Genomic DNA, 72,089 nt, shown 5'->3' on the forward strand with positions numbered 1-72,089 from the left:
TAGGGGGACTTATGAGGACTCTAATGCACAAACTGAGGAGCTAATGGGTTTAAAAAAGAAATTAACTTTGGCTAATCTTAAATCATTCAGCCCTCAATTATGAGGTGTACAAAATACAGTAAATTCCAAATTACTGCTCATTTGACTAGAAAATTTTACTACGATTTTTACCATACTAAAAATTAATTTGCTCCCCTAAAATTGGGATAAGATTGATATATTCTTTTTAATGGATTTGTATAGCACATCCACATATATGAAGTCCACGGTTTAAATTTTGAAGCCCACGGCTTAAATATGGGTACACTTATATCAGAGACAATAGACAAATACTACGGGCCGTCAACGCGGTTTAATGAATAATTTTGATTTTTTTCAACACTAAAGATATGGTATATTTTACACGCTAAATATTATCCGATGACCACCCAAATTAGTAGGCTTCTTCCCCGCCCTAAACTCTATCTACATGCGAAAATTCGATTGGTCTATAATTGCGACCTGTATAGCTACTGCAAAATCCGACATTTTTTCAGTATTTGGTCCATTTCAACCCCTAAACATTTGGCGATCATCTCCAAAAGCAATAGGGTTCTATTCTGGTTCAAGTCCTACCTACATTCTAAATTTCGTGAAGATCGGACCATAATTGCGACCTATAGAGAGATTACAAATTAACATGGACAGACGGATAGACGGACAGACGGACGGACGGACAAACATAGCTAGATCGACTCAGCTCGGCGAGCTAGGAAGATCCATATATACTTTCCTATGTGGGAAACCAATATTTCGAGGTGTTACATAATTTTTGGCCCAATCAAACTTATAATACCCCCAACACATAGTGTTGTAGGGTATAACAATTGCAGGCGACCTACACAGAAGTGTAGTACCGAATCATGTGGTGGCGAAACTGAATATATGATGTGGAAATAATTTAACGCGGTCACACCATAGTAAAAGGATAATTACTTTTTCAAAATCGCTAAAAAATCAAAAAAAATCTAAAATGCAAAAATTCTAAAACCCGGGAAAAATCGAGAAACATTTTTCAATGGAATCGAATTTCAAAATTAATGTACATTCTATTCACAAACTTCGTAGAGGCCTTTAAACATTTGCTGTAAAAAATCCGCGAACAAGTTGAAGATTTTTTTTCAATGTGTTTATATTTTTTCTTTAAATGAGTGCGCAGTACGATATTAAATAGCGATCTTTCATCTAAAATTGGCATCTACCTATTTTTGGTGTCTTGGCCACTTCTTTAATTTTTTTTTGCCCTTATTTGATATTTTTTTGCTATTGGGTAGAAACCCTCTTCTCATGAAATTTTGGATTTTCATTCTGCCTTCAATTATGAGGTGGACAAAACTAAATACCATGCAGAACGGTATTGCAAATACAAATTCCAAATTGCAACTCATTTAATTGGAGAATTTTGCTAAGCTCTTTACAATACCAAAAATAGATATTATATATCATATAGGTTTTTAACACTCAAATTAAAGTCTATGGCTGAAAAATAATATCAGGCTATTCAAAATACTGAAAACCGAAATGGGTGAATATCTATTTTAATTTGTGCCATGAATATTTATTTATATTTAGAAATTACTATGGAGTCATTTCTTATAAAAAATGTGCCGCTTACATAATTCAATTCTAAATATGCAGCTAGTTGCAAATAACTATGTCTATAAAATTGTAAATAGTTATAGCTTTCAAAAGTTGCAAAATAAGCATGCGATTTTCTTAAAAATTCACGCATCTTAATATTTTCATTATAATAAGATAAGGTATAGAGAACGGATAGAACGTCTAAAACCCTGAATCCAAGTGATACGGGTTAAATTATGAACTTATTATTTTTATACCTTACATCACAAAGTGTTGGGGGTATTATAAATTTGATTGAGCCAAAAATTATATAACACCTAGAAATATTGGTCACAATTATAATAACTATATATGGATTCTCCTATCTCGCCGAGCTGAGCCGATCTAGCTAAGTATGTCCGTCCGACCGTCTGTCCACGTTAATTATTAATCAAGCTACAGATCGCAATTATGTCCCGATCCACACGAAATTGAAAATGTAGGTGGGGTTAGGGTCAGAACCCTATTGTTTTTGGAGATGATTGCAAAATATTTAGGGGTTGAAATGGACCAAAGCAGACAATTTTCCTGATTTTGCCGTTGCCCTATAGGCCACAATTATGAACCAATCGACGCAGAAATTTTTATAGATTTAGATTTTAGGACTGAGTCGGAATGGTCTCTTGCCAGAAAAGAGTAAAATCTAAGAAAATCGCGGAAAAATATATCAACAAGTTAAAAAGCAGTAAGTTCGGCCGGGCCAAATTTTGAATACCCTCCACCATTTGGAACGAATTTGGAAATTAAAAAAAAATAAAATCCTTAAAAAATGCTGTTAAATTTTAAAAATACCGAATATTTCCGTTATCTTAGGGTCTATACGACGTGGACCTACATAGGTATTGTTTGCCATTAGCCATTACCATATTCAAATTCGAAACTTGAAATAAACGGTGAATAATGTAGCTAAAATCATCAAAATATCGTATATAGGGAGGTACCATTAAATCGGAGCTGTGCCAAGACTTGGACCAGCATAGACAATTTTCTGTCACAGGCTATAGCATCCATTACGAACGTCAAATACGATATCTCAAACAATTTCGGTGGGAATTGTACCTAAACTCGTCAAAATACCGAATATAGGGATGTACCGTTATATGGGGGTTATACGAAGACCTGCACCTGCATAGACATTTTTCTGTCATAGGCTGTATCATCCAAATTTGAAACAATTCCGGTGCATAATGTCGCTAATATCAACAAAATACCGAATATAGGGAGGTACCGTTATATGGAGGCTATACGAAGACGTGGACCTGCCCAGATAATTTTCTGTCATAGGCTATATCGGGAGGTACTGTTATATGGGGGCTATATGAAAACGTGGACCTACATGGCCTATTTACGAACTTAACCTGCCTACTGGAAAAATAAACACGTTCGAAAGATAGCGTGTTTACAACAGACAGACAGACGGACAGACAGACAGACAGACCAACGTAGCTAAATCGACCTAGAATTTTACGCTGATCAAGAATACAGGGTTGCCCATATTCGACGCACCTTTGGGCCCATTCTAATCGACGAGGCTTGTCCGCACGCAACATTCTTTGCGTCAATTGAATTTTGTACGGGAACAAATGTAAATCAATGCAAATAATCCGTTGTAAAGTGGACCGAACCATGCCCAACTGCTGAGAACGGCGTTTTTGGGATGTTCTTGGGGACCTTGGGGACCACTAGCTCCTACGCCTTGGTCGACTTTTATATGGCCTCTTCGGATTAGAAAGAGCCTTACCAGTCGACAAAATTTCGTATAAACGCTTAATGGTGTTCTTAGAAGGCGCATTTCTCACATTTTTTAATATTTTAAAAGCACGTTGAGTTTTCATAATTGACTTCTTCTATTGAATGTAAATTTCAACTATTTCAGAGCGCTCGCGTGGCGTGTATTAGTTCATGGTAAAAATCTGCTTGGACTGACGCTTCAAACGCGGTATGTCATTAAGCGATGTGACATCTCTCTCAAAAGTTATGGCGTTGCCAGATGTGTCCGTCGAATATGGAGGAGTTACAAACGGAATGACAAAGCTAATATACCCTCCATAGTATGGTGGAGGGTATAAAAAAGTGAATATATTTTACTCAATTTTGTGATATTTTTATTGCATGCAATTTTTCTATATGACTTACAATTTTGAATTGTAAATTTTCTAAATTGCATGGAATCTAGGAGAAGTCTACCATTTTGGATGACCATTGGATGATATTTAGCTGTAAAATGGATCACCACTTTCGTGTGAAATTGTTTTGAATACCTAACAACGCGATGGAGTGCGTAAATATTGGCCGAATTCGCGGGTTAAAAACTTGAACGTAACATCTGGGCAGTGCTCTTTGACATTATTTCAAAAACAACATCTTGAGTGAGTTAGATTGGTCGTGGATATGCACAAGCGAAGTGTGTCATAATTTTTTTTAATGATTCAGAGATGTGTTGATTTATCTACTCTTTCTCAACTTTCTTTGATCGCTAGTATGCAAGTAAAGCATTTCTGAAGGTTTGGTGCATACCCAATTTATTTTTCTCCATTAAAAAACCAAAAATCATAAAAAGCTTGAAAAATAAAATTAAAAACTATTCCTGTAATACAGACATCAACTCAATAAATTAGAGAGGTAACTCCTTCGCACACACCCTCACAACGCATTGGACATTCAAATTACAACAAAAACATAGTTTACAAAAGTGGCAGAGAGATTTACAATCTCGTTCGAAGTGAATTTGGTTTGTTAGGCTGCATGCAGGCCTTTTTGCCAGATTATTTCTTGAATGAGAAAAGCCGCGAGCTGTGACTGCAACCGCGACAGCTGGAGCTAGAGTCTTGGCGTTGGCTGTAACAGGTGTGAATGATTCCTTAATTTTGCGCCTTCAGTTCTCCCTCACACATTCGAATGATTCGTTTTGAAGGTGAGAACTCAGGTCGGAGTGACGTTGCCATGTCCGTGTAGCCAAATATAGGTATATGTGGTATAAAAAAGTTTTTTTTGTCATAAGAGCTATTTTAAAATAACTTCTGGGGAGAATATCCCAGGCAAAAAACAAGGGAACTGATGAGGTTTGGTGGCTCTTTCCGAAACCTAGGTATTCCCTGCCTTACCCCCTGGTAAACATTACCACCGTTCTCCACTAATAAACAAATGTTGTTTTATAAAAACAACAATAATGGGATTAAGCCTGACGATTTTTGCAACAATAAATAATTATCTAAAAATATTTTTAAACCATTTTTTTCTTTATGAAATTTAGATAATTTTTGTGTATCAAATATTCTGAATTTCTGAAAAGTATTGAAATATTTTTCAAAGTATATATTCATGATCAGTGTAAAATTCTAATCCTATTTAGCCGTTTGTTGTAATCATGGAATTAAGATAGAGTGCTGAAATTTGGTATAATTTTTTTTTTAGGTCTGAACTTAAATCAAATTCGAAGATGGGCTATATCGAACAATTTTTTTGTACAGTGAGTTGCTGCATATTTTTCAACGGAACTGTGTGGAATTTGAAGTTAAAAAGTTGTTACGTGTTTTTAACCCCCTTTTAAAAAGCAGTTAATATAGCTACATATTTCACAACGGAATTGCCGGACATTCCTAGTTAGACTTTAGTGTCGAACTGCTTTACAAAATATTGTTGATTAGGTCCTCACTTTGGCTTTTTATGTATGGTGGATGGGATCAAAAGTTCAGCCCGGCCGAATTTACTACTTTTGTCTGATCGTTTCGTATGTCTGTATTGAGTTTTGCCGAAGGTGCCCAGAAAACCCCGCCAAATAATGTTCATTATTTTACTTGTTTTGAATATTTATATGTTGTTATACTCTGATTGAACAATTTTGTTTCCTATGCCACACTTCCGGCAAAAATGTTGATGCTAATTCCTAATTCCGAATGTCTTGCTTTGATGTATTTGACATATTCATACATACATATGTACTTTTATCTTTCTATGCCATACGCAGTGCATATTGCAAATTTTGCCATTGGCATGACATGCTATCGTTTTCCTGTCAATTGAACATCATTATAATGTGGAAATAAATAAAAAATACAAAAGAGACAAAAGTAATGACTTAATTCAATATTAAAATAGTTTTCTACCAATTTGCGTTCCTTTTCGTTTTATGTAAAAAAAATATACGTAAATTGTTTTCCATGTAGCCACAGACACGAGGCGGTAGACAGTAATTTAATCAAATGGGAAGGCATCATGGTGTTGCGAACTCTTTTTGAATATATGTCTATGTATAAAGCATGGTCGTTTTAAAGAATGAGCACTGTTTTCGTAATACCCAGTAAAGGTACATCAAAAAATGCATGCAATTGGCGTGTCGTGTCAAGAAACAATTTCAACTTGAATGCCATTTTGCTGTAATCACAATCGACATGAAGTAATTCATATCTGGCATTCGAGTAATCATCATTCTGTTGTTGTTTTCAGTTCCAAATGCAAGCGTTCCGTTTTATTTGTAATGGGCTAAGAGAAGCTTATGTCAAGCAGATGAATAGAGAATACAGTGCTGGCAATTGTTGATGATGAATTGAAATTATTTAATTTGCAAAACAATAAAATGCTAAATAACAGAGCAACGGCCATTTGATATCGTTGATTGTTCTGCAATTGCATCTCATTTCACAAATCACATTTACCGTCATTGCTTTTAAATTTAAATTGTTTTTTGCCATAGCCATTTTTATACCCTACACCACATAGTGGTAAGGGTATTATGTCTTTGTGCATTTGTTTGTAACATGGAGAAGGAAACGAGATAGACCCATAGTTACTTTTGAGAACCTTCATAGAATCACTTTCTGAGTCGATTTATGCATGTCAGTCCGTCTGTCCGTCCGTTCGTCCGTCCGTCTGTCCATGTATTCTTGTGAACAAAATGCAGGTAGCATTTATTATCCGATTGAGATGAAATTTTCCAAACAATATTTTTTTGGCCCAAGGACGAACCCTATTGAAATTGGTGAGAATCGGATCAAATTTAGATATAGCTCCCATATATATCTTCATCCGATTTCGGGTTAAATGTGCACCAAATGTCCACTATCCTGAATTTTGGCACACCCAACCGAGTTCGGCCTAGAAGTAGTATATCAAATATGGAGAAAATCGGTTGAGATATAGCTATAGCTCCCATATATATCTTTCATCCGATTTGATCTTTAAGCCCCTCACATTCTTACTATGCACTCCACAACCGTGATATTTGGTACCAGGTATTAGATGGAGCACAGAAATAGCTGTTTTAGATTTTATCGAAATCGGTTCAGATTTGGATATAGCTCCCATATATATCTTTCATCCGATTTGATCTTTAAGTCCCTCACATTCCTACTATGCACTCCACAACCGTGATATTTGGTACCAGGAATTAGATAGAACACAGAAATAGCTGTTTTAAATTTTATCGAAATCGGTTCAGATTTGGATATAGCTCCCATATATATCTTCATCTGATTTCGGGTTAATTGACCACCAAATGGCCAATATCAGCCCAAATGGCCCGAATTTTGGCACATGTGACCGAGATTAGCCTTAAAGAAAATACAACAAATTTTGAGAAAATCGGTTCAGAAACAGCTATAGCTCCCATATATATGTTTTATCCGATTTGGTGTTTAAGCCTCTCACATTCGTAATATGCACTCCACAAGAATGATATTTGGTACCAGATATAAGATACAGCCCAGAAATAGCTGTTTGTAATTTTATCGAAATCGGTTCAGATTTGGATATAGCTCCCATATATATCTTCATCTGATTTCGGGTTAATTGTTCACCAAATGGCCGATATAAGTCCAAATGGACTGAATTTTAGTATATCGGACCAAATTCAGCCTAGAAGCAAGTATATCAAATTTAGTGAAAATCGGTTCAGATATAGATATAGCAACCATATATATGTTTCATCCGATTTAGTGTTTTAGTCCCATACATTCGTGATATTCACTCCACTACCGTGATATTTGGTACCAGGTATTAGATGGAGCACAGGAATAGCTGTTTTAAATTTTATCGAAATCGGTTTAGATTTGGATATAGCTCCCATACATATATTCTTCCGATTTCGGGTTAAATGTGCACTAAATGGTCAATATCAGCCCAAATCACCCGAATTTTCGTACATAAGACCGAATTCAGTCTAGAAGCTAATACGTAAAATTTGGAGAAACCCGGTTCAGAGATAGCTATAGTTCGTAAAATGCACGATAAAATTAGATAGATTTTGATTTTGTACCAAATATCATAGAGCTCTGAAATGCCCCGTATAAACCTTTTTACGAGAGCTCTACTAAATATGCATAGTGGTGTAGGGTATCATATAGTCGGCCCCGCCCGACTTTTGAGCTTTCCTTACTGGTTGTTTTTATAATATTCATGCCACTGAAAACTCTTTCAACTTCTGCGTTACTAAATGGTAAAAATTAAGAACTTCATAGCAAAAGAAAACAATTCCTTGAACGGGTTTTCATTTAAAGCATTTTTAAATTCGTATACACATATCCAAAAATCAATCGTTGAGTTTTTTTTTTGCCCATTCATAAGTATTTAGCTTTTGCCATTACTTTTCTAAAATAGTAGTTTCTTCCATTTGTTGTTCAAAATGTTCATGTAAATGTTCTTTTTTCTACAAAAAGAAAATTGTATTTTTTAAATTTAATTAATAAAAGAAATGTGAAAAGTACATGATGACATCGAAAATTTTGGAAATTTCACTTGATAATTCTTGAAAAACGATAACGCGTAAATTGGCATGTTGAGTATGCAAAATAAAAGACAAAACTAACTAACATGGATAAAAAGACAAAACTAACTTTTCTTTGTCTATATCTTCATTTGTCTATGAAGAATGTCACCCATAGGCGAATCAAGTTCTTGCCGGTTGCTTTGCTATTTGTTATACGTCGTATTCATCCAGATGCATTTCCGCTTTTGACTTTAGTTCAAGTTAATTCGTGGTGATTTTCTCTTTCCATCGTCATGCAAATTCAACAACAAGGTGGAAACAAAGCCCTTTTGGTTGATATAAGACTTCGCTGCCGCACCACTATCGTTGTGTTTGAATTTATTTTTATTATATCATTTGGACTACTTAATTATTTTACCTGTGCAAAATGTTTTATTTTTAACAACAATATTCCAAATAGAGTTGCTAATTGGAGGGAAGAACACTTTTTTTTTGAATGTGATACAGTGCTTTTCGGTCGGCGTATCTTCAGCAGATTCTGACGAGCAAGTGAGAGAAAGATCTCATATCGCCGAAATGAATTATAGAATTTATATTAAACATTTTATTTATTATTATTACTATTTAAAATATGTATATATTATTATTTTATGAAATAAAATTTGTAAATTACCAAATCATTTAAAAATGCATTTTTTTATTCATAGCATTATTTCTAGCGAAAGTATACAAATACATCTAAAAATATATTTACTTGCATATAAACTTGTATCTAAACATATAAAACTTGCAGTTCCCAAACATATGTTATGTTTGGGACTGTTGCAAACATATAAATCTTTGCTGCAAAATATGTTTGGGGAGGCAATTTTCTTCTAGCCCATAGCAGTACCTCCACATGTTTGGTTTCTTTACGTTTATTATAAAGTTTATTATACCCCAGGCATATGGCTACAGAGGGTATACAATTCGATACGGCCAAAACGTGCCTAGTCGAAATAACGGTTTTAGACCCTAGGTCTCTTTGGATTAAATCCGTTTCAGAACAATTGGAGTCTATCTAGAGATATCCGTCCGTCCGTCTGGCTGGCTAGTGTGCACGATAACTCTCGAAGGGTGTACCCGATTTAATCCAAAGTTGGTACATCCTAATATTATTGTCAAACATAGATCAGGTTCGGAGATGGGTAATATCGGTCCACTCCTTCTGGTACTCCCCCCCACACAATGTCGCAATTTTCAAAAAATATATTTTTTGCATAGAAATACAAAGGATAATCCGATTTTGCTCCAACTTTGCAAATCCTAATGTTTGCGTCAGTGCTAGGTCAGGTGTGAAAATGGACAATATCGGTCCACTCCATCAAGTACCTCCCCCATAAATGGTCAAAATTTTGAATAATTGCAACTCTCATAAAATGTGATGTAAGAGTCCGATTGTCTTCAAACTTCACACATCCCAATATTTACATTAACCCAAGGTCTGGTGTTATCGGGCAAAATCGGTCCACTCCTTCTGCTACCTCCCCAAAAATGGTCGAAAGTTGCAAAAAAAAAAATATTTTCTGCACAGAAAGGGAAGCAATAATCTAATTTTGCTCTAATTTGGCAAATCCTAATATTTGCGTCAGTTCTAGGTGTAGTGATGAAAAAGATCTGCCAATAGAACTTGAGTCGAACCTGGAGAGTTTCTAGTGTATAATTCGCATATGCTAATTTGCAATAAGTTCAAAATATATGCTACTTTCCAGAGAACGGCCCTTGTAAGCCATCATCCACACCAAATATGCCTGATGAGCCGCTTAACCAACGGCGAAACGCGTCGCATAGTGGTGAGTGTGTGATAGTGTCCATCTGGCTTTCCTTTTCACTGCAAATTTCAGATCATTAAGCTCGTCTCGAAAGAGAAATCAAACACATAAATCATAAAACATATGATCTTCGCCTTAATAAGGCAAAACTCATAATAATATTTATTTAGGTCCAATACGAAATGGACAATATTGACCCATTCTTTCCAAACCCACTCCATAGAGGGTCAAGAGTTTGAAAAATCATAAAAGAAGTTAAAATATTTTAAAATAATCGAACATTGGCTGAGGGTATACATCTGTCGGCAATCGACCGATACTTTCTTACTTGTTTTTTTTTTTTTAATAACTGAATGAGATTAGGTATAGGAATTTAATAATTTGTAATCTAAACTGATCAGAGACTATTTTGCAAAATTGGAGCATAACTAAGGCCACAGATTCGGTGTAATTTTACGTGTTTATGCACAAAAATGTACACTGTTATACATTAAGCTCTTTATTTTCAAAACTAGAATATCTAAAGGGATCAGTAACCTTTAATATTCTAGTTTTGAAATATTACTAGAATTTTATATCTTCGTCCGATTTACCTTTTATTGTGCACCAAACGTACAATATCAGTCCGAATAGTGTGGAATTTTGCACGTATGATCAGATTGGACCTGAAAATAAGTACGCCAAATTTGATCGAAATCGGTTCATATATAGCTATAGCTCCCATATACATTGTCCATCCGATTTGTTATTTTTGTCCGCAGCCATAATATTCACTCTGTAACAACAATATTTAGGGAAATATATCAAATATAGCTCAGAAATACATTTGCTAAATTTTATCGAGATCGGTTCAGATTTGGATATAGCTCCCATATATGACTTTGTTCAATTTAACTTTGATTGTGCACCAAACGTCTAATATTTGCCCAAGTGGCACTTACGACCGAATTGAGTCTAGAAGCTAGTATGTCAAATTTGGTGAAGATCGGTTCAGATATAGTTATAGCTCGGCCCCGCCCGACTTTAAGACTTTCTTTACTGGTTTTAAATGATCTCTTACATAGCCATTTGGGTTTATGGTATAGATTTAAAAGTAAATTTCATTATTTCAGATATTGGTGCCGTATCGATGACATTTCGAATCGATACATTAATTTGTTTTAATGTACGGTTCACACTGACAAGCATTTGACTGTCTCTTAGAGCCAGACTTTCAACTCTATTTTAAGTACCTTATATTTTCAAAGTTCAACCTTATTTTGCACCAATGAATTAATAATAATCCACATGCGCATTTTCGAGATTATAGTTTTAGTAGTTTCGTACGGAAACTAGGCAAAACGGAATAGAAAGAAAAAGTACGGCGATGCTGCAACTTAACCTCAACAGTTGTGATTTATGTCAATTCTAAACGTGTAATGAACAAATAAAAAATATGTGAAGTTCGGCCAGCCGAACTTTTAATCCCTGCCCCTTTCTCACGGTAAATAAATATAATAAAAACAAGAAAAAAGCTATAAGTTCGGCCGGGCCGAACTTTTAATACCCTCCACCATTTGGTACAAATTTGGCAATTTCCAAAAAAAAAAAAAAAAATAAATAAATAAATAAATAAAATCCTTTTAAAATTCGTCAAAATATTTAAAATACCGAATGCCTATACGACGATGTAGACCTACATAGGCAACGTTTGTCAAAGTTATTACAATATTTAAATGCGAAACTTGAAGAAAAATCTGATTATAATGTAGCTAAAATCATCAAAATACCGCAGATAGGGGGTACCGTTATATGGGGGCTATACGAAGACGTGAACCTGCATAGACAATTTTCTGGCATGGACTGAAGTATCTATTACGAACTTCACATGCGAAATTTGAAACAATCCCGGTAAATAATGTCGCTAAAATCACCAAAATACCGAATGTTGGGGGATACGGAATATGGGGGCTATACGAAGACGTGGACCTACATGGCTTATTTTTTGACTTAGGATGTAGTATTCATTATGAAATTCAAATACCAAATTTGAAACAATCCCGGTAAATAATGTCGTTAAAATCATCAAAATACCGAATATCGGGAGGTACCGTTGTATGGGGGCTATACGAAGACGTGAACCTGTACAGATAATTTTCTATCTTAGGCTTCAGTATTCTGTCTTAGGCTTTAGTATCGGGAGGTATCGTTATATGGGGGCTATATGATAACTTGGACCTACATGGCCCATTTACGAACTTAACCTGTCTACAAATATACAAAATAACATGTGTGCAAAATTTTGGCCTTCTATCTGAATTTATTCGAAAGATAGCGTGATTACAACAGACAGACAGACAGACAGACACACAGACAGACACACAGACAGACACACAGACAGACACAGACAGACACACAGACAGACAGACGGACATGGCTAAATCGTCTTAGAATTTTACGCTGATCAAGAATATATATACTTTGTTGGGTCTGACATGAGTATTTCGAGGAGTTACAAACGGAATGACAAAGTTAAACGGAATGACAAAGTTATTTTAAAAGATGAACTGAAATTCCCAAAATGAAAAATTATATCCCTAAATTAAGTGATTTATCTAATATCAAGAAGCACTATGTGGGTAGGTATCTTCTGAGAAAACAAACACTAAATTCCTAATTATTGGAAGATTAAACTTTCGCCACCCAATCTGGCTTGCAACCTTCGAAATGAAGTCATGAAATGATGACACTAATTAGGCAGTGCCCCAAAGTGGGGTCCATTATAAAACATAAATATATAAGGGTGAAATAAAAAAAAAACTTAAAGTCAAACGCAATAATTTTTACATTTTTATACCCTCCACCATACTATGGAGGGTATATTAACTTTTTCATTCCGTTTGTAACTCCTCGAAGTACTCATGTCAGAACCATCAAAGTATATATATTTTTGATCAGCGTAAAATTCTAAATCGATTTTGCCATGTCTATGACAGAAAATTATCTGTGCAGGTCCATGTCTTCGTATAGCCCCCATATAACGGTACCTCCCGATTCAAATTTTGTATTTGAGATTCGTAATGGATACAACAGCCTACGACAAAAAAATGTCTGTGCAGGTCCACGTCTTCGATAGCCCCCATATAACGGTACCTCCCAATATTCGGTATTTTGACGATTTTAGGTACAATTGTTTGAGATGTCGTATTTGAAGTTCGTAATGGATGCTACAACCTGTGACGGAAATTGTCTATGCAGGTGCAGGTCTTCTCACAGCCTCCTCCCTATATGCGATATTTTGATGATTTTAGCTACATTGTTCACCGTTTATTTCAAGTTTCGAATTTGAATATGGTAATGACTTATGGAAAACAAGGCCTATGTAGGTCCATGTCATATAGACCCCAATATAACAGCTATATTCGGTATTTTTAAAATTTTAACAGAATTTAAGGACTTTATTTTTTGAAAATTTCCAAATTCGTTCCAAATTATGGAGGGTATTCAAAGTTCGGCCTGGCCGAACTTACTGCTTTTTAACTTGTTTTAATTGTATTGAATCATAGCAAATATGTCGAAAATAGCATAAAATTGTATAATAGGTTTAGATTTCTTCAAATTGGTCACTTTTGGCACGAATTGGCCTCCAAACGGCCAATGAAACCGTTACACGCTGCCCAAATGTTGCTCTGCGGTATTATGGCCCATACCCGGCGAAGCACTTGCTTGAGGTGATCAACACTTTGGTATTTTTTAGTGCTAACCTTGCTTTCCAAAATACTCCGGACACAATAGTCCAAAGGATTGGTAACCGGAGATTTTGGTGGCCATTGTGCGCTGGAAATGAAGCGAAGAACCTCATTTTGTAACCATTCTTGGGTGGCGCGTGCTGAGTGCGATGGTGATGCCTCCAGTTGGAATGTCCTAGATCTGCGGCCAAAATTTTTGCGTGCCCAAGGCTTTAATACACCCTCCAGAATATTTTTGCGATAATATTCGGCATTTATTCTGATCTAACCATCGGCTATATGGCGGGCCACACCATCACAATGGCCGACGCTTGAGTTCTGGTGGCCAACCGAAGGTGCACATTTTCAGCTGACCCCTTTGGCAAGTAAACACGATCATTTTGTTTGTTTACAAACTACTGGACAACGAGTGTTTTCTCATCGGAGAAAACCAAATTCAATACTTCACCACTCGTTCACTCGGCCAAGCGAAGCAACTCGTTAGCTCTTTTGAGTCAATTTTTTTTTTCTGTTCCAGTGTAAGTTCTTGCACGAAAAACTTTTTTCCTGGAAAATTCTCACCAAAATGTTTTTGTACGCTTGTAAACAATAAAATGAGCTGTCACTGGAATAATTTCAACAACTGTCGGACGAGATGTTTAGAAACGATAGTGATAAGGATTTTGAAAATATTGACATTTTTGCAGTGTTTGTTTATTTCTATGTAGACACAAATGCCAATTCTGTGGACGAAAAAGATAGAACGATAAAATTTGTCATGAGGTATGCGATAGGTAGGCGGAATACGGTGGGGCTATCGCTACATCGCGCATTAGTAATACAAAGTAATAACATTTTGATCGATAAGAACTTGAGTGAATTCGGGAATCCATATTTATAAAATTTGCCATGAAGGTTTTTCTTTTGTATGTAAAGTATCTCCGTCTCTCTGTCCGTCTGTCTGTCTGTTGAAATCACGATACAGCCCACATTATTTGATATAAAACCTAAACATTCGGCAGAACAATTTGTATTGTGTCTATGAGGGTTGGTATTGAAAATTGTACCTACCGATATTCGGTATTTTTAAGATTTGTGCCTCCACCATCTGGTACAAAATTGGCAATTTTCAAAATATTAAAATCCGTATAAAATTCTGTTAAAATCTTAAAAATTCCGAATGTTGCCGTATATTAGGGTCTATACGACGACGTGGAACTGCATAAGCAACTTTTGTCATAAGCCTGCACAGTGTAATGTCCAATCTCGACTCTCATTGATACTTTGTAAGGATATTCAATCCTTGGCTTGAGTCTTATCAAATGAACAGAAAGGATATTTAGTAGTAAGGTATTGATAACTAGTTCGAAAACAATCAGACTGGGAGCCTTTAATTCGCTAGCTAACAGTCGTGTATGGGGGGGGGGGGGGGGGGTTCGTGTCTGTTATTGATCTCAAACAATATCCTTCGGACATAAACAAAAAAATATTTTATTGTAGACTCCCGAGATATAACAAAAAAAATTTAAATTTGGATGCACTGGTTTTCTGGCCAACTATTGTACCCCGGTTGGTCCAGATCATAAAGGAAAGCGGTCGGAAAATCAATCTAGATACTTGTATAAAGAAACTCCTGATGTTTCTTGGAGTTTGTGCCTCTTAACCCTTCCATGGTCTCAATGGCATAATGTTTTGTTGGGACCCCTAATGCGATTTCCTCCCTTCAAACTACCTCACCACAGTAAGAAAACTGATTATGGTTTAGAGATTCATCTTGTTATTACAAGGTGTATTTAGATATAAGCCATTAAAGGATTCTAGAAAATTAAATAATTCAAGAAAATATAATATATATATAACAGAAGTGGTTATACATTTTGAAATTCATTTGCTTTAAATGTAATGATTTAAAACTAATTTCTTTAAAGCTATTTTTGTATTATGATTTATAAATATGTACTAGATTAAAGACAACTTGTCTTTAAACGAATCAGATGGATGAAAAATGTATATCTAGGATATTTCATAAATCATAAATATATTCTATAATTTTTTTGTAATAGATATATAAATGTTAAGGAAATGTATTCAGCTATTAAATTCGTTAATTTAATATGCATAAAAAAACTAAAACTGGATAAGAAAAAAATGTTTCCTAACGTTAACTAATTTTGTGGATGTATTCGAGAGAGATACATATATTGTGATACCAAAATTACAAAAAAAAAACGAAATTTTAAGGTCCTTTTGGGACAAAAAAAAATGGTCTAAAGGACAATATAGAAATTTTAAGTTTTCGGAAATATTTGATCCTTTCAAATACATCATTCAAATATTTCAAATATTGATTATAATTTACTTACTTACATCGAATTTCTTATTTTTTTGAGTTTTTCTCTTGTTTTTGTGTTTTCTTAAAGATCTGGACAGCTACATACATTACATTGGTGTGATCGACGAGGCCTCGTAGAACATCTTTGTATGTGTTGTTGTGTGAAGGAAGGATAATGCTTATTTTCTCTGTAGGATTAGAAGTAGTAATAGTTAATCATTTGAAATGTATTGCATATGTTCAGGAGAAATTCATAGAAATTATGATATAATAATTTAAAAGAACTTATCTGACTTGATTTCACAAATTTTATAAATACAAATTGTAATACTGCCGGAGGTGGGATTCGAACCCACGTTACTGGTTTCTAGACGGCGAACAAAGCCAGCTTCCTACGCCCTGGGCTACCGCCGGTGTTTGGACACGGTGTTTTATAAATAGGTTTTGTGTATTTACAGCCACGACCTTGGTTCAATCATCGGAACACTCCGTCACTCGGTTGAGAAGTTATTTTAAGAAATCGGATTTGTCTATGTGAGGTCGTAAAGCTTGGCTGAAGGCATGTAGCCTTACACAATGGCCGGTTTTACACAATTTCCAACTGTTGATAGATTTCCAAGGAAAAAACGGTTTTGCCGTCGGTAGTAATTAAGATAGTAGAAAAAATTGTCCAAAGCAAAAAAGGTGAAAATGATGTTCCAACTGGCGGTAAATCTTGTTAACTGGATAAGGACAATTGTGGAAAATCTATAAAAATAAAATAACTGGTCTAACACCAAACTTGCATAGCATTTGTACGCCACTGCTTACCTTGTTTTTAATTTATTACTCTTTTGGTTTAGTGAAGTCGATGGACTTCGAAAAAAAAATCAGAGGTCTTTTTTTTTTGGAGAAACCTTTTAAATAACTTTTTGTTAGTTTTTTCAATCCTGCTTATTTGTAGCGCTTAAAAAATACCTTGAAATACAGTTTAGTTGTGTTTTCCAAGCAAATTGTGGAACCAATTTTACATAAAGTTTCCGGATTTCTTTGATATTTACGGATTTATATGCACTTTTTGTTAAGTTTAAAACAAGCAAAAATGAGTTGGTTTTTTTTTTCTCTTCGCTTAATTGTTGTTCACACTATCAGAACGAGGAAGCAAAAGAATGATTGTCGATTTGTTACAACTGAGGAGAGTGCCAAATTCGTGGTATTTGATTTTCACCACCAACATGCAATATTACGGCGAATTTAATTGACAATACACACGTAATTTATACTTTAGACGGACCGTTAGTTACTACTACATAGCTCGGAATTAATAGCTCCGCCTCTTATCCAAAACCGTAATATCGTAAAAAAAAAAATATTTAGTTTTACAAAATAAAAATAGTTTGTTCTAACCGGGAATTGATCACAGGTCCTTACGCCCCGGAGTCCAGCACGCTTCCTCTGCGCTAACACTGCATGTGTGGCCGGATTGACACAATACTGGGATTAGCAGATTGGTTACATTTCCTGTTACATTTTCCATTAAGAGATAACAAAATAGTGATGCAAAATATAACGCAAAAAAATGTAGGGCAAATGAGCAGTAGTATCCCAGCACACAATTTTAATACCATTGGCTAGGTGAGTTATTGTCGGAGCGTAGTTTCTCACAAAACCGAGTAATATCGATCTTTGAATTACGATATTAATCGGAATCAGAATAATTATGACCTTATGTCTTTGGCGTGGTAAGTCCCGATAAGATTACCATTTAAGTCCTCCAATTCGTAATAAACGTTTCCAATTTTTTTTCCGGACTTTGGCTGGTAGAAAAATGGGAGCAAGTTTAGCGTTAAATTTCTTTTCCGCATTGCTTTGTGCAAAATTGCGTCTGAAAACAGTTTGGCCAACAGTATAACTTATGGATCTAGTGCGTAAATTGTAATGGTCTTTATTATTTTCATGTGCGGCCGAAATACTACTTCGAAGGTCCTTCCGAAGAAGTTGAAGCTGATCTTCTTTAGAAAGATTTAGCTGGGGTTCATCAAGTAATTGCAGGTTTTTCAAGAGAGCGTAGGTATCTCCATGGGTGACCATGTTAAATCCAAATGTGGCAAAATATGGGGAACATTTAAGGGTTTGGTGGAGAGAATTCCTTAAGGAACAACTAATATACGACAAGTATTCATCCCATAGACGTTGATCTTTCTTCAGATATGCCCGAATACTTGCAATAATGGACCGGTTGACGCGTTCAGATGCGTTAGCCTGCGGCGAATAAAGAGCTGTGTAAATGTGTTGCACTCCGAACTTTGTTAAAAAGGAATTGAATTCGTAAGATTTAAATTGGGTACCATTATCACTGACAATTTGTTCCGGTACAGCAAATGCATGGAAAATATTTTTCAGTAAGAATTCTTGAATAGGAATTGAAGTTAATTTCTTAAGAGGACATAACCAGTGGTATTTTGTCAACTGATCAAGGACAATAAATAGGCCTATGTGTCCATTTTTTGAGCGCGGATAAGGTCCTAAGATATCTACATATAACCTTTGAAAAGGTCTAGTTGTTTGGACCAGCTTCCCCATTTCGGGTTTCAAAATGTAATTAGGGTGTTTGGAAATTTTACACGTTTCTCAAGTTCGGATGTATTCACGGACATCGGTCACCATGCCAGGCCAGAAAAAGTGACGTCGAATAAGGTCCAGGGTTTTTGCCATACCACCGCTACAGGACTGTTATGGAACCTTTCTATCAAGGAGTGTCTCATTTTTTCAGGAATCCACAATTTCCAAGCATTATTTGTTTGGGCTGGATCACCAGTATAGTGATCTGTTCTGATATATACAAATTTGTCTATTAATTTAATATCGGGATATTTTGAGGAGTTATTCGTAATTTTATTTCTCAATATTTGATAGTCGTTGTCATTGAAGAATGGGGAATCTAATTCTATTTCGGGTTCTATTTCGTCTATGGCTGAAATCTCATCAACAGGTATCCTAGACAGGACATCGGGCACTACATGATCCCGTCCCTTTCTGTGGCTAATTGTGAATTTATAAGGCTGCAATTTGAAAACCCATCTGGCTAATCTACCTGTTAAGTCAGGTTGTTTCATCAGCCATAAAAGTGATGAGTGATCAGTCACGACCTCAAATTCTTGTAATTCAAGGTAGCACCTGAATTTTTTAATGGCCTCAATTGCCGCTAGACACTCCCTCTCTGTCACACTATAATTTCTTTGAGCGGTGTTTAGTTTTTTAGACATGAACGCAATTGGACGTTCGCTGCCATCATCGTCAATCTGTACCAGTACTGCCCCAATGCCATAGTCTGAAGCGTCACAATGCAAGTAGAATTTTCGCGTGAAGTCAGGGTTTGACAAAACAGGTGCAGTGGTTAATAGGTTTTTGATGGTCTGAAAGGAATTCTGAGCTTCAGGAGTCCAATGGAATTTCTTTTTTGATGACAAAGTTTCAGTGATGGGAAATGTGATAGAGGAAAAGTTCTCAATAAACCTCCTATACCAGCTGGCTAGGCCTAAAAATCCTCTGACCTGCTTTACATTTTTGGGTACAGGCCAGTTGGCAATCGAATCTACCTTTTCAGGGTCCGTTTGAATACCCCCATCCCCTATAACATAACCCAAATATTTTGTTCTGGTTACACAAAATTGTGACTTTTCAATATTTAGGGTTAGATTGGCTTTTCGAAATTCTTGGGACAGACGAACTAATATGGCTAAATGACTGTTAAAGTCTTCAGAAACAATAACGATGTCATCTAGATATCCGAATACACAAAATCTAAGGTCTGGCGGAATAATCATGTCTACAAGCCGGCACATTGTCTGAGGGGCTGTGCAGAGCCCGAAAGGCATCACTACAAACTGATACAGTGGCCTTCCGGGCACTGTGAAAGCTGTAAGTGCCTTGGACTCCTCTGACAGGCCAATCTGCCAGTAGGCATCTTTTAAGTCCAGTTTGGTTATAATATTTGCCTTAGGCAACCTCGCAAATATACCCTCAATACTGGGAAGCGGATACGCATCCTTCCTGGTGACTTGATTCAATTTTCTCGCATCTAAACATAAGCGAATTTTATTGGGCTTTACGACTAGTCGCATAGGTGACGACCATGCAGATTTAGAAGGCTCTATGATTCCAAGCGACAATATACGGTCGATCTCCTGATACATTAAATGCTCTACAGCCGGAGAAACCGGATAAAATCGCTGTTTAACGGGCTTGGCGTCACCTATGTCGATATTATGTTGCAAATAAGAGGTTCTACCTAGACCTTGCTGGGTAAAACTTGGAAAAAGTTCTATGATTGTTTTCAATTGCACCTGTTGATTGGAGTTTAAAGGATATTTAACATCGGAATTTGGAATTAATTCAGATTTGGAGTAAGAGGACTCTAGAGTATTATCGAACAAGACGCCCGTAGATTCTACAGATAAGACATCAGGCAGTTGGCAAGGCCTATCCGACGGATTGCTAGTAATAGAATTATCAAATACGTCAGGGGCCAATGCGAAGGATTTCCAAAAATCTAGACCAAGTATCAGGCGTTGTGTTATGGAGGGCACTATTAATAATTTCAATTTGTGAAATTCTCCACGAAAATGCATATCAACACTCAAATATCCTAGTGTTTTTTGAATGGATCCATCTGCAGTCCTGACCGCTGTTTTTCCTGGGATATATTGGGGATAACTTGAAAAGTCCTGTGAGGCTAAATCAGATCCTATGCAGGAGATATTAGCACCCGTATCTAATAGACCATATTCAGTAAAATTAAGGAATTTCACTTTGGCATACAACCTTTTATCGGACGGAGAATTGACTATAGTAGAAATGACGTATTTTAAGGATTGTTTTCTTCGTCGAAAATAAAGTCGAAGCCGACAAGTGGACCTTTTTGGACGCTTAGATTTTGTGGTTAAAGGTTTTGATACAGAAAAAATTTGGTTGCGTTTCTCAAGATAGGTTTGATATCTTTCATGATATGGACGAATTGGGTAGAGATATTTATGAACAGTTTTTTCTTGATTTATATCTGGTTTAAGTATAGTGATATTAGCTATGGGGTATTTACTTGGAGAGGGTTCAGGTGCGACTTGAACTTTTATGGAATATTGCTGTTCTGGTTTAGTCGTAAGGAGTTTTTTGACTGCATAGAGACTTTTCTCTTAGCACATTTCACACATTGTGGTTTGTATATATTTTTAGAACCACATCCATAGCAAAATACTTTTCGATCCTTGAGACAATCGTCCCAACAATGACCGATTTCATCGCAGTTCCAACATTTCAAAACATATGGCTCTTTATTGAGGGCATCTATACAAACATCCTTATTTGGTTCGTCAGAAACTATTCCGTCCGATTGTAGTTCGGCAATATTTCTTTGAGCTTTTGAGGTTGTATTAGAAAATTGATATTTCTGGCTTGAATTTTTTCTATAGTAATCCTCATTCATTAAGTTTTCTCTCATTTGTACCAGTTTCCTGAGATGAGGAATTGTTAAAATTGGGACATACAGAAGTTCGTGACGAATATCTGGCCTCAGATTTCGTACAAGAATTTCTACTAATTCCTCTTCGGGAATTGGCTGTCGAAGTTTGTCAGCTATTAAACATATAGCATCATAAAATGAATCAAAAGATTCGCCTGGTCGCATCTTTCTTCCTCGAATAGCTTCCATAAGATCAAAATTGGATCTAAGATCTTTAAACTGACAGCGTAAAGCGCCACAGAATTCATTCCATTGAATGGAATCCACATTTTTGTGGTACCTCCAGTACCATTCTTTAGCTTTGCCTGTTAAAATTATGGGTAAATTCTTACAAATATAAGTAAAGTTGTCATTCAAATGTTCTTTAGTTAGAGTCTTGATCCGATAAAGAAATTCATCAACAGATAGCCCACTGCTGGAACCATCAAATTGTAAATTCCAGTTCTGGATAATGAAAGTTACCCTATCTGGCCGTAAAATCTGTGAATTTGGTTCAGAACTAGAAGGTTTAGAAATATTGAGGGGATTCTCATTATCAAAGTTCGGTTGCTGGTTTAAATTCACACGAGAATTGTCATTCCTTGAATTAAGGTTTCTTGGAACAGAGGAAGTATTGGTTTGAAACTGAGTTCCAATGTTAAAATTTTGAAGAATTTTAATTATATTTTTTTCAATAATTTGATTGAGTTGAGAATAATCAATTTCATTGGATTTATTTGTGTTGGGATCTCGAATGTGAGCATTTTGTATTGGTTGGTTTTGCTCCGCATTTGAGAAATTCATAATATTATTGTTGTTGTCATTGGAAAATATCTGAGAAGTAGAATCTTCTATTAGTTCGTTCATATTATCCAAGTTATTGCTAGCATTGAGGTTTTCTGAGAGTAATGTCCGACTCAAATTTCTCGTCATTGGGGATTAGTCGCCGTACCACGACCTTTCCCACGATAAGCTGGGCGAGATTTTTTTATGGTTCCTGTCTGGGTTGACATCTCATTGGATTCAACACAATTAATAGGATACTTTCTCAGATTTGATAGTTCAAATGTCTCCTTACACAAAGGACACTGTGAAGAATTAGCTAAAGCTAGTTCTATGCAAGAACGATGGAAAATATGTTGACAAATGTCAATAATACAACACTCTTGAATTTGCGAATTTATCGCGCCTTGGCAATAATGACAGTTCAAATTCTCATCAACTGAGGTTCCACACTCCAAATTAGGATTCGGCATAGGACTTCTGAGTATCGACATTTTAAAGTTTAAAAATAATAAAAAAACAGAAATGAAAATATATTTTCTTTACGAAAATAGATTAAAAATTCAAAACAAAAATAATATATAACCACACGTTTCTTACTTTTGTGGTGAGGCAATAGTGAGGAAAATACTGCTGGGTATCTAAGAATTGATTAAGAAATAATATCAAACTGGGCTATGGAGTAATTATAGGATTATAGACTGCTAACTATAAGACAAACCATCATTCTACAGATCCTCGAACTGATATTTTCGGACTTGGATTCGCCCCAGCAAAACCAAAGTGTATCCAGAATAAAATCAGGATGATGATAACTAAGTCTTGTAGAAAGGAAAATCTATAAGCCGGTAATTTACTTGAAGTACTTTTAACAAAACTACTTTGACCTCATTTATACAGGTACAGAAAAGATTGAAAAAGGGACATCCCGGTCAGAAATTTCCGAAACCATCAGAAAACTGATAATCCTGAGAGCCTTTAACAATTATTCCGTACTCTGGCCATGACGGAAAAGAAATTTTAATAAAAATATTTGTTAAGGAAAGTTAGGACGGAGGATGTATGGGACAATTCGCTCTTTAAGGATAATGCAAACACATTTTTATATGAACTTGAATTCTTATTAAAGAATGCTATTTCGCTATAACAAAGGATAATAAATTCCTTAAAGGATTCGATTTTTTTCGCCCCACGTTGGGCGCCATTCTATTTATGCAATGTCCAATCTCGACTCTCATTGATACTTTGTAAGGATATTCAATCCTTGGCTTGAGTCTTATCAAATGAACAGAAAGGATATTTAGTAGTAAGGTATTGATAACTAGTTCGAAAACAATCAGACTGGGAGCCTTTAATTCGCTAGCTAACAGTCGTGTATGGGGGGGTTCGTGTCTGTTATTGATCTCAAACAATATCCTTCGGACATAAACAAAAAAATATTTTATTGTAAACTCCCGAGATATAACAAAAAAAAAAAAAAAAAAAATTAAATTTGGATGCACTGGTTTTCTGGCCAACTATTGTACCCCGGTTGGTCCAGATCATAAAGGAAAGCGGTCGGAAAATCAATCTAGATACTTGTATAAAGAAACTCCTGATGTTTCTTGGAGTTTGTGCCTCTTAACCCTTCCATGGTCTCAATGGCATAATGTTTTGTTGGGACCCCTAATGCAATTTCCTCCCTTCAAACTACCTCACCACAGTAAGAAAACTGATTATGGTTTAGAGATTCATCTTGTTATTACAAGGAGTATTTAGATATAAGCCATTAAAGGGATTCTAGAAAATTAAATAATTCAAGAAAATATAAATATATATAACAGAAGTGATTATACCTTTTGAAATTCATTTGCTTTAAATGTAATGATTTAAAACTAATTTCTTTAAAGCTATTTTTGTATTATGATTTATAAATATGTACTAGATTAAAGACAACTTGTCTTTAAACGAATCAGATGGATGAAAATGTATATCTAGGATATTTCATAAATCATAAATATATTCCATAATTTTTTTTTTTGTAATAGATATATAAATGTTAAGGAAATGTATTCAGCTATTAAATTCGTTAATTTAATATGCATAAAAAAACTAAAACTGGATAAGAAAAAAAATGTTTCCTAACCTTAACTAATTTTGTGGATGTATTCGAGAGAGATACATATATTGTGATACCAAAATTACAAAAAAAAAAAACAAAATTTTAAGGTCCTTTTGGGACAAAAAAAATGGTCTAAAGGACAATATAGAAATTATAAGTTTTGGGAAATATTTGATCCTTCGAATACATCCTTTTTTAAGGACCCATATGCAAATATTTCAAATATTGATTATAATTTACTTACTTACATCGAATTTCTTATTTTTTGAGTTTTTCTCTTGTTTTTGTGTTTTCTTAAAGATCTGGACAGCTACATACATTACATTGGTGTGATCGACGAGGCCTCGTAGAACTTATGCTTATTTTCTCTGTAGGATTAGAAGTAGTAATAGTTAATCATTTGAAATGTATTGCATATGTTCAGGAGAACATGATCCCGTCCCTTTCTGTGGCTAATTGTGAATTTATAAGGCTGCAATTTGAAAACCCATCTGGCTAATCTACCTGTTAAGTCAGGTTGTTTCATCAGCCATAAAAGTGATGAGTGATCAGTCACGACCTCAAATTCTTGTAATTCAAGGTAGCACCTGAATTTTTTAATGGCCTCAATTGCCGCTAGACACTCCTTCTCTGTCACACTATAATTTCTTTGAGCGGTGTTTAGTTTTTTAGACATGAACGCAATTGGACGTTCGTTGCCATCATCGTCAATCTGTACCAGTACTGCCCCAATGCCATAGTCTGAAGTGTCACAATGCAAGTAGAATTTTCGCGTGAAGTCAGGGTTTGACAAAACAGGTGCAGTGGTTAATAGGTTTTTGATGGTCTGAAAGGAATTGTGAGCTTCAGGAGTCCAATGGAATTTCTTTTTTGATGACAAAGTTTCAGTGATGGGAAATGTGATAGAGGAAAAGTTCTCAATAAACCTCCTATACCAGCTGGCTAGGCCTAAAAATCCTCTGATCTGCTTTACATTTTTGGGTACAGGCCAGTTGGCAATCGAATCTACCTTTTCAGGGTCCGTTTGAATACCCCCATCCCCTATAACATAACCCAAATATTTTGTTCTGGTTACACAAAATTGTGACTTTTCAATATTTAGGGTTAGATTGGCTTTTCGAAATTCTTGGGACAGACGAACTAATATGGCTAAATGACTGTTAAAGTCTTCAGAAACAATAACGATGTCATCTACATATCCGAATACACAAAATCTAAGGTCTGGCGGAATAATCATGTCTACAAGCCGGCACATTGTCTGAGGGGCTGTGCAGAGCCCGAAAGGCATCACTACAAACTGATACAGTGGCCTTCCGGGCACTGTGAAAGCTGTAAGTGCCTTGGACTCCTCTGACAGGCCAATCTGCCAGTAGGCATCTTTTAAGTCCAGTTTGGTTATAATATTTGCCTTAGGCAACCTCGCAAATATACCCTCAATACTGGGAAGCGGATACGCATCCTTCCTGGTGACTTGATTCAATTTTCTCGCATCTAAACATAAGCGAATTTTATTGGGCTTTACGACTAGTCGCATAGGTGACGACCATGCAGATTTAGAAGGCTCTATGACTCCAAGCGACAATATACGGTCGATCTCCTGATACATTAAATGCTCTACAGCCGGAGAAACCGGATAAAATCGCTGTTTAACGGGCTTGGCGTCACCTATGTCGATATTATGTTGCAAATAAGAGGTTCTACCTAGACCTTGCTGGGTAAAACTTGGAAAAAGTTCTATGATTGTTTTCAATTGCACCTGTTGATTGGAGTTTAAAGGATATTTAACATCGGAATTTGGAATTAATTCAGATTTGGAGTAAGAGGACTCTAGAGTATTATCGAACAAGACGCCCGTAGATTCTACAGATAAGACATCAGGCAGTTGGCAAGGCCTATCCGACGGATTGCTAGTAATAGAATTATCAAATACGTCAGGGGCCAATGCGAAGGATTTCCAAAAATCTAGACCAAGTATCAGGCGTTGTGTTATGGAGGGCACTATTAATAATTTCAATTTGTGAAATTCTCCACGAAAATGCATATCAACACTCAAATATCCTAGTGTTTTTTGAATGGATCCATCTGCAGTCCTGACCGCTGTTTTTCCTGGGATATATTGGGGATAACTTGAAAAGTCCTGTGAGGCTAAATCAGATCCTATGCAGGAGATATTAGCACCCGTATCTAATAGACCATATTCAGTAAAATTAAGGAATTTCACTTTGGCATACAACCTTTTATCGGACGGAGAATTGACTATAGTAGAAATGACGTATTTTAAGGATTGTTTTCTTCGTCGAAAATAAAGTCGAAGCCGACAAGTGGACCTTTTTGGACGCTTAGATTTTGTGGTTAAAGGTTTTGATACAGAAAAAATTTGGTTGCGTTTCTCAAGATAGGTTTGATATCTTTCATGATATGGACGAATTGGGTAGAGATATTTATGAACAGTTTTTTCTTGATTTATATCTGGTTTAAGTATAGTGATATTAGCTATGGGGTATTTACTTGGAGAGGGTTCAGGTGCGACTTGAACTTTTAAGGAATATTGCTGTTCTGGTTTAGTCGTAAGGAGTTTTTTGACTGCATAGAGACTTTTCTCTTAGCACATTTCACACATTGTGGTTTGTATATATTTTTAGAACCACATCCATAGCAAAATACTTTTCGATCCTTGAGACAATCGTCCCAACAATGACCGATTTCATCGCAGTTCCAACATTTCAAAACATATGGCTCTTTATTGAGGGCATCTATACAAACATCCTTATTTGGTTCGTCAGAAACTATTCCGTCCGATTGTAGTTCGGCAATATTTCTTTGAGCTTTTGAGGTTGTATTAGAAAATTGATATTTGTGGCTTGAATTTTTTCTATAGTAATCCTCATTCATTAAGTTTTCTCTCATTTGTACCAGTTTCCTGAGATGAGGAATTGTTAAAATTGGGACATCAGTCTTGCTCGAACGTTTGATCGGTTGCATATTTGAAAACGTTAAGCTAATTAAGGTGATTCTGTTTAAATCATTAAATACCCTTAAAGTTAATAAAAGTAGACGATCGAAAACAATAATAATATAAGTTTTTTAATAGTTCTGAAGTATTTCCAAGAAAAAATCTATAATAATTTCTGTTAAATAAACAAAAAAAAAACTTATTTCTACGATATAACTGTAACACAGAAAAAATGTTTTGTGAAGCAAATGGAGACGAGTCTCCAATATCATTTAGTAAGGAGAGAGAACTTAAAAACAAAACCCCAGGTTCAAAGTTTCTTGTCATGAAGAGAAAATTTGGTGGAGACTTACAGAAAGTCTCTCCATTTCTACTAAAAAAGGTGATTGATTCAACGTGCGGCGGAGAAGTGGAATTATGTAAGAAAACTAGGAGTGGATTTGTATTAATTAAAACCAAAAATGTTGATCAAGCCAAAAAATTGGTCCAATTAACCAAAATTTCACAAACGATTGTCGTAGATGTTACCGAACATAACTTCCTAAATAACTCCAAAGGAGTTATTTTCACAAAAGAAATAATTGGAGTACCAGAAGAAGAAATATTAAATGAATTAAAAATCTTTAACGTCATTGAAGTTAGAAAAATTCAAAGAAGGGCGAACGAAGAAATGATTGGTCATCCCACTAAATTCTGCCGAGACACCAAAAAATGCGTAAACTGTGGTTATACACACCACATTGACATCGAAAAAAACGAAAAATGTACTCTAACAACAATTTGCACAAACTGTAAAATTTACAAATTGGATGACACCCTTCATAACTCACTCGATAAGAAGTGCCCTATTTACATAAGAGAAAAAGAGATACAAGCTATAAAAACCATTCAAAAAGTAGATTTAAAAACAGCCCGTCAAATACTTAATCAAAGAACATGCCATTCCTCAAAATTACCTTCACAAAGTACAACAACAAATTACAACTCGTTCAACACTTTTGCTCAAATTATTCAACAAAAAGAAGATGTAAACAATAACACTTCCCTCCACGATTCCCCTCCCCTTACTCAAATTCCAATCATAGAAAGAGAAATAGCTGATAACTGTAACTCAAATTCCTCACCAGACACGTCACAACAAATGTCTCCACAAAACACCAGTTTGGATCAAGCATACGAAAACCATTATACTTTACAATCAGCGGATGAGAATAATTCTCTTATGCACTCATCCTCCCTCAACAACCAACAAGAGAAAGATGTATGCTCAGATTACTCTTTAATGGATGATGGTAATATTCCGTGCAAGAAAACAAGTTCTCTTAATTTAAAATCTAATAAAAATGTTAAAATTTTACCTAGAAAAATTTCTAATCGTTTAAAACGTCAATTAAAAAGTAAAAAGAAGAATATTGATATAACAAATAATAATGATGTAAATATTGTAGATGATGATTTTTAAATATTTGTATATAATTTTCTTTCAGAGCAATCTTAATATTTAGTTCTCTTTACCCTTTTATAATATTTCTCTTTCTTTTATAATTATGTCTTTAAAAATAATCCAATGGAACATTAAGGGATACATAAATAATTACAATGAATTGCTCTTATTAATCAAAGATCATACTCCGCATATAATAGCATTGCAAGAGACCCATTTATGTTCGATTCAACATATTCCAATTCCTATTAATTACAACATCTACAATGTGAATAACACTGAAAACTCATACGGTGGTTCAGCCCTGTTAATTCATAAAACAATTCAACATAGTGTAAACATGAATGGGAACGAATTTGATATTATTTCGGCAAACATTTCATCAAAAATTAATTTTACAATTGTATCAACCTATATATCCCCAAGTGTAAAATTCAGTTTAGATCAGTTAGTAAAAACCGTTGAAAACATTACCACTCCAATGTTATTTTTGTAGGCGACTTTAATAGTTGGCATAAGCAGTGGGGTTCAATATACAGCAATGGTAGAGGTAAAACGCTTGCAAAATTTTTTAATCAATCTAATTTAATTCTTCTAAATGACGGCTCCCCCACTCATTTTTCAACACATAATTCTTTCTCACACATTGATTTATCATTTGCATCTCCTGAACTAGCCATTGGCTCTCATTGGAAGGTATTTGAAGACCTCCATGGTAGTGACCATTTCCCTGTATATATAACTTTATTTCCTAAAAACTCATTTGGTAGCGTTAAATTACCCCCAAAATTTGACATTAAAAAAGCAGATTGGACCAAATTCAGAGATCGCCTCATACATTACAGCAGTACTCGACCTATCAGTAAAGATGTCAATAAAGAATCAGCAAATTTGAGAAAAATCGTACATCAAGCTGCGAATGAATCTATTCCCTTGATAACAAACCGAAAACAAAAGACTGTTCCCTGGTGGAATAGAAAATTAGAGACTCTGAAAAAGGAACGAAATAAAAAATGGAACAGTTTCAATCGTAACATGACAACAGAAAATTTAATTGAGTTTAAGAGATCAAATGCAATATTTAAAAGAGAGATAAAACTATCAAAACAGTCTAGCATAAATAAATTCACAGCTGAAATAAATCCCTTAACTCCAGTTTCAAAAATATGGAGCAATATAAGACGATTTAATGGATTAAATAATAATCACGATGTACACTGTATAAGAAAATGTGACACTGATTTTAGAATAGTGCAAAAGGATGACATTGCAAATGCTTTCGCCGAATATTGGTCTAAAGATTCTAAAGATGATAATTTTTCTACAGAATTCAGACAAAGTAAAGCTAGAACTAATCCTACTTCCAACTATATTCCTTCTAATTCGGCTATAAGTATAGAGGAACCCATTTCATTGTTTGAACTTAATTCTGTCTTAAATTCGCTTAAGGGTAAAACACCTGGAGAAGATCGCATTAACTACGAAATGATTTCAAAGATGCCAAACGAAATTAAGAATCGACTCTTAATCCTATTCAATAATATTTTTAGAAATAATATTCCGCAGTCCTATAAAATAAGTGTTGTTGTACCTATCCCAAAACCTCAAACCGATAAAACATTATTGAAATCTTACCGACCAATTTCTCTCAACTGCTGTTTCTCTAAGATCTTAGATAAAATCATTGCGAATAGACTCAGGTGGTTTACAGAGACAAATAAAATTCTTTGTAGTCAACAAATTGGATTTATGCCGGGAAGATCTGTTATAGATAATCTTCTTTATGTAGATAACCTAATAACAGATTCCATATCAAAGAGGAATCATATATCACTAATTTCACTGGACTTTTCTAAAGCTTATGACAAAATAGGCGTACATGCCATTATTGATCAATTAAAATCATGGAAACTAGGTCCCTCTATAATTTCATATGTTTTTAATTTTATGAAAAATAGACAAATAAAGGTTATAGTTAATAACAATGTTTCAAAATTATTTCCTCTTTATAATGGAATCCCACAAGGATCACCATTTTCAGTTTTATTATTCCTTATTTCATACAACAAACTATGTAATGTTCTATATAATTTCAAAGACATAAAGTTTTGTGCATATGCAGATGATTTCATTATTCTAAAACAGTTTCCTCGGAATGCTCACGAATGGGATTTAAGCCCAATTATCCGCAATATAAATCAATGGTCTCACTATTCAGGTGCATCGTTATCGGTAACTAAGTGCAAACATCTGCACATTAGTCGAAAAAAGGATTGTAAAATGTCAATTAATATAGGTGAATGTGCAATACCAACAGCAGAATCGATGAAAATTCTTGGAGTTTATTTCAACTCAAGATATACGTGGACTTCCCATATTGAATACCTCTTGACATCATTACCCAAACGACTTGATATTATAAAATGTTTAAGCTGTAATAAATTTAAATCCAATATTTGTACCATACTCTCAGTAATTAGATCCTTAATAATCGGTAAAATTGAATACGGAATATACATATACGGGTTTTCTTCAAAACAAAACTTAAATAAAATTAAAACTTTGTATAATAGCGCAATCAGAATCGCATTAAAAGCTTTTCGTACAACTCCCATTAATAATATGCTTTTCGAAACAAAATCTCCCACTTTAGAAGATATCCGAGACAATGCTATTAAACGTCTCTACAAAAATATAATATTCAGCGGGGAAACCCCTAACTCTAACTCCATCAAAAAGTGCCTTAAAAGAAAAAGAGAAAATAGAATAATATCTACAAACAAAAGAATAATTGATTTTAGCAGAAAAAACGACTTACCTTTAAAGTTTATAAAATTACCAAGCTCCAACAATTATTTAAAATACTTAAATGAATCCATAATAGATGAACTTAGCCTGTGTAACAAAATATCAACCCCTAAAGAAATGTTCATTCAAGCTTTTCGAGAAATTAAAAACAGATTTAAAAACTTTAAATTCATCTATACTGATGGATCGAAAAAGGACGATATTACTGCTTTTGCTATAACTACAGATAATACTGTTTTATACAATGCTTTTTTGCCACATCATTTCTCGTCAGTTTTTTCTGCCGAAATAATTGCAATTTATTATGCTATTGATTATGTCAAAAAGAAAAAAGAAGAATATATCATTTGTACAGACTCGTTAGCTTCATTGAAAGCCATAAAGAATAAAAACAATAATGACTATTACCCTAAACACATCAGAAGTAGTCTTATAAATTATGCCCCTTTAATAAAGATTATGTGGATACCTAGTCATTGCGGTATCAACGGTAATGAATTTGCTGACCAAACGGCAAAAAATGCTCTAAATTCACCTTTAACAACTGTTGACAATTTTAATTTTAGAGATGTTAAAAAACTCTTAAAAATAGATATGAATACAACTTTATTACAAGGATTTACAAAAACATCTGAATATTATAAAAGGTAAATGAGGGAAAAAATACAATATTTGACTACCTAAAATATAATAATTTTCAAAACTTAGATAAAGTCGATATTACCAAACTGATTCGGCTCAGATTAGGTCATACAAGAATTACTCACGGACATTATATGGACAAGACAATTCCACCAACGTGTTCATTTTGCAATATCGAATATGTTTCGATCGAACATTTATTGGATAATTGCTCATTTTTTGAGACTGTTCGAAGGACTATTTTTAAAAATATTGCACCAACATCTACTTTGAGTTTCCTTCAGGATAAACATGTTTCGGATTTGATAAACTTCCTTAAAACAACAAATCTGATTAAGATGTTTTAACAATGTAATTAACTTTATACCCATTAATGTTCCATTTGACTTAAGACCTTAGATGTCAGGCCATATCCTTTTCTGTATATTTAGCTTGTAATTTTTTTAGTTATAAGTTAAATTTGTAATAAATAAATAAATAAATAAATAAATAAATAAAATTGGGACATACAGAAGTTCGTGACGAATATCTGGCCTCAGATTTCGTACAAGAATTTCTACTAATTCCTCTTCGGGAATTGGCTGTCGAAGTTTGTCAGCTATTAAACATATAGCATCATAAAATGAATCAAAAGATTCGCCTGGTCGCATCTTTCTTCCTCGAATAGCTTCCATAAGATCAAAATTGGATCTAAGATCTTTAAACTGACAGCGTAAAGCGCCACAGAATTCATTCCATTGAATGGAATCCACATTTTTGTGGTACCTCCAGTACCATTCTTTAGCTTTGCCTGTTAAAATTATGGGTAAATTCTTACAAATATAAGTAAAGTTGTCATTCAAATGTTCTTTAGTTAGAGTCTTGATCCGATAAAGAAATTCATCAACAGATAGCCCACTGCTGGAACCATCAAATTGTAAATTCCAGTTCTGGATAATGAAAGTTACCCTATCTGGCCGTAAAATCTGTGAATTTGGTTCAGAACTAGAAGGTTTAGAAATATTGAGGGGATTCTCATTATCAAAGTTCGGTTGCTGGTTTAAATTCACACGAGAATTGTCATTCCTTGAATTAAGGTTTCTTGGAACAGAGGAAGTATTGGTTTGAAACTGAGTTCCAATGTTAAAATTTTGAAGAATTTTAATTATATTTTTTCAATAATTTGATTGAGTTGAGAATAATCAATTTCATTGGATTTATTTGTGTTGGGATCTCGAATGTGAGCATTTTGTATTGGTTGGTTTTGCTCCGCATTTGAGAAATTCATAATATTATTGTTGTTGTCATTGGAAAATATCTGAGAAGTAGAATCTTCTATTAGTTCGTTCATATTATCCAAGTTATTGCTAGCATTGAGGTTTTCTGAGAGTAATGTCCGACTCAAATTTCTCGTCATTGGGCGATTAGTCGCCGTACCACGACCTTTCCCACGATAAGCTGGGCGAGATTTTTTTATGATTCCTGTCTGGGTTGACATCTCATTGGATTCAACACAATTAATAGGATACTTTCTCAGATTTGATAGTTCAAATGTCTCCTTACACAAAGGACACTGTGAAGAATTAGCTAAAGCTAGTTCTATGCAAGAACGATGGAAAATATGTTGACAAATGTCAATAATACAACACTCTTGAATTTGCGAATTTATCGCGCCTTGGCAATAATGACAGTTCAAATTCTCATCAACGGAGGTTCCACACTCCAAATTAGGATTCGGCATAGGACTTCTGAGTATCGACATTTTAAAGTTTAAAAATAATAAAAAAACAGAAATGAAAATATATTTTCTTTACGAAAATAGATTAAAAATTCAAAACAAAAATAATATATAACCACACGTTTCTTACTTTTGTGGTGAGGCAATAGTGAGGAAAATACTGCTGGGTATCTAAGAATTGATTAAGAAATAATATCAAACTGGGCTATGGAGTAATTATAGGATTATAGACTGCTAACTATAAGACAAACCATCATTCTACAGATCCTCGAACTGATATTTTCGGACTTGGATTCGCCCCAGCAAAACCAAAGTGTATCCAGAATAAAATCAGGATGATGATAACTAAGTCTTGTAGAAAGGAAAATCTATAAGCCGGTAATTTACTTGAAGTACTTTTAACAAAACTACTTTGACCTCATTTATACAGGTACAGAAAAGATTGAAAAAGGGACATCCCGGTCAGAAATTTCCGAAACCATCAGAAAACTGATAATCCTGAGAGCCTTTAACAATTATTCCGTACTCTGGCCATGACGGAAAAGAAATTTTAATAAAAATATTTGTTAAGGAAAGTTAGGACGGAGGATGTATGGGACAATTCGCTCTTTAAGGATAATGCAAACACATTTTTATATGAACTTGAATTCTTATTAAAGAATGCTATTTCGCTATAACAAAGGATAATAAATTCCTTAAAGGATTCGATTTTTTTCGCCCCACGTTGGGCGCCATTCTATTTATGCAATGTCCAATCTCGACTCTCATTGATACTTTGTAAGGATATTCAATCCTTGGCTTGAGTCTTATCAAATGAACAGAAAGGATATTTAGTAGTAAGGTATTGATAACTAGTTCGAAAACAATCAGACTGGGAGCCTTTAATTCGCTAGCTAACAGTCGTGTATGGGGGGGTTCGTGTCTGTTATTGATCTCAAACAATATCCTTCGGACATAAACAAAAAAATATTTTATTGTAAACTCCCGAGATATAACAAAAAAAAAAAAAAAAAAAAATTAAATTTGGATGCACTGGTTTTCTGGCCAACTATTGTACCCCGGTTGGTCCAGATCATAAAGGAAAGCGGTCGGAAAATCAATCTAGATACTTGTATAAAGAAACTCCTGATGTTTCTTGGAGTTTGTGCCTCTTAACCCTTCCATGGTCTCAATGGCATAATGTTTTGTTGGGACCCCTAATGCAATTTCCTCCCTTCAAACTACCTCACCACAGTAAGAAAACTGATTATGGTTTAGAGATTCATCTTGTTATTACAAGGAGTATTTAGATATAAGCCATTAAAGGGATTCTAGAAAATTAAATAATTCAAGAAAATATAAAATATATATAACAGAAGTGGTTATACCTTTTGAAATTCATTTGCTTTAAATGTAATGATTTAAAACTAATTTCTTTAAAGCTATTTTTGTATTATGATTTATAAATATGTACTAGATTAAAGACAACTTGTCTTTAAACGAATCAGATGGATGAAAAATGTATATCTAGGATATTTCATAAATCATAAATATATTCCATAATTTTTTTTTTTTTGTAATAGATATATAAATGTTAACGAAATGTATTCAGCTATTAAATTCGTTAATTTAATATGCATAAAAAAACTAAAACTGGATAAGAAAAAAAATGTTTCCTAACCTTAACTAATTTTGTGGATGTATTCGAGAGAGATACATATATTGTGATACCAAAATTACAAAAAAAAAAAAAACAAATTTTAAGGTCCTTTTGGGACAAAAAAAATGGTCTAAAGGACAATATAGAAATTATAAGTTTTCGGAAATATTTGATCCTTCGAATACATCCTTTTTTAAGGACCCATATGCAAATATTTCAAATATTGATTATAATTTACTTACTTACATCGAATTTCTTATTTTTTGAGTTTTTCTCTTGTTTTTGTGTTTTCTTAAAGATCTGGACAGCTACATACATTACATTGGTGTGATCGACGAGGCCTCGTAGAACTTATGCTTATTTTCTCTGTAGGATTAGAAGTAGTAATAGTTAATCATTTGAAATGTATTGCATATGTTCAGGAGAAATTCATAGAAATTATGATATAATAATTTAAAAGAACTTATCTGACTTGATTTCACAAATTTTATAAATACAAATTGTAATACTGCCGGAGGTGGGATTCGAACCCACGTTACTGGTTTCTAGACGGTGAACAAAGCCAGCTTCCCACGCCCTGGGCTACCGCCGGTGTTTGGACACGGTGTTTTATAAATAGGTTTTGTGTATTTACAGCCACGACCTTGGTTCAATCATCGGAACACTCCGTCACTCGGTTGAGAAGTTATTTTAAGAAATCGGATTTGTCTATGTCAGGTCGTAAAGCTTGGCTGAAGGCATGTAGCCTTACACAATGGCCGGTTTTACACAATTTCCAACTGTTGATAGATTTCCAAGGAAAAAACGGTTTTACCGTCGGTAGTAATTAAGATAGTAGAAAAAATTGTCCAAAGCAAAAAAGGTGAAAATGATGTTCCAACTGGCGGTAAATCTTGTTAACTGGATAAGGACAATTGTGGAAAATCTATAAAAATAAAATAACTGGTCTAACACCAAACTTGCATAGAATTTGTACGCCACTGCTTACCTTGTTTTTAATTTATTACTCTTTTGGTTTAGTAAAGTCGATGGACTTCAAAAAAAAAAAAACAAGTAAAAAAACATTAAGTTCGGCCGGGCCAAACTTTTAATACCCTCCACCCTAGGGTAAAAGAACATTAGAAAAAATGTGGCAAAAAACATTAAAATGCGAATATCGGGAGGTACCGTTATATAGGGGCTACACCAACACGTGCACCTATAATTACAATGTTTCGCCACACGAGCTAGGACCCATTATGACCCGCAAATACCAACTTTTACACAAATCAGTGAAAAAATGTGGCATAAATCATCAAAATACCGAATATCGGGAGGTACCGTTATATGGGGACTATACCAGAACGTGGACCTATACATGCAATGTTTTGCTACACGCTCAGGGACCCGTTGTGACCTACAAATACCAATTTTCAGACAAATCCGTGAAAAAATGTGGCATAAATCATCAAAATACCGAATATCGGAAGGTACCGTTATATGGGGACTATACCAGAACGTGGACCGATATATCTCATTTTCAATACCAACCATCCTAGGGACAATACACACACTTGTGCCAAATTTCAAAGGTCTACGTCAAATAATGTGGGCTCTATCGTGATTTCAACAGACAGACAGACAGACGATCAGACAGACAGACAGACGGACATCGCTAAATCGTCTTAGAATTTTATGCTGATTATGAATATATATACTTTATGGGGTCTACGACGAATATTTAGAGGTGTTACAAACGGAATGACAAAGTTAATATACCCTCCTACCCATGGTGGAGGGTATAAAAAAAGAGATACCAATCGAAAAAAATCAGAGGTCTTTTTTTTTTTTTTTTTTGGAGAAACCTTTTAAATAACTTTTTGTTAGTTTTTTCAATCCTGCTTATTTGTAGCGCTTAAAAAATACCTTGAAATACAGTTTAGTTGTGTTTCCAAGCAAATTGTGGAACCAATTTTACATAAAGTTTCCGGATTTCTTTGATATTTACGGATTTATATGCACTTTTTGTTAAGTTTAAAACAAGCAAAAATGAGTTGGTATTTTTTTTCTCTTCGCTTAATTGTTGTTCACACTATCAGAACGAGGAAGCAAAAGAATGATTGTCGATTTGTTACAACTGAGGAGAGTGCCAAATTCGTGGTATTTGATTTTCACCACCAACATGCAATATTACGGCGAATTTAATTGACAATACACACGTAATTTATACTTTAGACGGACCGTTAGTTACTACTACATAGCTCGGAATTAATAGCTCCGCCTCTTATCCAAAACCGTAATATCGTAAAAAAAAAATATTTAGTTTTACAAAATAAAAATAGTTTGTTCTAACCGGGAATTGATCACAGGTCCTTACGCCCCGGAGTCCAGCACGCTTCCTCTGCGCTAACACTGCATGTGTGGCCGGATTGACACAATACTGGGATTAGCAGATTGGTTACATTTCCTGTTACATTTTCCATTAAGAGATAACAAAATAGTGATGCAAAATATAACGCAAAAAAATGTAGGGCAAATGAGCAGTAGTATCCCAGCACACAATTTTAATACCATTGGCTAGGTGAGTTATTGTCGGAGCGTAGTTTCTCACAACAGACAGAATACAAGGCAGGCTAACTTTGAAAAAATTGCAAGTATAGAGGTCTACCTGTTTGCCTTGTAATGTCAGAATTACTATCAAAAAAATAAAAAAAAAAACAAACAACTTGTTGCATTGATTTTGAATAAATAATTTAAAACTGCGAAAACTGAATGAAAGGTCAAAAATTCTTTTCAAAATCATGTTCTATATATCTCTTAAGCTTTATTTCGCGACAAAAACTGTAGATTTTGTCGATGCATACGTCGCAATAAGCATTTTTAAAAAAACACCCGAATTTGAATATTTTCTGAACAATTTTTATTTATTTTATTTTTTATTATTGAAAAGAATACACACACATAAACAAATGAAGAAGCCAGAAAAATAAAAAAAAAATAAAATTATATGTTAGTTCTGCCCTACCTTAAATTCATTGTACCATGGTAGTACCCATTACTATATACGAAGACGTGGGCCTGCACAGACAGTTTTCTGTTTTAGGCTGTAGTTTTCATTACGAACTCCAAATACTAAATTTGAAATAGTTCCGGTAATTAATGTCGCTGAAATCATCAAAATACCAAATATCGGGGGGTGTACCTTTATATGGGGGCTATACGAAGACGTGGACCTAAATGGTCCATGGTCCTGCAAACCTAATACACATTTGAGTAAATTTTTATCAACTTACTTCACTTCTTTCGGAAGATAGAGTGATTTCCACAGACGGACGGACATAGTTAAATCGACATATAATTTTATGCTGATCATACCATGGCGGAGGGTATAAAAATGTTTACTTTACCCAAAGACGGAGGATTTTAAAAGTTCGGCCTACCCCACATAGTGGAAAGGTGTTATGTCCTTGTGCAGTTGTTTGTAACAGGAATAAGAAAGCGAGATATACCAATAGTTTCTTTTGAGGATCTTCATAGAATCACTTTTTGAGTCGATTTATGCATGTCAGTCGGTCTTTCCGTCTGTCCACGTATTTTTGTGAACAAAATGCAGGTCGCATTTATTATTCGATTGAGATTAAGTCTTGCAAACAATATTTGTTTGGCCCAAGGACGAATCCTATTAAAACTGTTAATGACCGGATCAGATTTAGCTATAGCTCCCATTATATATTTATCCGGTATCAGGTTAATTGTGCACCAAATGCCTAATATCAGTCCAAATGAACTTAATGTAGGCAAAATCGACCAAATTCATCCTGGAAATAAGTATATCAAATTCGGAGAAAATCGGTTCAGATATAGCTATAGGTATCACTCGATTTGGTGTTTAAGTCCCCCACATTTCTAATATGCATCCCACAAGAATGATGTTTGGTATCAGATACAGATACAGATCGATTCAGTTTTCAATACATATCACCCATATATCTTCGTCGAATTTCGGGTTAATAGTGCAGCAAATGGCCAATATCTGTCCAAAAGTCGTGAATTTTGGTACACCCGACCGGATTCAGTCTAGAAGTAGGTAATTTGGAGAAAATCGGTTTAGATATGGCCATAGTTCCCATATATATATTACATCCGATTCGGTATGTAACTCCCTAAAATTCGTAATATCAATTCGACAACAATGATATTTAGTACCAGATATCTTATAGAGCTCGGAAATACCTGTGTCAAATTTAATTGAGATTGGCTAAGATTTAGATAAAGCTCCTAAACATCCCTTATCCGATTTCAAATAATGGCTAATATCAGCCCAAATGGAGTGAATTTCGGAACGTACGTTCCCATTTTGTGAAACTCGGCTCCGGTATATATTTTTTAATATAATCCCTCTCATGCACTCTACAGCAATGTTATTTGGTACAAAAAAATAAAATGTCTCCGTCATATTTAGTGAAAATCGATTCAAAATTGGATATGGGTCGCATATTTTAGTTCCCTCAGAAACCAAACTATAGCTGCTCTAAAGAAAAATGTTATAATCGACCGCCCTCGACTTTTGACTTTTCTCTACTGGTTTTTACTTGTTTTTAAGTCACACTGATGCGAATTTCCGTCTGCATATATTTGTCATTGTCGTAAATTAATTGAAATCTTTATATTTCTTATATACGTACAATCAATGATATATCAACTTAGCCCATTCTCCATGGCTTGGGTAATATATATTCTTTAATTTTAAATTTTAATTATTATCAATTAAAAATACTTCAGCGAATTGCAAAGAATACAATTCGGAAGCATGTAAATTTAACCACTAAAGGGCAGAGAAGGATAACAACAATATACAAAACCTACAAACACATCCCATAACATTTACAAAGAAGGACAACGACACCAGCGACAAGAAGTCAACTATGACAGACAATGATTATTTAGATAATTTTATTTATTATACCCCTGAGGTTGAATGCAAAAGCAACGAAATTCTCAAATGAAAAACATCACAATTGATAACAACAACAATAATGTAATAATGCGATACATATGTCCAACTAAACTTATGTGGCATCAAGGAGGAGAGACTGGCTCACGTTTGAAATGCGAACTAAACCTTCACTCCCCAACAGTTACAAAGAGGTCCTTTAACGAATGTTGAACAGGGGTGAAATGCTCATTGAATATTTGAAAGATTTTCGATTCTTTGCTCTTCACATCCCACATTGGAATGAACCACAAAAAAGAATCACAGATGTGATGTAAACACCAATTAATTTTTTATATGAATGTCGGCATGACCCTTCCCTTCACCTACCCCTGCATAAACATGCATGATGTAATGTTGCTCTCACCAACACACATGATTGCCTTAAATTAGTATTCTCTGAGTCGATATCACGTTTCTAACAACTTCTTACATGATGCGGCTTACACGCCCAGACGTTGTCGATCCCATCAATAATTGATAAAAATTATGTGTCGATTAGAAACATGAGCTGTCTGATGCGAAGATTTGATCAAATCCCAATACGCTCATAATAATCATTTTGCAAAAGTTGAACCTGCAACGAAAGCACTTAGGAATGTTCTGGCCGTTGCTCATGAAATCGACGGAGTGTTAGTTCTCAATTGATTGTTTTTTTATTTTAGCAAGAAACTAAAAACAACAGACTGTATATAAAATTATTTCATGTCTGTCTACACTTTCCCTCATTGTGTTCATATACCTGTAGAAATATATTTTAACTAATACATACCTTCATTACATTATTAGGGTTTCTTTTGTTGTTAACCACAGTTTGCATTGTTCTTAATTAGCATAAATGCATTTAAATTGTTTGCAGTGTTTTGCCATAGGGCTGTCTCATTTCATTGTTTAAGTCGGTGTTCTAATCCGATTGACTAAGTTGAGTAAAAGACCTCTACCATTGTTATGAATATGTTACCGATTAGCATTTGTGTAACATAAAATGCAAAAAGAGCAACATAATATAGGGTCGTCTTTTATTTATAAAGCCTGCTACTGCGTTTAACACATTTATGTTTATGCCACTGTCTGATTACTAAAGAGATTACAACAGACAAGGGGACATGGCTACATCAACCTTGAATTGCTACCTTATTAAATTTACTGATTTTCTTAGGAATGTAAAAAGTTATCAAGACGTTCATCTAGCAAAGCAAGAAATCGCTTCTGAAAATATTCATATCTACCACTAAACTATTTTTACGAAAATTCAAGACATTAATCTCGAATTTGTAATTATGTGCAGGATTGCAGTGCAAGATGTACAATTTTACAGCAATAATTGCTGTTGTCCTGTTAAATGGACAGTGTCAAGTAGGCTTTTTATACCCCCACCTTGGAAGGGAGAGCATAACAAATTTGTCATTCAGTTTTTAAAACCTCTTTAATTCGTCGTAGACCCCATAAAGTGTATTTACATATATGATCATGAATATATCATGATCAGTATAAAATTCCAAGTTTATTTAACGAAGTCCAGCTGTCCGTCTTTTTGTCTGTTTAAATCACGATACAATCCACATTATTTGATGTAGAGCTTTGAAATTTGGCACAATGGTTTGTATTGTGTATAGGATGGTTGGTATTGAAAATGGGATATATCGATTCGTATAGCCCTCACATAACTGCGTAGCACGTTTTGCTGTAGCGCGAATATAACATCACCTTCGGATATTCGGTATTTTGTCACATTATCCAATATGGGTGTATTTTCAATTCGTTCCAAATATAACGTAATTACAACAGACAGACACGCTCATCAATAATATATAATTTGTCGGGTCTAACATGAATATTTCGAGGAGTTACAAAAGAAATTACAAAGCTAATATACCCTGGATACCCTGCGCAGAGGGTATAAAAGGGGAAACCAAATGAGAGCCCAAGATTTATTTTCAAAATAATGTTCTATATATTATTTGGGGGGCATCATTGTGTTTTAGTGTGTAAAATGAATACTGGTATTGAGCTCTGCGACAATGGAATTGGACTATAAGATTTTTTTACAAATATATATGGATAGCTTAAAAAAGCCGCGTATTAGGTCAGGGTATTATGTTTTTGTGCATTTGTTTGTAACAGACAAAAAGAAACGAAATAGACACATAGTTCCTTTTGATGATCTGCATAGAATCGAATGACGGTGTATTTTTGCAATAAAAAAGGTCGTGCAATAAGATCCTGGAAAAAGGATCGGGCAATAAGATCCTGATGAAATTTTGCACAAATTATTTGTGTGGCCCAAGGACGAACCCTATTGAAATTGGAAATAATCGGTCAAAATTTATGTATAGCTCTCATATATATCTTCATCCGATTTGCCTTTTATTGTGCACCAAACGTATAATAACAGTTGAAATAGAATGGAATTTTGTACAGACGACCAAATCGAAATCGGTTCAGATATAGCTATAGCTCCCATATATATTGTTCATCCGATTTGTTATTTTTGTCCTCCGCAGCCCTAATATGCACTACAACCTTTGGGGAAATATATCGACTACAGCTCAGAAATACCTAAGCTTAATTTTATTGAAATCGGGTCAGATTTGGATATAGCTCCCATATAAATCTTTATCCGATTTGCCTTTTTTGTGCACCAAACATGTAATAATAGCCAAAATGGGATGGAATTTGGCGCTTATGACCGAATTGAGTCTAGAAGTTAGTTTGTCAAATTTGGTGAAGATTGGTTCAGATAAAGCTATAGCTCCCATATATATTGTTCATCCCATTTATTGTATGTTCCCCACAGCAGTAATATGCACTCCATAACAACGATATTCAGGGAAATATATCAAATACAGCTCAGAAATATCTTCGCCAAATTTTATCGAGATATAGCTTCCATATAAACTTTATCCGATTTCAAGTTAATTGTGCACCAAATGGCCAATACAAGCCCGAATTGAAAAGACACAAATGTTTCGGCTTGTTTAGTCATTTGAACTTTAAATTATATTTAATAATCATAGCTTGTATGATTTAATTCTCCCATACAAACTGTTAATTGTTATGTGAACCTCTACTAAATATGCAAAATGGTGTAGGGTATCATAAAGCCGGCCCGCTCGATTTAAAGAATTTCTTTACTGGTTTTATATATTTTTGGCTCACAGTATATTACACCAATTGTTTTGAAAAATATTCCACATTTTTTCAAATAATTGAGACATTCCATGCACCCCTTATGATTTTTATTGGCTTCGAGGAGAATCTTAATATCCGAATTCGAACTAAATCTCCTATTCGACAACACTTCTCGAGTATATAAAGATAAATAATATGGAACTCTTGGAAACTTTTTTATAACCTTAGCCATATGGGTGCAAAGGGTATATCATTTGATACGGCTAAAACGTGCTCATCGAAATAACGGTATTAGACCCTTGGACCAAATCCATTTCAGGACAGTTGGAGTCGATCTAGGGGTGTACAACCACCTATCCGGCTGTCTGTCTGACTGGCTGATGCGTACAATAACTCTCGAAGGGATTATCCGATTTGGTCCAAACTTGGTACATCGTAATATTTTTGTCAAACTTAGATAGAATTCGGAGAAGGGCAATATCGGTCCACTCCTTCTGGTACCTCCCCCACAAAAGGTCGAAATTTTCAATATATATATATATATATATATATATTTTTTTTTTTTTTTTTGCACAGAAAGAGAAAGGATAATCCGAATTTGCTCCAACTTTGCAAATCCTCGTAATATTATAATAAAACTTAGATCGAGTTCGGTGATGGGCAAAATCGGTCTGCTACCAAAGGGTCAAAATTTTCAAAGAAAATAATTTGCCCCATAAAAAATAAAAGTTGAACCGATTTTGCTCAAACTTGGCAAAGCATGTGCAAAATGGACACTAGCGGCCAACTCCAAAAAATACCTGTCCCACAAAATTTGGCCAAAATTTGGTGTAATTACTCTTATAAAATGTAAAATAAGAGTTTAATTGTCTTAACATTTCACTGATCCCAATATTCTTAATAACGCAAGAACTGGTGTGAGTATGGGATGTCGGTCCACTCTATCTGGCAACTCCCCCTAAAAAGTGTTGACATTTTGAATAGCCGAAATGCTCATAAAATGCGAAATAAGTATCCGATTCATTTTTGGCATTTTCATTAAAATCAGACAAGATCTGTTGTGAAGAGGGTTTATATTAGAACACTCCTTCTAGTATATCCCCCACAAAGGGGTCAGAATTGTACATAGCAAAACGCTCATAAAATGCGAAATAACCCTCAGTTGCTCTTCAAATTTTACATCTCTCAATATTTTTACGAATAATTAATAAAAATCGCCTAACGCCTTCTAGTACATGTCTCACGAAAGGTTACAATTTTTAACATTTATGTTTCTCATATTTTTCCCAACCAGAGATCTGGGGCTGGGTTCTTGTTCTATGAAAATATGAAATGAAAAATATGTCCTTTATAATATTTATAGCCTACAGTACTATGTTATAAGTTTGATTGGGCCAAAAATTATATAACACCTCGAAATATTGGTTTCCCACATAGGGAAGTATATATGGATCTTCCTATCTCGCCGAGCTGAGTCGATCTAGCTATGTATGTCCGTCCGCCTGTCTGTCCATGTTAATTTGTAATCACTCTACAGGTCGCAATTATGTCCCGATCTTCACGAAATTAAGAATGGGGGTAGCCATTGCTTATTGCTTTTAGAGATGATCGCATAATTGAAATGGACCAAAAACTGAAAAAATTCCTAATTTGCAGTTGCTCTACAGGTCGCAATTATAGACCAATCGAAGCGGAAGTTAGCGGGGGCTAGAGCTCTGGGCTGGGCAGAAGCCTTCCAATTTTGATAGTCATCGGGCAATATTTAGTGGGTGAAATAGACCATAACATTTGTGTTAAATAAAAGTAAATTTTTTCAATAAACCGCGAATATTTTTAATCCCGGCGAAATCATAAATAGAAGAACAGGTCAATTTTCACCGTTACGTAGATACCAATAGTAAATATATAGGATATATATAGCGAAATATATACAATGTATCTACGCAATGGAAGGCGATGTTAGCTAGAATGTTAATATCTCAAGAATGGCGGGACCGATTTTGACAAATTTTGTCAATTCAGAATGTCCTCTTGGCATAAAAAAATCGCATAAAAAGATGCCAAAAATGATATTAATATAGATTTTGTAGTATTTTGTGTCATTTTTTTATTTTTTCATATTTTTTATCGCATACGATTTTTTCAATTTGACTTATAATATTGAAGTGTATATTTTGTAATATTTTTTCACATTACACCACAGGTTGGCGTTATTATTATAGATTGCAATTATCTTCCGATCCTCACGAAAATTTCCACAAGGGTAGGGTTAGACTCAAAAGTGCTACCCCTTTTATTTTCAAAGATGTCCGCAATATATTTAGGGGTTGAAATGGACCAACAACTAAAAATTTTCCTGATTTTGCAGCCGTTATAACGGTCACAAATAGAAACCAAAGGACACGAAATCTCGCATGATGTTAGAATTTGGGACAGCGGGTAAAATGGACCACTACTTTTGTGTGGGAAAATACCTACATTACTTACAGGCGATATCCGAAATACATAAAAGGCGAACTTTGCAGATACTCTTGCTTTTGGAGATAATCGCAAAATATTTAGGGGTTCAAATGAACCAAAAACAGAAAAAATGTCCTGATCACACAATTGTATCAAATCGACACGCCTGAGATGTGAGTTAAGGACCGGGAATAATTCTAGCATTTTGGATGACCATTGGATTATATTTAGCTGTAAAATGGACCACAACAATTAACAACACGATGGAGTGCGTAAATATTGGGCAAATGTCCCTGGTCAAAATGCTAAGGGTAACATCTGGGCAGTACTCCGTGACATAATTTCAAAAGCGAAATCTTCCAAAATGGATTTGGACATATGGAGGCTTCCAACATATTGTAGTGCAGTAGGGTATCACATGGTCGGCCCCGCATGACTATAGCCTTTGCTTACTTGATGTAAATTAAAAATGATTTTCAAAGAATAAATATTTCTAATCTCAAAGTTTATTAAACAAACACACTGAAGTGGAACCGAATCAAAACGGCAGACATTAATAAATTATTGCACTGGGAGATCCCGTTTCCACCACCAACTATAGTCGCTTTCGGACATGTCAACAGTCACACTTTCGCTGTGACTGTTGACATGCCGCCATTTCCAGCCACCACCATTTCCAGTGACTGTCGTATTTAACTTTTGTTGTTTCTTCAGGAAAAAAACGTGAAAATCCACTTGAAAACCAAAATTATGTCAACCAGAATTGTTCTCTGCGCTCCAAGGTGGGGTGAAGCAACGTTGTAATGAATATTTGTCTTGCAAATAAAAAAATCACTTAAAGTTTCTATATTGAAATATTTAAACTACACAAACACGCCCAAGGGCAACCAAATGCAAAAACACACAAGGAATCTTTAATACCTGGTATCTACTCAAAACGAATGTTACGAAAAATGCAAAATAAGTATACAAAAACCTAAAAAATGAGTTCCCTAATTTTAGGACCAGTAAAACGACCCACAGCCTATTAGTGTGAGCCTCATCGTTAGGGTGGGTCGATTATGATGACATTTTTTTCTGTTATTGTTGATCATTGCTGAGTGATAATGTTTACTCTGGGGTGGTTCATTAAAATTTTTTCACTTGATTTGAATGAATTATCAGTGATTTTTTGTAGTTTTTTTGATTTTTGTAACATTTTTCGTGACATGAAAGAATGTTTGTAATATATTGGGGACTAATTAACGATTATGTACGCCTTTTTTGTGTGTGTTTTTACGGGAACAATGAAAAAAAAAAACATTGATTTCTTTGGATGCTGCTAACCATGGTGTGTGTCTGACACACTTTTTGGGTGCATGAACCCAAATTTACCCCCGTCATTTTTTGTGAATCATTCTTTTTTAACGAGAACACCTTGACTTTTTTAAAGGATAATGGTTGATGAGTGAATGGACAAATACAATTCTGTGCAATGGAAAAGTCTTTTAAATGTTCTTTTTTCCTGGGAAATTCTTTTATCTCAAAAGTTACGGAAACTCTCCGTAACTGCAAGGCGATTCGCAGTTTTCATTTAACTACTATTTCCGATGAATTTGAAAATTGGTCATGCGAGCAACAAATTTGTGTTTAAAGTTCACGGTTCAAAGCTATTCAATAATTTCTTATATTTTTCTAAACTTGAAGAATCGTAGAATATATAAAAATATATCATATTATAATGATAAGATAGGAACAAGTAAAAAAGAAGCTAAGTTCGGGTGGGCCGAACTTTTAATACTCTCCACCATTTGGAGGAAACTTGAAATTTTCAAAAAAAAAAAACCGAAAACTACTATTTAATTGAAAACCGTTATATGGGGACCATACGTATGTATGGGAGGTACCGTTATATGGAGGCTATACGAAGATGTGGACCTGCATAAAAAATGTTTCCAATACGAAATTTGAAACTATTCCGGTGAATAATATTGCCGAAATCATCAAAATACCGACTATCGGGAGGTACCGTTATATGGGGGCTACACGAAGACGTGGACCTGCATACAAACATTTTTGTCATAGGCTGTAGTAGCCATTTCGAACTTCAAATACGTAGTTTGAAATAATTCCGGTAAATACACGCAGAGAAAAAATATTTTTCACTATGGTTGCAGAAACCATAACTATTGTTGCCACAACTTTTATATGTTTGTAGCAAACATGTGAATTGCATATTTGAAAATACTATGTTCCCTGCAACCATAATTTCCAAAATTTAAATCGAATTTTTGTAATATGATAAAAATAATTTACAATACCAATAGTCTTCACAATCATGTAGCTAATAAATTTACAATACATTTTGTAGAATTTTAAAATAATATTGTAAATTGTATGCGCTTGAGAGCTGAGCGTGTCAAAACATGTTAGTTTGATTGGAGAGTTCGAAGAAGTACTACGTGCGTAAATTTAAGAGTGATATAAAAGTGAACATTTAAAAGTTTTACTTAATACAATAAATATTAAAGAGTCATAAAATAATGACACATGCTCTCTATAAATACAATAAAAATAAAGTGAGTTTATTTCGCGTTCGCTTACAACTATTTTGAATGTGACTTTTTCTGAAAAAGAAAAGTAAAAGTTCTATTTAATGGAAAAAAATAATTAAAAGTACATATATGTAACTAAGTCACTGTAATACAATTAGCTTCAAGGAAAAGTACAACATTGAAAATATATAAAACACGTGTTTTCAGAAAATTCAAAACATGTGCACTTTTTAATATATATTTGTTTAGTTCGAAAATACATATTTTCAATTTTAACAATATATATTTTCAATTTTAACAATACATATTTTCAAATTTAACAATACATATTTTCAAATTTAACAATATATATTTTCAAACTAAGAATATATATTGTCCAATTTTAAAATATGTATTTTAAAAAATTACAATATCTTGTTTTGGATTGAAAATATGTATTGTTAAAGTTTGCAATATTTTGTGTTGAGTGTTGTGATCCCGTTATATTTCGGAGCATTTGCATTAGCTTCTGCATTCACTGCCTCTCGCTAGTTTTTGTTTGGCATTCAGAGAAGACGGATCACAAAAAAAGAAAAAAATGAATTCACGTAAATTGTTGAAAACAACATTCCAAAACAAAAAGAAATAGTTTCAGTGGTTTTTGATGGAATTAATGACTACGATTTGTTTATAAATAAAGGTAAAAGATGTATAAAAAGTGTTAATATTGTGAAAGTTCTAATTAATCATGCAGTGACTAATAAAAAATATTAAGTGAAAAACTCTATAAACAATTTAAAGAATTATGTTAATTATTTGTTTTATACATCTCATATAAAAGTGCAATACTCAAAAAAAAGAACAGAAAAATGTTCAGTCATACGCTTTAACACATTTCATGTTTTTGTTTGTTTGTTTTGTGTGAATCATCTCATCATGAAAAGGTTGGGTGGTTGAACACACAAAACAAACAAAGCATAGAGAGAAGTAAAGAGATTATCGTTTTGGGGAAAATTTTTTTAGTGCAAAATTGAACGTGAATATTGGGAACATTGAAGGTTCGTGGACATTGATGTGATTTTTAAAATTGACATATTATTTTATTATTAAATAATTTTTAATAAAATATTTAACCATCTTTATTTATTATAGTAAAGGAAACCTATAATATTCCATCAACTGAAGAAGTTCAAATTTTTAACAAGAAATTTTTAATAAAACCAAACATATTCACCGATTTGGTGGAACAGTATCTATCGTCAACGGATTTTATATTGGACGTAAATTTAATAAGTGAGTATCCACAAATTAAATATATTTAAAGTTGTGGTCACGTAATTAGAACATGAACTGTGGTAAGCATTTTTTGAAGTGTTTAAAAAAAATAATAATTCTGAGCTCTTAGATATACTAATTTTTTTTTCATCTGTAAACTATTTTCAAAAAAAGCAGTAACGTAAATATTTCCACGTTATTTTATAAAAACTTTTATTTATTAAAAATTGAATAAAATAATTTTCTATTTTCACACTAAACCTCTTAAGTGCAGTATATCTAAGTGTTCAGAATTATATTATTTTAAAAAATACTTCAAAGAATGTTCACCACAGTTCATGTTCTAATTAGGTGACCACCACTGTATATGTATGTAAATATAATGTGTAATTTCTAAACTAATTTTCGTTGTAGATGATAATTCTTCTTATTCCACCTCAGACTCGAATGATGAATTGGAATCACAGGCTTCCAGTTCACAAAATATAATATTTGGAAGTACACAGCCTCAGGTTATTAGAACTTTAACATGTATAACCGATGATATTTTTAACCAAAGCCAGGGGAATATTTTTATTGACAAAAATGCTTATCCTTCTGTTCCATCAACGGAGGTATGTAAAAATGTTTCTTAATTTAAAATCTTTTCAGTCATTATTAACCCCTTTTTATTCCCGAAGGAAATAAAAGAATATCCTGAAATTAAGCAATTATTGCAATGTAATAGTCTGCAAAATAAGGATAGAACAATTATAGCAAAGAGTATAGTGTCAAATATCCTGAGCCAAAATGTGAATAGACGGTATGTAAATCCTAAACACTTAACAATTTGTTTATATTCAGAGATTCTTTTTCAATTTGCAGTTTATATAAAGATGATTTGTTACAACTTTCCCGATCAATAATAGAAGTATTTCCATCGGAAGTTAGAGAAACTTATTACGTACCCTTTACAAAAGGTCATTTGGCAAAGGGTAAATTGTTTGACGCATACAATAATAAGAGAACACAATTAAGTGCAGCAGGACTGATAAATAGACGTGAAAACGTGAAAAAGAAATGTGAGTATGCTTAAATATAAGAATATTTATATGTTTTGAAAAACAATACGTTCTTTTAGCAAATTATACGCAATTGTCGGAAGATCACGAAACTGGCATATCAGCAGATGAATTGAAAATTCTTGAAACAACGAATGTAGATTGGAACAAAACAAGAGAACTTTGGATTAAATCTCATTCCTATCGACAAAACGAATTACAAAACAACGAGTTAAGTACTATTGACTATATACAAAAATACAACATTCATCTTAATGAGAACTTTCATGAATTGGTAAGTCTTTGAATTATTAATATTATGTAAATTTCGATTAATATTGTTCATATACTTCTCGCCTAGCTTCAAATCGATTTCAAAATACTGTACCCAAATTCCAAAAGCATTTACCAATGGAAACAATTCTATGGAAAACTAATATTGAAAGCCGAACAATCAAAAGAGAATAGCGTTTTACAAATTTTAGCGAATATCGACAGAACTGAGGACGAAGGTATGTATGAATATAAGAATATGCTATACATAATCATCCACATTTTTTTTGCAATAGATTGCAAAATTGCCATTTTCGCAATATTAATAATTGTATACTATATGTTAGATTTAATATGTTAATTTATATTATTACCTGTAAAATTAAATAAAATTTGATTTATAAAACACTATCCAAGATGTTTTTAATAATATACATAATATTAAAAAGGTAGAGTATAAGAAATGGTTGGGGCAAACATATATATTGTAACTTTTTAAAATATATATTTTAAGGCCAAAAAAAGTTTGGTAAAATCTTACCAATCAAATTATTGGGGCAAACAAGTAAATGGTTGGGGCAAACATATATATTGTAACTTTTTAAAAATATATATTTTCAGGCCAAAAAAAGTTTGGTAAAGTCTTACCAATCAAATTATTGGGACAAACAAGTAAATGGTTGGGGAAAACATATATATTGTAACTTTTTAAAAATATATATTTTCAGGCCAAAAAAAAGTTTGGTAAAGTCTTACCAATCAAATTACTGGGACAAACAAGTAAATGGTTGGGGAAAACATATATATTGTAACTTCTTAAAATATATATTTTCAGACCAAAAAAAAGTTTAGTAAAATCTTATCAATCAAATGATGGGGACAAACATGTAAATGGTTGCCGAAAACATATATATTGTAACTTTTTAAAAATATATATTTTCAGGCCAAGAAAACATTTGATCAAATCTTACCAATCAAATGATTGGGACAAACATGTAAATCGTTACAGAAAACATATATATTGTACCTTTTTAAAATATATATTTTCAGGCTAAAAGAACGTTTTATAAAATCTTACCAATCAAATGATTGGGACAACCATGAAACTGGTTGGGGCAAACATTTATATGTATACAGTTTACACAGCCTAACCAAAAACATGTTTGCAGCGACAATATTACATAATAGAATCCAACCATATATTTACCATATATATTTTGCTCTTCGAATATTGTTGGCTGAACCATATTTTTTTCTCTGCGTGTAATGTCGCTAAAATCATGAAAATATCGAATATAGGGAGGTACCGTTATATGGGGGTTATACGAAAAAGTGGACCGACATGGCCCATTTACGAACTTAACCTGCTTTTTGTAAACTATGCATGTATTCAAAATTTTAGCCTTCTATCTCAATTCGTTCGAAAAATAACGTGATTACAACAGAAAGACAGACGGACATTGATAGATCGTCTTAGAGTTTTACGCTGATCCGGAACATGTATACTGTCTATTATGAATATTGAGCTACAAACGGAATGACAAAGTTAATATACCCTCCTTTCCAAGGTGGAGGGGAGGAAGAATGATAAGTCTGTGGAAGTCACTCTAGCTTCCAAACGAAATTAAGTAGATTGATAAAATTTTACTCAAATGTATGTTATGTCTGCGGGATTTTTGGTATTGAAAATTGCCCATGTAAGTCCACGTTTTGGTATAGCCCCCACATAACGGTACCTCCCGTCGTCGTTTATCCCCTAATATGACGGCTACATTTGGCATTTTTATACCCTACACCACAAGGTGGTCAGGGTATTATGTCTTTGTGCATTTGTTTGTAACAGGCAGAAGGAGACGAGATAGACCCGTAGTTCCTTTTGATGATATGCATAGAATCACATTCTGAGTCGATTTATGCATGTCCGTCCGTCCGTCTGTCCATGTATTCTTGTAAACAAAGTACAGGTCGCATTTATTGCCCGATCCAGATGAAATTTTGCAAAGATCTTTTGTTTGGCCCAAGGAAGAACCCTATTGAAATTGGAGATAATCGGTCAAAATTTAGATATAGCTCCCATATATATCTTCGTCCGATTTGCCTTTTATTGTGTAGCTCCCATATATATTGTTCATCCGATTTGTTATTTTTGTCCGCCGCCGCCGTAATATGCACTACGTAACAACGATATCCAGGGAAATATATCAAATACAGCTCAGAAATATCTTTGCCAAATTTTATCGAGATCGGTTCAGATTTGGATATAGCTCCCATCTTTATCCGATTTCAAATTAATTGTGCACCAAATGGGTAATACAATTCCGAATTTAAAAGATACAAATGCTTCGGCATAGGGTAAGTGTACCAGTAGTCGGCACTTTTAGGATTTTCGCGTTTTTAATAGCTCACCATTCTGAGTGGAACTTTTCAATTATTACAAAGTTAATTTATTCAGATTCGAAATTCTCTATAGTTTTTGCAATAATAAATAAAGTTTTAATAAATTTTTATTAAATTTAATAAATTTGTAGTTTTATTAAAACAATGCTTTTTTGCCAGTAGTCGGCACCACTTGCTAATTGTCGGTATGGCATGTTCCAATAGTCGGCATACCAATTTTTTTGTAAGAATAGTGAATAATAATAATAAATCAATTCATTAAAATATAATATTTTGTTTAGTTAAACTGATTCGACGTCTTCATTGTACTTTTCTTAAGAATATGGATTGTTGAGGACCTTCACGGACAAAAATTAATTTTTATTAGAATAAATCATCTTTTCTTAGCGAAATTGTACACAAAGATAGCAGACAATATATTTGAAGTAAACAAAATACATTTAGTTATAATAGTTTCATTTATTTGGGCTTAAAAATAAAAAGTGCCGACTACTGGGACATGCCGAACTTAGGCACACTTACCCTATTTAGTCCTTTGAACTTTAAATTATAATTATAATCATATTGTCTATGATTGAATTCTCCCATAAAAACTTTTAATTGTTATGCGCAGCTCTACTAAATTAGCAAAGTGGTGTAGCGTATCATAAAGTCGGCCCCGACCGACTTTAAGACTTTCTTTACTGGTTTAGATTTAAACAGAGTTTTTAAAAGATTTTATTTATTTATTTATTTTTTTTTTTTTTTTGAAAATTGCCAAATTCTTTCTAAATGATGGATTCAATGTTCGGCCCGGCCGAAATTACAGCTTTTTTATTTGTTTTGTTTTTTCTTAATTGAAACTTTCCTTTAAATAAAGTGGAATCAGAACCTTTTAAGTACATATGTTCGTGATCAGCATGAAATTGCATCTGTCTTGTGAAAGCTTTGCATTTTTTCAGTTTGCATCGTATCAATGAGAAAATAAAGTAAGTCGTTCCCCGATTTCGTATGGCTCCCAAAAAATGGTTTACCTTCCGATACTCGGTATTTTGACGACATTAACTACATTTAACAGCCAATCCTAATTGGTTCTACCTACAGCGGAAGAACATTGCATAAAGAGGTTCACGTTTTTCTTCAACCCCCATACAACGCTACCTGTAGGTACTCAGTATTCTGCTGATTTTATCTTTTTTCCACCCTTGTTTTTAAATTGATATTCGAACCTTATAATAAATATCAACCTCCCTTTAGCAGAAAATGTTCTTTGTAGGTTCGTGTTTTCATGTAGAACCTATGTAGCCATACCGCCCACTTTATTGTATTCAGAAGACTCTAACTAGTGTTAAATGGAGAGAAAAGCGTCCCTCCATCTTTTTGCCTTGTTTTCACAGTGAGATAATTGTTAACCTTTCATGGAGACGTGTTCATCCATGTATTTTCCCTTCGTTTATGAATAAAAAGTTCGTGTAATTAAAAGTTAATGGCATTCAATATATTTAATAGGTTGCTTTGCACATTAATTCTCAATTACGTGAATATTCTTTAACGTATTTTCCAGAATAGGGCCAGTCATGCGAAAAGTGTACTTAAAATATGTCCGTGTTTTAACTTTCGCTCGCAACTTTAAGTTTACACTTGTAAACTGTCTATAAGTAATTAAGAATGCAAATGACGTAAATGAATATAAAATTGTGTGCGAATCAATTGTAAATATGGAGAAAATGCAAGACTGAAAACACGAGGACGAAAATGTTTGCAAACAAGGGTAAACGCAACAAAAAATTCAGGTTAAAATGTTCTGCCAGTAGTGTTAATGCTTAGTTTTTCTGAGTCACGACATTAATTTGAGATATAAACACAATCATTAACTTCATTATACCCTCCACCATGAAAAGGAGGGTATATTATATATTCCGTTTGTAACATCCCTAACTATTCGTCGTAGACCCCATAAAGTATATACATTCATGATCAGGATGAAATTCTAAGTCGATTTAACGACAGTACGTCAGTCTATCCGTCGACATTATTTGACGTAGAGCTTTAAAATTTGACACAAGAATTGGTATTGTGTATAGGATGGTTGGTATTGAAAAATATATCGGTCCACGTTCTGGTATGGCCGCCATATAATGGTACCTCCCGATATTGGATGTTTTAATCATTTTTGCCACATTTTTCCACGGATTTGTCTAAAAATTGGTATTTATAGTTCTTAATGGGTTTTGACTCCGATGGCGGAACTTTGTATATAGGTCCATGTTTTCCTATGCAGCACATATAACTGTACCCACCGATATTCGGTATTTTGATAATCCCAGTCAATTTTACAAACGAAATTGTTTAAAATTTAGTATTTAAGACTCGCAATTAATAACCATCCTTGAAGTATAATGTTGTCTATATAGGTTCCCCTTTTGGATGGGCCCAATAAAGCGACTTCACCCACTTTATGGTATTTTGTTTGACTGCATTATACACGGTCTTACTGGTATTTGCAGTTTAAAGTGGAACACGCTTATATTCAGATACTTTTATATAAAAACTTTTTCTCTACCCAATGGTGGAAAATATTAAAAGTTCGTCGCGGCCGAACTTAATATTTTTTTAATTGCTTTTTAATTAAAATAAATATGAAGTTTAATGTATTGGAAGAATATTTGATTCGATGGCTCACTAATTTTTTGTTATATTTATACCCTACAACACTATGTGTTGGAGGTATTATAAGTTTGATTGGGCCAAACATTATGAAACACCTCGAAATATTGATTTCCCACATAATCACTCTATAGGTCGCAATTATAACCCAATCTTCACGAAATTTAGAATAGTGGTTTGGCTAGAGCCAGAATAGAAGCCTATCGTTTTGGAGATGATCGCATAATATTTAGGGGTTGAAATGGACCAAATTTTCTAATTTTGCAGTTGCTCTACGGGTCGCAATTATAAACCAATCGAAGCGGAAGTTAACATGGGTCTAGAGCTTAGGACTGGGCAGAAGCCTTCCAATTTTAATGGCCATCGGGTAATATTTAGTGGGTGAAATAGACCATAACATTTGTGTTAAATAAAGGTCAAATTTTCCATTAAACCGCGAATATTTTTAATCCCGGCAAAATCACAAATAGGTCAATTCTGACCGTTACGTATGCCGATAGTAAATATATCGTATATATATAGCGAAATATACACAATGTATATATACGAAGGAAGGGGATGTTAACTAGAATGCATATATCTCATGAATTGCTACACCGATTTTGACAAATTTGTCAATTCAGAATGCCCTCTTGCCATAAAAGAATAAAATCTAAAAAATCGCATAAAAATGCGAATAATGATGTTAATATAGATTTTTTAGTATTTTGTGACATTTTTTTATTTTTATACCCTACAACACTATGTGTTGGGGGTATTATAAGTTTGATTGGGCCAGAATTTATGTAACACCTCGAAATATTGGTTTCCCACATAGGAAAGTATATATGGATCTTCCTATCTCGCCGAGCTGAGTCGATCTAGCTATGTATGTCCGTCTGTTCGTCTGTCCATGTTAATTTGTAATCACTCTACAGGTCGCAATTATGGCCCGATCTTCACGAAATTTAGAATGTAGGTGGGGTTAAGGTCAGAATAGAACCCTATTTCTTTTGGAGATGATCGCATAATATTTAGCTGAAAAAATGTCGGATTTTGCAGTAGCTATACAGGTCGCAATTATAGACCAATCGACGCGGAATTTCGCATGTAGCTAGAGTTTAGGGCGGGGAAGAAGCCTACCAATTTGGGTGGTCATCGGATAATATTTAGCGGGTAAAATAGACCATATCTTTTGTGTTGAGAAAATTCAAAATTTTTTCATTAAACCGCGAATATTTTAATTACCGGCGAAATCACAAAGCCATGACAAGGTTACTTCTGATCTTTATATTGATGTTAACATCCAACAAATCGGATATATAGCATAATATGTGAAATATATATGTTTATCAAAGAAGATATGCTTGCAAGATCTCTTATATGTCGAGAACGGCTGAACTGAATTCGACAGTTCTCATTAATTCAGAATGGCCTTTTGGTTTTAAAGAAAAAACGTCTAAAAAATCGCATAAAAATATCTCCCTAAAGATGAAAATATTGATTTTGTAAAATTTTCTCATATTTTTTCAATTTTGTCATATTTTTGGCATATTTTCATTTTGAATTAAACATTTGGTAATATTTCTACCGCTAACAAAACTAAGTAGTTAGGATATCAGGATATTATATACAGATCGCATTTATGGCCCGATCCTTACGAAATTTTGCATGGGGGTAGGATGAGGGTCAGAATAGATGCCTACTCTTTTTGGAGATGATTATATATTTAGGGGTTGAAATGGACCAAAAAACTGTCAATTGTCAGCAGGTCGTAATTATCGCCCGATCCTCACGCACATTTGAATGAATGGGGGTTACCGCACATTGCAAAAGGCAAGCAGTTTCGGATGGCCATCCACAAATATTCAATGTGTGAAATAGTTTACCAACTTTTGTAGACTAAATACGAAAATGTCCAATCCAGCGACTTTTTGGAGAATTCACAAATACAGGAAAGACGCACTTCTGACTATTTCGTTAACGCTGATTTCGTGGAAGAATATAGTCAAATGTCTGTATCTCATATAGATGCGTTTCAGTCAAAAACCAATAATAAAAGTTAATCTTTTGCCACTTCTGAGAGATTATAGGTCTTTGGGAAATATTGGTTCCAGATCTAGGAAGACCATTTAAGTGCAACATCTACGAATAAATTGGAAATGAGCAAATTCGTTTAAGTTGCTATTTTTCGAAAATTAGAGAACGTTTCTTTTATTATTTGTCACAATATCTTGTGGAATTCTTTCGAGTATCTCGCCTATATAAACTGTATGGTTTATTATAGTGTTGTAGGGTATTCAACGGTCGGCCCCGCTCGACTGTAGCCTTTGCTTACTTGTTTTTTCATAATTTTTATGGCATGAGATATTTTCATTTTGACTTATAATATTGAAGTGTATAGTTTGTAATATTTTTTCACCTTACAACACAGGTTGGGGTTATTATATACAGATTGCAATTATCGTCTGATCCTCAAAATTTTTCAAAATTTTCACAGCGGTAGGGTTAGGATCAGAAGGGCTAGGCCTATTGTTTTAAAAGATGTCCGCTATATATTTAGGGTTAAAATGGACCAACAACTAAAAATGTACCTGATTTTGCACCTGTTATAAAGGTCACAAATAGAAAACAAATTACACGAAATCTCGCAAGAAGTTAGAGTTTAGGATACCGGATAGAATAAACCATTACTTTTGTGTGAAAAAATACCAACATTTTTTATGCTGAATTCGTTGACGAATATAGCCAAATATCGTAGACAAGCAAGTCATACAGATGAGTCTAAATTTTGAGATACAGAGAGGCCTCTTGCTTTTGGAGATGATCGCAAAATATTTAGGGCTTCAAATGTACCAAAAACAGAAAAAACTTTCTGTACAGTGCTCCGTGACATGATTTCAAAAGCGAAATCTTCCAAGATGGATTTGGGCATTAGGGAGTTTCTAACACATTGTAGTGTTGTAGGGTATCGGCCCGCACGACTCTTACCCTTGCGTACTTGATTTTTTTTTTTTTTAGTTTTATCCATTGCAAGAACCACAGAGCATTGGCGGTATTTGATGAACTTCTCCTACAGTTTTTATGTACTTTACTAAAATAGATAACGTACAAAATTGTACACGACGCACTGGCCGATAGGTAGTTGCTGACAGCGAATAGTTTAGCAACATATTCTGATTAAATTTTAATGTCTCAACAACCGAGAAAATCAATATGTTCTACGCATCTTGTTACCGGGTGCTTTGTATGCCATGCATAAGTCGTGATCAATTTGGTCTGCAACACCAAGAGCGATCGTCTGAAAGACCAGTCATCTATTCGACGATGGCAGGCAACATCAACTAGGGTTACAGTCATTTTCAAATGTGGTAAACATGCCCGAGCCGTTAGCGTTCAAATCGTTTCACACAAGAAGTATCAATTTTCTGTTAGAAGGGATAAGGTAGTGATGAAGGCCAGCTTTTGTGTTATTGGAAGACGGTGTTTGGTGCCTAAACGCCGTCTTATTGATGGTTGTTTTAATAAAGATGTTTTAGCGAAAACACTCCCTAAACATTATTGGACCCGCTGATAACGTCCATGTTGCCAATATTTAAAGCACAGTGGGAACAAGTTTTAATAATAAGATTCTTAAGGATGTTATTTCAATACAAAACTCTCAATATTATGGTAAGAATTTATGAAATTTATTATGCCCTCCGTCATATGGCTACAAAGGGTATATATAATTTAATACAGCCAAAACGTGGCTAATCGAAATAGAGCATAGGTCTCTTGGGACTAAATCCGTTTCAGGACATTTGGAGTCGATCTAAGGGTGGACACCCCCGTTTGTCTGACTGGGGCGCACGTTAACTATCGAAGGCAGTATCTGATTTGGTCCAAACTTGGTACATCGTAATATTATTATCAAACCCAGGTCGAGTTCGGAGATGGGCAACATCTATCCAATCGTTTTGGTACCTTCCCCACAAAAAGTAAAAATTCTCAAAGAAAATAATTTTCAGAACAGTGTTGGCATGTTTTTACGTTTTTTTTTTTTTTCTAATGATTCTTTCTGGTTTTATAATGTAAATTATTTTGTTGTTGCAAAATGGTCAGGCTTAATCCCACGTTCTCCACTAATAAACAAACGTGGTTTTTATAAAAAGAACAATAATGGGATTAAGCCTGACTATTTTGAAACAACAAAATAATTTACATTATAAAACCAGAAAGAATCATTAGATTTTTGCAATTTTTCCAAACAATGGTACATCTGAATAGTTATATAAACAGACGATTTGTTGTGAAAATGATAGATATCAGCCTACTCCTTCTGGTGCCTCCCCATAACCCAAACAATTATAAGTATCCATTCTCTAAAAAATTCACATATCTCAATATTTCTATCAAAACAAGATTTGATGTGAAGATGGAATATACAGGACCACACCATCGAGTACCTTACCCACAAAGGGTTTAAATGTAGACAACCCAAACGATCATAAAAAAGACATAAGCATCCAATTCATTCTAAGTTTCACAAATTCCAATATTTCCACTAATACAAATATTATGTTTACAGGGAATATAATATATATAAAATATAAAATATAATAATAATAATAATTGTGCAACCCATAGTATACGAGTCAATATATATTTTTTAGATCTTTTTTTTTTTTTTTTTTTTTGAAATTTGATGCAAATGTATTTTGGCATACAATGGAAATAAAGATTGAGTTTTGCCTTGTTAAGGCGAAGATCATATGTTTTATGATTTATGTGTTTGTTTTCTCTTTCGAGACGAGCTTAATGATCTGAAATTTGCAGTGAAAAGGAAAGCCAGATAGACACTATCACACACTCACCACTATGCGACGCGTTTCGCCGTTGGTAGTAGTATATATTTCGAACTTACTGCCAATTAGCATATGCGAATTATACACTAGAAACTCTCCAGGTTCGACTCAAGTTCTATTGGCAGATCTTTTTCACAGCAAAGTTTTGTTTTTGTAGTGATGGATTTTTTTGTTGTGGACAAAAAATCCTTTTCACTACAAATTCCTTTTCACTGCAAATTTCAGATCATTAAGCTCGTCTCGAAAGAGAAAACAAACACATAAGATTTCCTTTCTTTGATGACTTATAGTAAAATATGTTGAATAATATTTTTGTCTTTGGTGTCATACTTCTTAAATAGTGCTTTTTTGGACAAACTCACACAAAGTACGCTGTTTCGGCAAGAATTATACTCTTAATATCTTCTAGGACCATGGTATTATTATGACAAATAATTTAATTGAACATTTTGACTTGCTACGATTTAAAAGGAGTTTTTAACCATATTTGAAACAAGGACCAAAAATACCCGTTTGGTGACTAGCTCGAGGGTTACATTTGAAAACGCACGGATTGTCAGGATCCTTGGGGGAGGGAGAATTTACCCCATCCATTTAGGTTGCTACGTGATGAAAGATTTTAAAATGCAGATACACGTGTCGTCTTTTTATACCCTCCACCATAGTATGGAGAATATATAAAGTTTGTCATTCCGATTGTAACACCTCGAAATATACATTTTAGACCCCACAAAGAATATATATTCTTGATCAGCATAAAATTCTATGTCGATTTAGCAATGTCCGTCCGTCTGTGGAAATCACTCTAGATTCCGAACGAAATGAAGGAAGTTGATAAAAATTTACTCAAATGTGTATTGTGTCTGCAGGACTTTTGGCATTGAAGACCCACGTCTTCATATAGTCATATAATGGTACCTACCGATATGCGGTATTTGATGATTTGGTATTTGAAGTTCGTAATAAATACTACAGCCTATGACAGGAAATTGTCTGTGCAGGTCCACGTTTTATAATCCCCATGATACCTCCCTATATTCTGTATTTTGATGATTTTAGCTACATAATAAACAGATTTTTTTAAGTTTTGCATTTGAATATTGTAACAGCTTATTACAATAATTGCCTATGCAGGTCCACGTCGTCGTATAGACCCTAATATACGGCTATATTCGGTGTTTTTAAGATTTTAACAGAATTTTTAACGCATTTTATTTTTTTGAAAATTTCCAAATTTGTAACAAATGGTGGAGGGTATTCAAAGTTCGGCCCTGTTTTTTTTTTGTGTTGCACAGTGTTTTTATACACCGATTTTCCACACACAAATTATTCTATGGGTGAACCTCTTAGTAATATGTATGCTGATTTCAATTCTGTGTACTGTAATGTAGATTTTAGTAAGAGTTTTAAAGTTATTATTAATAGCATACCGAATTTTAAGAGATTATCTTGAAAAATATACAAAAATAATCAGATACCGTATGTCATCAGAATATCGAAATCAGTTCGTTCGAAAGATAGCCTGATTACAGTAGACAAACGAAACTTATAAAAATATAAAATTTGTTGGGTCTAACATAAGTCTTTCGTGGAGTTACAAATGGAATAACAAAGTTAATGGACCCTCAATAGTATGTAACATAGGATATATTGCTATTTTGTAACTACTTCCAAAAATTACCAAAATTTACTTGTTCATTATAATATAATTTCTTATTAAAATTCTTATTTTAATAATTTTCTCTTTTGAAACACTTTGCAGAGCAGTTGGACTGCTGATACATCAGCAAATCAATAGGCTGTTTAAATTGTTGCATGCCAGTTTGTCTTTCTTCATTGATGTTGCATGTCTACAAATTTTAATGTCTCTTTATTTTTTTCCTCTAAAAAAATTAACGATTCCATTGCGAGTTTGTAAACCTGTCCAAGTTAGGGATTTAATTTGAGAACATGTTTCATATAAAATACAATGTAGGGATTCCTAATAAATTGGGAATTTTTGTACTAAATGCAATCGAGGGAGCATTAAATTCGTAGTGACCAACTCCTCAGGAAATACTAAGTACTCTGCTTTTCCACTTTTTTGCTGCTGGTATTAAACTCGCAACCTTATGGTTTGTAGTTCAAACTACATACTGCGCATTTGCTGCAAACATTTCTATATTACACGTGTTATTTTCACCACTACTAACCGGGAACCGATATATTTCATCCTAACACCGGATCTTGTGCTAGTGGAAATATTGGAATGTGTAAAGCTTAGAATTAATCGGATGCTTATTTTATATTTTATGATCGTTTTAATTATTCAAAATTTTGAACCTTTGCGGTGAGGTAACAGAAGGAGTGGGTCGATATCCCCCATCTTTACAACAGATCTTGTGTTGATAGAAATATTGAGATGTACATCTGTACATTTCGTGTTGACCCATTGTGGGTAGGTACCAGAAGGAGTTGTCCAATAAATTCCATCTTCAAATGAGATATTTTGTCAATAAAAGTATTTCGATGTGTGAAATTTGAAGATAATCGCGCTCCTCTTTTTCGCAAATGTCGACCCTTTGTGGGAAAGGTGCCAGAATAAGTGAAGAAGTATCTTCACACCAGATCTTGTCTTGTAAATATAGAGATGTGTGAAATTCAAAGAGAATTTTTTGAGGTACTAGAAGGAGTGGACCGATGTTGCCCTTCTCCGAACTCGACCTAAGTTTGACAATAATGTTACGTAATTTGGATCAAGTCAGAGACTCTCTTCGTGAGTTATCGCGTTAGCCAGACGAACGAACGGACACCCCTAGATCGACTCTAAATCTCCTGAAACGGATTTGGTCCAAAGACACCTAGGTTCTAAAACCGTTATTTCGATGAGGCACCTTTTGGCCGTATGAAATGATATATACCCTCTGGAGCCATATGGCAGAGGGTATAAAAAATTGCCAGGCAATATATTTTAATATTATCATAACACGTAACGAGAGGCATAGTGTGAGGACGATTGATACATTTTTTATCGATTCTAGTGCTTAAAAGTATAACGACTACCGCTTAGAATTTAAGTAGTGGCAGTTTTACTGGAGTACTTACATTCTAAGATAGTTGGTGAGATAGTTTGCCATGTGAAGGGTGTTTTAAGGTCTTACATGAATTTTTTATTATTATTTCCTAGTTTTCAAATATAAACGTCCCAAATATTTGAAAACTTGTTATGATCACTCGTAATGTCTTATGACCATTTAATCCTACAGAAAATATAAGAAAACTCAACTACAAAAGTTGAAAAAAAATGAAATCTATAAATAATAAGATTTTTTCGAGCTTTAGGCCATTTTCGGATTTATTTTATTGATTACAATAATATGTTCCCAATATTTCGCAATTATCAAATTGCATCTTCAGGGGCAATCTATTTTAGAAAACATAATTATTAGTATCACAGCATTTTGTTATGGGCACAATTATTTTCCAAAAAAGAGATTTCTTACATTTATATAAAATTGTCAGATTTACTTAACAGCTAATGTAGTTTTTACTACCATTGTCTGGTGTTATTATTGCACTGATTATTTCTACGTATTGCACGATCTCTTCTTTGTCAAGTGTCGATAACAATAAGCTGCATTATCGGTGTCGCTTTTGTAATTGATCTTTTTGTTTGTTGGTATGTTATTTATATGCAGCATCTCCAATGTTAACCTTCTGTTGTAGTTGTTCTCCGCCTGTAATACTCGTATTTTGTCAAAGTTTGGTATGTGGTTGTTAAGTTTACAGTGTTCCGCAAGTGCTGTTTTTTGAATATTGTTTTGGCTCCTTAATTTAATGTCTGATTTATGTCCCGATATTCTAGTTTTTAATTTGTTTTTTGTGGTACCAACATATATTTTTCCACATTTTTCGTCTTTTGTTCCATCACATTCAATGCTATATATTACATTGTGTCTCTCACTTAACGGAATTCTACTTTTGGTATTAGTAAATAAACTTTTTAGTGTATTGTTTGTCCGTGTTGCTATTTGCAGTTTATCCTTGTCATATAAATCGGAATTTTGGAATCTCTCAGATAATCCAGGAATATAAATCATTGATTTGTAATATTTTTCTTGAGATTTGTCCTTAGATTTCGGTATATTATATTCATTTATTAATTTTTCAATTAATAATTTTGGAAAACAGTTTTTGGACAGTATTTTTCGTATTTTGTTTTTATTAGTTTCGTGGAATTTATGGTCGCTAATATTCAATATTCTGTTTATAAGATTCCTACCTGTGTTAATAACCATTTGTTTTGGATGTTTCGAGTGGAAATTTAATATGCGACTCGATGCCATCGGTTTTTGATACCAGTTCATTTCTATTTTATTGTCCTTTCTCATTACAAGTGTGTCCAGATATGGGATGGAACCATTATGCTCCTTTTCAATGGTAAATTTAATATTTTTGTTGAAATTATTGAAAGTCGTCAATGTTTCTTGTATTGCATTTTCCCCAACAATCATAAATAAATCGTCTACATACTTTGTTAATATCACAGGTTTCGTCTTAAGTTTTTCCATGCAGGTGTCAAGTAGTTTCTCCATCACTATATCAGCTACAATCGGAGAAGCTGGTGAACCCATAGGTAGTCCTTTCTTTTGTTTGTATATTCTGCCCTCATATTGAAAATATCGATTATCTTTAATACAAAACTTTAGAATACTTAAAAATAAGCTCTTTGACATATTGGTGTATTCCTCAATTTCGTTCCATCTTTTCTCTATTATTTCTAGTCCCAGGTCCACAGGTATACTTGGAAAAAGTGACACAACATCAAATGAGACCATCTGCTCTTCGTCTTTAATCGTCAAGTTTTTAATCTTATCTCTAAATTGCATCGAGTCACTTACATTGTATTTGGAGTTTTTGGTCAGATTTTTTAGAATATTTCCGTTAAGTGAGAGACACAATGTAATATATAGCATTGAATGTGATGGAACAAAAGACGAAAAATGTGGAAAAATATATGTTGGTACCACAAAAAACAAATTAAAAACTAGAATATCGGGACATAAATCAGACATTAAATTAAGGAGCCAAAACAATATTCAAAAAACAGCACTTGCGGAACACTGTAAACTTAACAACCACATACCAAACTTTGACAAAATACGAGTATTACAGGCGGAGAACAACTACAACAGAAGGTTAACATTGGAGATGCTGCATATAAATAACATACCAACAAACAAAAAGATCAATTACAAAAGCGACACCGATAATGCAGCTTATTGTTATCGACACTTGACAAAGAAGAGATCGTGCAATACGTAGAAATAATCAGTGCAATAATAACACCAGACAATGGTAGTAAAAACTACATTAGCTGTTAAGTAAATCTGACAATTTTATATAAATGTAAGAAATCTCTTTTTTGGAAAATAATTGTGCCCATAACAAAATGCTGTGATACTAATAATTATGTTTTCTAAAATAGATTGCCCCTGAAGATGCAATTTGATAATTGCGAAATATTGGGAACATATTATTGTAATCAATAAAATAAATCCGAAAATGGCCTAAAGCTCGAAAAAATCTTATTATTTATAAATCAAATAAAAAGGCCGATAAACAACCATTTCTCAAGATAATTAAAAAATGAAATCTCTAACATAGCTAACAGACACACATTTGCTTTCAACTTGTAACGAGTAGGGTATAATTGTTGTGCGAAGCCCCTAAGGTGTAGTTTGCCTGATTGATTTACATAACGATCGAATATGATCAAGACATTAATTTCTTATTAACGTAGCCTCAACTCCTGCGAAGCAACATCGGCAACAAGCTAAACAACTGGTGATGATAGTTGACCCCCATCACTACATATGTCTTTAAAGCGTAAAAATAAAAATATTTGGACGTGACGTGATTAAATTGTTCCAGGCGGCAATTGTCGTCGTTTTATAATTCAGAACAAGTGGGTTTTGCCGGCAGATGTATACCCCCAGCCTTGAGATAAGATATAAGTATTAGAAAATGTGTCCCTTTGTGCGTGACCAGAAGGGGTTGGCAAATGTTGACCCTTTGTGGGGGAGGTACTTGAAGGAGTGAATCAATGTGTTCTATCTTAACACCAGACCTTGGGTTAATAAAAATATTGGGATGTCTCAAATTTTATGACAAACGGACTCTTACATCACATTTTATAAAAGTTTTAATTATGCAAAATTTTGACCCTTTGGGGGGGGGGGGGTGTACTTGATGGAGTGGAACGATATTGTATAGTGCAGCTGACCTAGCATTGAAACAAATATTAGGATTTGCAAAGGATTATTAGGATTATCGTTTCTCTTTCTGTATAGAAAATTTATTTTTTTTTTTTTGAAAATTTGTGGGGGAGGTACTATAAGGAGTGAAGGGATATTGCCTATCTCCGAACTCGATCGAAGTTTGGTAAAAATATTACGATGTACCAAATCGGATACGCCCTTCGAGAGTTATCGTGCGCACTATCCAGCCAGCCAGAAAGATGGACGAACGGACGGACATCGCTAGATCGACTCCAAAAGTCCTGAAACGGTTTTGGTCCATAGAGGCCTAGGGTTTGAAACCGTTATTTCTTTTAGGCACGTTTTGACCGTATCAAACATTATATACCTTTTGGATTTTTTCCAAACGTTCGTCATAAACTTTTATTTAACCAAAATTGGACCACACCCGCTTCAACGCATAATTTTCTCGAATTACCTTAAATTCTTTTTTGTTGTTGCAAAATGGTCTGGCTTTATCCCTTTATTGTTGTTTTTATAAAAACAACGTTTGTTTATTAGTGGAGAACGATGGTAATGTTTACCAGGGGGTAAGGCAGGGAATACCTAGGTTTCGGAAAGAGCCACCAATCCTCATCAGTTCCCTTGTTTTTGTCTGGGATATTCTCCCCAGCCAAAAAAACATTTTTTTACCCAAGTGACGAGATCGTAAGCTCAATAGAAGAGGAACCAAAGAATTAAATAAAACTAAAATTCTCTTGGAAAGTCTTCTAAATCTTACAACCGCACTTATAAACATTTACATCTTTCTCCACTTGTTATGCTTTCGTTCAGCCTGAACGAAGTAGCATAACCATGTAAGTTGGTTTTGTCTGTTACAACAAAAACCCCTTCGTCGACCGTGCCTTGTCTTTTAATAGAACAATGTGGCTTGTTTGTTCGGGATACCGTAGTATTTTGTTGTTGCAAAATGGTCTGGCTTTATCCCTTTATTGTTGTTTTTATAAAAACAACGTTTGTTTATTAGTGGAGAACGATGGTAATGTTTACCAGGGGGTAAGGCAGGGAATACCTAGGTTTCGGAAAGAGCCACCAATCCTCATCAGTTCCCTTGTTTTTGTCTGGGATATTCTCCCCAGAAGTTATTTTAAAATAACTTCTATGACAAAAACATTTTTTTACCCAAGTGACGAGATCGTAAGCTCAATAGAAGAGGAACCAAAGAATTAAATAAAACTAAAATTCTCTTGGAAAGTCTTCTAAATCTTACAACCGCACTTATAAACATTTACATCTTTCTCCACTTGTTATGCTAATTAATTGCCAAAACATTATCATTTTGAAAATTAGTATACGAGACATTCTTGATTCTCCCTCAACCCCAAGGATTTATTTGGGGACAGAGAAACTGGTCACGTCTTATATTAAATATAAACAAACATAAAACAAAGTGATGTTAGTTACTACGATTATAACGGCTGGTCTGATTATCGCAATTTAGAATTATCGGTGATGAAAACGAAAATCAGTAAGGAATAGTCAAAAGTCGGGGGGACTTACAATCCAAATCGGATGAAACATACAGGGTGAGATGAAAAAACTGCAACCAACTTCAGACTGCTGCCATTTCTAAGCCACTCGTCCGACAACTGTTAAAATTATTCAAGTGACAGCTCATTATATTGTTTACAAGCGTACAAAAGCATTTTGGTGAGAATTTTCCAGAAAGCAAGGAATGGGCCAAAATACCGCAGAGCAACATTCAGGCAGCGTGTGATGATTTCATTGACCGTTTCAAGGCCATAATTCGTGCCAAAGATGTCCAATTTGAACAAATCTAAACTGATCTGTATATGCCTTATGTGGTCTTCCACGAATATTTCTATTTGTGGTGTATGTTATAATAGCATCTTCGGTAAATCGCGAAGTACCATTAATTATCCTGGACATATTGGAAACAAATTTGCCAAATTTCAAAGCTTTACTCCTATAATGTGGGCAGTATCTTGTTTTCAACAAACAAACATTGCGTGGATCATCATTAAATCCACTTGATACTCCAACGCAAAACATTCCCACATCAAAATGTTTTATGTCACACTTTTATGTGATCATAATAATATCGTGTAAATGTGCAACGCGATTTAATTGCCAATATATATTTCTTTTGACTTTATATCTTCCTGATACCTATATCTGCTTCTGCTCTACTTAAAGAAGTCATTACGTTTTACTGCTTCTGTGCTACATGCTGTTTGTGTAGATTTCTAAAATTCAGTTGTGTTGTGGGCTTTTTACTTTTCCTTTACACTTTTTACAAAATGCAAATTGTAAGTTAATGATCTGTTCCAGAACTTCAAGACTGTACAATTTTTCACCAGAGAAAATCGGTTCACTTTATAACATCGAAAAAAATTCTAAACTAGGTCCTAGGTTCTGAATACATAAAGTTGAGAATACATATACCCTACACCACAAGTTGGTCAGGGTATTATGTCTTTGTGCATTTGTTTGTAACAGACAAAAGGAAACGAGATAGACCCATAGTTCCTTTTGATGATCTGCATAGAATCATCTTCTGAGTTGATTTATGCATGTCAGTTCGTCTGTCCGTCCGTCCGTCTGTCCATGTATTCTTGTAAACAAAATGCAGGTCGCATATATTATTCGATTGAGATCAAATTTTCCAAACAACATTTCTTTGGCCCAAGGACGAACCCTATTGAAATTGGAGATAATCGGTAAAAATTTAGATATATCTTCCATATATATCTTCGTCCGATTTGCCTTTTATTGTGCACCAAACGTGTAATATCAGCCCGAATAGTATGGAATTTTGCACATACAACCAAATTAGGCCTGAATAGCATGCCAAATTTGATCGAAATCGGTTCAGATATAGCTATAGCTCCCACAATATTTGGGGAAATATATCAAATGCAGCTCAGAAATACCTTTGCTAAATTTTATCGAGATCGTTTCAGATTTGGATATAGCTTCCATATATAACTTCGTCCGATTAATTTTTATTGTGCACCAAACGTCTAATATGTGTCCAAATGGGATGGAATTTGGCACATACGACCGAATTGAGTCTAGAAGGTAGTATGCCAAATTTGGTGAAGATCGGTTCAGATATAGCTATAGCTCCCATACATATTGTTCATCCGATTTGTTGTATTTGTTACTCACAGCCGTAATATGCACTCCGTAACAACGATATTCAGGGTAATATAACAAATACAGCTCAGAAATACCTTTGCTAAATTTTATCGAGATCGGTTCAGATTTGGATGTAGCTCCCATACATATTTTTATCCGATTTCAAATTAATTTCGCACCAAATGGGCAATACAAGTCCGAATTTAAAAGAAACAAATGCTTCGGCATATTTAGTCCTTTGAATTTTAAATTATAATTATAATCATTGCGTGTATGATTGAATTCTCCCATAAACATTTTTAATTGTTTTGTGGAGCTCAACTAAATTAGCAAAGTGGTGAAGGGTATCATAAAGTCGGCCCCGCCCGACTTTACGACTTTCTTTACTGGTTTTGGCTGACTTAAGTCATCAGCTGGCTGCTTCGGAAAGGAACAAAGGAGCTTAGGATCAAACTCGAACTAAGTCAACCTGAAACTTCTTTGTTCCTCTACAAAGAAGCCAGCCGATGACTTAAGCCAGTCAGAAAAGCGTTTTATGTATTCTCACCTTGAGAGTAATGCTTCCTGACATACCTATATTCACCTACGGCGAATGGAGTTTCTGGTGTTCATGGTCATTCTCCATTTATGGGACTGATATTAAAACATTTACCCAGTAATAATGTTATCAATTTTCATCGCACTTTTCATTCGTACAAAATCGCGTATAAGAGATACCGTCAAAATAAATTGTTTACAACACTTTCATGGACCATGATTGAGTTGTTGTATTTTATCGTCACAAATGACAACTTTGCGTTGACGATTAATTTCTTTGGTCTTTGCAACAAGCCGGACAGTTGCAAACATCTAAAACATGTTTACGCCATCTCAACACGCAATGTGGCACATGTGATGCCATTTCTGATCCCTGCTTACGAACGAAGGCTCATTTTGCAAAATGATTTTTTTTGCCGAGCATCGTGTGCATTCATGTTAGCGGCAGCGACTGCTTCTCCGACAATCACTTCAACCGCTTCCAGAGCAAACAAACACCGAGACAATCTAATTTGCTGGACGGAAGAAACTCAAAGAAGGCCGCCACCTGTAAGTGTTTTTAAGTTTGCATCAATTTCACTTAAGTGGAAACAAATATAGACATCAAGGGTTGGTTGTGTTCGAAGGTAGGTAGGTAAGTGTAAGTGGAACAACAAAAGGCATCATCAGTTTCTTAAAGGTACGGTTGGGCATGGGTGTGACCTCATGCTGATACGAAACGTTCTCGGTTCCCAGGTGATAATATGGTCGCCATTACTGTAATAGTAAGCAATTTGTGTTCTTTGCAGATAACTAAGTTGGGTTATGGTTTTAAGAAACTCTCTGTCAGAAAGTGTTATACA

General features: G+C 34.2%; 1 protein-coding gene and 1 long non-coding RNA gene across 2 annotated transcripts; one reads left to right on the forward strand and one right to left on the reverse strand.

Annotated features, from left to right (window-relative positions):
* Positions 1-16,253: 16,253 nt before the first annotated feature.
* LOC131800752 (uncharacterized) lies at positions 16,254-18,475 on the reverse strand. Its single transcript, XR_009341523.1, has 2 exons — positions 17,023-18,475; positions 16,254-16,959 (listed from the first exon to the last, which is right to left on the reverse strand). It is a non-coding gene; the product is annotated as an uncharacterized LOC131800752 (long non-coding RNA).
* Positions 18,476-25,725: 7,250 nt separating this feature from the next.
* LOC131800875 (uncharacterized) lies at positions 25,726-51,202 on the forward strand. The gene is made up of 6 exons (XM_059118729.1): positions 25,726-25,903; positions 28,653-28,817; positions 50,005-50,145; positions 50,542-50,741; positions 50,808-50,929; positions 50,992-51,202. Exons 1-6 carry the CDS (start codon positions 25,726-25,728, stop codon positions 51,200-51,202), a joined length of 1,017 nt encoding a protein of 338 aa, XP_058974712.1.
* Positions 51,203-72,089: the final 20,887 nt, after the last annotated feature.

This window comes from Musca domestica, unplaced genomic scaffold (genome assembly GCF_030504385.1).
Source record: "Musca domestica strain aabys unplaced genomic scaffold, Musca_domestica.polishedcontigs.V.1.1 13, whole genome shotgun sequence".
Taxonomy (NCBI): domain Eukaryota; kingdom Metazoa; phylum Arthropoda; class Insecta; order Diptera; family Muscidae; genus Musca; species Musca domestica.

What these genes read in the sequence shown, in the direction of transcription:
- LOC131800875 (XM_059118729.1), top strand. Translation starts at nt 25,726, where the DNA reads ATGACTGTTAAAGTCTTCAGAAACAATAACGATGTCATCTACATATCC. An exon ending in TTCCGGGCACTGTGAAAGCT is followed by an intron (nt 25,904 to 28,652) that starts GTAAGTGCCTTG and finishes ATTCCTCACCAG; the next exon opens with ACACGTCACAACAAATGTCT. An exon ending in CTTCTGTTCCATCAACGGAG is followed by an intron (nt 50,742 to 50,807) that starts GTATGTAAAAAT and finishes TTATTCCCGAAG; the next exon opens with GAAATAAAAGAATATCCTGA.